The 72089-nt window shown below is 33.7% G+C and overlaps 4 protein-coding genes across 5 annotated transcripts; 3 read left to right on the forward strand and 1 right to left on the reverse strand.

The window, feature by feature from the left end:
- Positions 1 to 11766: 11766 nt before the first annotated feature.
- Positions 11767 to 18046, forward strand: LOC133300699 (inositol-tetrakisphosphate 1-kinase 3). Its single transcript, XM_061500271.1, has 11 exons — positions 11767 to 12221; positions 12747 to 12828; positions 13043 to 13075; positions 15331 to 15451; positions 15577 to 15669; positions 15913 to 16032; positions 16126 to 16302; positions 16718 to 16773; positions 16870 to 16954; positions 17364 to 17448; positions 17546 to 18046. Exons 1-11 carry the CDS (start codon positions 12034 to 12036, stop codon positions 17574 to 17576), a joined length of 1071 nt encoding a protein of 356 aa, XP_061356255.1. The 5' UTR covers positions 11767 to 12033; the 3' UTR covers positions 17577 to 18046.
- An 11034-nt stretch (positions 18047 to 29080) lies between these two features.
- LOC133300716 (large ribosomal subunit protein cL38) lies at positions 29081 to 29522 on the reverse strand. Its single transcript, XM_061500293.1, has one exon. The coding sequence runs from the start codon at positions 29467 to 29469 to the stop codon at positions 29143 to 29145; it is 327 nt and encodes a 108-aa protein (XP_061356277.1). The 5' UTR covers positions 29470 to 29522; the 3' UTR covers positions 29081 to 29142.
- Positions 29523 to 34430: 4908 nt separating this feature from the next.
- LOC133300713 (uncharacterized) lies at positions 34431 to 36539 on the forward strand. Of its 2 annotated transcripts, XM_061500289.1 has the most exons (4): positions 34431 to 35258; positions 35592 to 35995; positions 36029 to 36076; positions 36134 to 36539. In XM_061500289.1, exons 1-4 carry the CDS (start codon positions 34636 to 34638, stop codon positions 36337 to 36339), a joined length of 1281 nt encoding a protein of 426 aa, XP_061356273.1. In that variant the 5' UTR covers positions 34431 to 34635; the 3' UTR covers positions 36340 to 36539. The 2 variants fall into 2 exon arrangements, with proteins under 2 accessions (XP_061356273.1, XP_061356272.1); XM_061500288.1 differs by having other exon boundaries at positions 35592 to 36539.
- Positions 36540 to 60198: 23659 nt separating this feature from the next.
- LOC133300704 (ergosterol biosynthetic protein 28) lies at positions 60199 to 62276 on the forward strand (the record flags this gene model as incomplete). The annotated part of the gene is made up of 2 exons (XM_061500277.1): positions 60199 to 60393; positions 62030 to 62276. Coding segments are annotated over exons 1-2 (362 nt in total), but the record flags the coding sequence as incomplete, so codon positions are not given.
- Positions 62277 to 72089: the final 9813 nt, after the last annotated feature.

The raw sequence follows: 72089 nt of genomic DNA on the forward strand, positions 1-72089 counted from the left end.
ACTTTGCAATTTTGTGGATTTGGAACGACCTCTATCTTAGCTTTTCTCGCACGAACGCATACTTTGATTGCATCTAGCTTTCTTTTCCACTTTTGCAACATTTCATTCGATGACAATTTCTCAGTAATTATTGATAACATGTCTTGTTATGCAAAACGTGTTTGTCCACATCTTTCCAAGCATCAAAATAGATTAAGTATCCCTACAATAAAGGTTCGTTAAAATAAAGTTGTTATTAATTAAGACAGTTAATTATTAAAAGTGGCATTAAAATGTTGATTGGCATATATTATATGTTACCAGTAGAGTTGGTGAAACGGATTAAATTCGACGGATCAATTTATCATAATGGGACACATTGAGTTGTATATTTCAACTTACCAATTCAATACACTCCCCCTTCTAAAGTTTAAAGTACCTTTTACTTTGTTTTGACGAAGTAAAGGCCGATCATTGTTTGTCCTCTCATACAAAACATTTTATTCATAAAGAGAATATAAATAGACTTAGGCTTTATTTGGCAGTTTGGAGGAGAAGAAAAAGAAGGGGATCCAAGAGGGAGGGAGGGAAAGGAAGGAAAAGAAATTGGAGGGTATTCCTTTCTCTTGTTTGGGAGTTAAGAAATGGTAAGGGAGAAAAATTGAGGGATAATAAGATATTTTTACCATTTTAACTTTTTTTAAAAATTAATATAATTATTATATTTTACAAATTATCTCCCTAAGCCTGTCTTCACTCATGGGCAATTATACGTGGCACTGTCTAGAGTAAAGAGTAAGCATGGATTGAAGATATTGATACTGGATGAAAATGGCTGCGTTACGAATAGTACCCTTAATATAGTTTACAAGGAAGTATTTCAAAGACTGCTATAGTATATTGGGTTCTTTCTTCAAAGATATAACTTCGTTGTATGATACAGGTAAAGACAAAAAAAAATGACTGTTTATTCGCGTCTCTTTTCCTTATCTATCTTCAAAGATATGACCTTTATTATCCTATTTTCTTTCCTATTTTTAATGTAACAATGAATGACTGTTTTGTTATTTAAAAAAATGACTGTTTGGGACCTTTGAAATACTGACAAAATGAGTTCGGCCCGGAGGGCCGACCCACCATGCCAAACAAACCAATTTATTTTCCCGTGCATCGGCACGGGTAATTCACTAGTTTTATTTATAAAAGAAAATATAAATAGACTTAGGCTTTATTTGGCAGTTTGGATGAGAAGGAAAAAAAGGGGATCCAAGAGGGAGGGAGGGGAAGGAAGGAAAAGAAATTGGAGGGTATTCATTTTCCTTGTTTGAAAGTTAAGAAATGGTAAGGGAGAAAAATTGAGGGATAATGAGATATTTTTACCATTTTAACCTTTTTTTTAAATTAATATAATTATTATATTTTACAAATTAAATTAAATTTAAAATTTCTAACAAAATTATTTATGTACTTTTCACAATATAAAAAAATCATAAAGTTAAAAAAGATCATATATAGTTTTTCACAAAATTATTATATTTCGTCACAAAATGATTTTTTCGTCGAAAAGTGACGGAATTTTTTCTCCAATGAAAATTTGTACAAAAAAAAATTTTTTATCGAAATTTTTGACGAAATTTAGATTCTGTCAAAAGATTTGACGAAAACGATTTCCTTCATCAAATGTTTTAAACGAAAAAAGAATTTCGTCAAAAATTTTGACAGAATATTTTCTGTTTAAAATTTCGATGGAAATGTGTTCTGACTAAAATTTCGATGAAAATTGTTTTGTCAAAATTCATTCGAAACTTTCGAAGAAATTTAGATTCTGTAAAGAGTTTTGATAGAATATTTTTTTCGTCAAAATTTTTTATCGAAATATTTTTTGTCGAAAATATTTACGAAAATATTTTCTGTCGAAAATTTTGGACATAAATGTGTTATGTTGAAAATTTTGATGAAAATGTTTTTGATCAAAAAACTTGACGAAAATATTTTCCGTTGAAAATCTTCGATGAAAATGTGTTTCAATAAAAATTTCGACGGAAATTTTTTTTGTTAAAAAATTTAACGAAAATGTTTCAATCGAAAACTTTCGACGGAATTTAAATTCTGTAATTTTTTTCCATCAAAATTTTTCGATGGAAATGTGTTTCGTTGAAAATTTTGGATGGAAATATTTTTCGTCAAAAATTTCGATGAATATATTTTTTTGTGAAATATTTTGAGGGAAATGTTTTGACAAAATTTTGATTTCGTAAAGAATTTTCACAAAAAAAAGTTTCCGTCAAATTTTTTTACAGAAATAATTTTAGTCACAAATTTTGATGGAAGCGTCCATTTTCATCCTAATTAAATAAAAATGAAAATATCCATTCCATTTCACTGTATGAGAGGAATTTCGGTGCTCCCGGATCATCATTAATTTAGTGTTCCTAACCAATCAAAATTAAATAACTATTGAGAAAAGAAAAGATAGGAGAAATAAAAAATAAGTTTTTATTCAATTGACACTTTCTAAATGGAAGGATCACACGGGGCTGAAGCATCAAAAAAATTCCCCCACTATACATGCTTTTGTGCCATATTTTTCAACAATGTTCCGCACGTTTTAAAGACACCTCCGTAGGACAATTTTGCCAACCAAATCTTTGTACCATATTTGAATATTTATGTCTAAGCTTTTTGCTTCAATCTCTATCTGTATATCTATATCTATATCTGTATTATAATTATGGGGCTTGCAATATGTGACTAGGCTCTGCCAACTGTTCAAAGTAATTATCCTACATTTGCTATATGTTTTCGGATAGGCACATTATAACTAAATTAGATGAAAACACACTATAATATAATAATATTAACGAACATAAAATAGAGTAGAATACTTGCATAATGCTCATATATTATAATAATATAAGCAATTAAAGGGGAGTGCTTATCCTGTTGGGTAAGCATGCATATACCCTTTTGAATATTTATGATTCGCCGAGTCTTCATGTTTGCAAATGGCCACACTCCACCAGGAGCTTTACGCTTTCGAATATTCTTAAAAAACAGCGACTCTCTTTACCAGTAGTAGTATGGTCTTTTTTTAAGGCTTCTTTAAGCAATGGCCAATGGGTTTTACTTTTATTCATTAAATAATCGAGTTGCTTTTATTACAATTTAAACTATAATTTATTCAAGTTGTCATCTACGGTCTACCGCAAACAAACAACCAAAATTTAGATCACAGGGCCATTTTTTATACGACTACGATGGCCATTGAAAATCATTAAATCACTACCACTTTGCGTCCTTCCAAAAAAATATTATGTCTACTTTATTTCATTTATTACAATGCACTCCTTTTCAAACTGTTAGTACGAAAGTTTTTATTAAAAAATATTATAAATATTTAATAATCAGTCATGGTTAGAAAAAGACACAAATAAATAAATATTTAGCAAATTATTTTTTCATTTCTTATCAATGAATCGTTTTACAAATTTTTTTTTATACTATTTAGTATGTATTATTAATTTTAGTATAGACTGGGGGTGTTTAAAATTTAGTCGTGTCACTTTTTAATTCGGTTGGAAAGTTAATTTTAAACTTTTTTTTTTTAAACGAGTGTAAGAGAAGTTATCCAATATACGTGAGTAACTTCAATAATAACTTACGAATGAAGATGGCTAGCACTGAGGAAATCCAAAAGCTAGTATTTCACAATTATAAATTTTACAAATTAATTAACTAAACCAAACCATTCATAAGTTCTTAAGGCTTAAACTAAATCAAATCATAATTTATGTTGAAGATTGATTCTTTGATTCCGAATCATTGTTTAATGATATTTCAAATTTGATTAATACAGTGTTATACTTAATCTAATATAAGGTATACATTTAAAAATACTGATCAGTGAAAATAGTAAAATAAAATAACAGTTCCAGTTATAATAGTAAAGCTTAATGAAATAGTACTGTGACTTACATTATTGAATAATAGGGAAAAATGATTGTCCGGACACAAGCTTATATCTTTTTAACAATTTTTAACTATGCATTCTTGAGAATGTATAGTTATAATATTAAAGTTGTATTTTTTTTATTTTTCATGTCAACAAACAACTTCTGAAAAGAGGAGAAAAAAATACAACTTTAATATTATAATTATGTATTCTTCGGAATGCATAATTAAAATTGTTAAAATGATAAAATTTGTGTCCTTTAAAAGGACATTCACTAATCTCTAAATATTAATAGGGAAAAAGAAGTATTCTTTTGAATGACACAAGCTTGTGTTATTTTAGGTGTTTTACACAAAATATGACCGGTCGTACTTTGTGTAAAATTGAAAAGTTATTCTTTTTTCTCGCTCTCCAGTCACATCGTTGACATATAAAGTGAAAAAAGAGAGTAACTTTTTCGAATTACATAGAGTACGACCGGTCGTACTCTGTGTAAATCACTAAAAGGACACAACTTGTATCTTTTTAAATGACACACACTAAATCCATATTAATAACAAGTAAAAGTAATAACAACATAACATGTATTAATGCAAAGGTGAAGACCATAAAATTATAAGTAAGCAATTCTCATATTATCAACATACAATAAAAAAATTTATATTTAATCTTAGTTATTGATTCACTTGTATCTATGATTCACATGACTAATAATTTGTATTCATTAAATATAAATAAGATCAATAATTTAAGATTGAGAGTATAATCTACATTAATATAAAACAAATTAATAATTATAAGAGATATATACATCCATATAATTCTTATTTTTGTGTGTGTGAATCAAATTACATGTAAGAATAAGAACTCTTATAACCATTATTAATTGTTGATCACATTCTAATTTATTGGAGATAAAAGAAGTATAATCAATTATTAATTTGGATTAAAAAAAATTCCTCTCTCTCTTGTATAATCAATGACTAATAATGTGTGTAATTAACTTACAATAAGAAGTCTTTAATCTAAGTCTTAATCATTCTTCGGTATGGCTTATACTTCACATGCTGATAAGAGCTCTTGTTGTCGGGATCAGCAGAAAGATAAATGGGATCCCGTAGAGGCTAGGTACTATTGTAGACCTCTGAATTATTGTAGTTTTTTTCTTTTTCTTAGTAGTTTGGGTTGGGCCCATAAATAGCTGTTGTTGGAGTTTTCTAATCCTATTTATATTCTCCTTGTAAATCGAGTTGCTTGTAATGAGTGACGGTAAAGTGAATATAATACACACAAGCTGTTGGACGTAGCCTACACGGGGTGATCCAAAATAAATCACCATGTCAAAATTCTCTCTTTTTTCTCTTTTATTTTTCGATTTGTGTGTGATTGTTGATTTTCAACAATCATTGATCTGATTGTCGTTGCATCCAACGACTTATCTATCTAATAAACGAGATATAAAATATGATCAACAATTAATATTAAGATGATAAGTGTGTAACGTATACGGATTAAAATGATCCTTAACAAACACACGTGTATAATTATAGGATAAAATCATTTGACATTAGTGTCAGACTAAAAAATTATACACATGAAAATAATTGTTATCGTCACCCAACTGGATGATCAAACAAGAAGACTTAATATAGGTTTTAAGCCAATCCGACGGATATAATTTATTGAGTTACACATATTAATTTATTATTAATTCTTAATAAATTACCTCCATCATATTACAAAAATCAACTGATCAAATGGGATGATAAATTTTTTGGTTTGATACCAGCGTCATATATATATATATATATATATATATATATATATATATATATATATATATATATATATTGCAGTGAATACTGATAAATTATCTGTAATGAATCCAAAATGACGTTATTTTGTGACAAAAATCAAGGTATTTTTGTAATTATAATTTATTCCAAGGTTATAATAGTCTTTGTCATTATAATTTTTTAATTTTTCAACCCAAAACGACGTCGTTTTGGGAGTGAATGTGGATAAGTTATCTATATTCACTGTAGAAACATTAAAACTTATATATATATAAGGCTTTACTTTTATCCAGCCGCTTCACGTCCATTAAATAAATTTGGAAAATCATAACTATACAAATTAAGGTGGGTAAAAATATTAAATGCAAGGAATCATAATTAATTAACGGTGTAACATTTATTGTTGGACGTTCAGCAGCCAAAGAAATGATTTTACCATGTCCATTTGGTGTCCAGTCACTGAATATAAGATTTTGTCCAGTCATCTCATTATAACTATGTATTATCGGGAATACATAATTATAATATTGGAAAAAGTATTTCTCCAGTCATTGGAGATAAAATTATCTCCAGTGAGCTCAAAATGACATCGTTTTGGAGTTATAATATTAAAAAATTAAAATAATAAAAATTAGTATAACCATGCAATATATTAGAATTACAAAAACACCTTGATTTTCACCTCAAAACGACATCATTTTGGACTCACCGGAGATACATTATCTTCATTGACCGGAGAAATCTTTTACCCTATAATATTAGGGTGTACATGATAACATTTCTAAAATAATTTTTTATTTAAAATTTTGTTCCCAAGAACAAAAGTTAATAAAAAAATCAACCGTTAAATTTTAGTGTCAAACTTTTTACTTTGACACCAATTTCAAATGATTCTATCCTTATATATACAGAGAGACGAGAGAGAGAGTAAATCAAACCCAAACAAAAAATTATAAATACAATAAACTGTATGATATAAAAACATTGCCAGATCAGAATTTGGTTGAATTTAATATGAAAAGGGCAATGATTTTCACAAAATATAGGCAAAACGACAGAGTTTAACTTCCATTTATTATGTCGAGAAAAAATCAGAGATAAAAAACGGTAATGGTAAAATTTTGTGTGGCTTATGAATTTTTTTTGTAAAATTAACATAACTCATATGAAAATGATCGTTATCGTCAGCCAGCTGGATGATCGAGCAAGAAGACAAGAATATAGGTTTTCCACCTAATTTTTTTTGGTAAAAAAGAAAAAAAAAAGTTAGGTGGAAAACCTAATTTTTACTAGAACGATTTTGCAATAACTTTTTTGATTAATCATTTGATTTATAAACGTATTTGTTGCAACTGAAAACAATCACCTAATTCTTAAGCATGTTCATAAATTAGAGTGTTTGCTTAAAGTTTTACTTTTCTTTTTAATTGTAGCATAAATGATTATTTGAAACGCGGTTCCTAGCGGTGACTTTGAGTAGTCATTTGATTTTCACACTCTTCCTTTTATGCGGATTTTTTTTTCCTTTTTTTCTCTATCACTTTATATTAAATTAATTATACACCCTTAAAATAGTTATACATTTTGAGATTGAAAATATCTTCTATTGTACTCTCTTCGTTATTAAGTAATTATTATCCCTTTATGTTTTTCTAACAATTTTTCAAAATATTTTCAAATTTATTTATTTTTAATACAATTTCAATCAAATACAATGCTTAAATTATTTATTCGTAATTTATTCTATATCAATTTCTTATTTTATCTGTTCTTTTATTTTAATTTCTTATTTTTCAGAATGTTTTCAAATTTAAAGTAAAAATAAGTATAGTATCTGAATTTATTAATAATCAATAAATTTTTAGATATCAATTTTTATTTTTGAGAATGACTTAATATCCAAAATTAATATTTTTTACAAAATGACACATGTTCTTTCAAATTCTAAAATAATTTTTTAAAAAAAATAAATTGATTATGCATATTTTTTGTAATCTTAAATATTTTTAATATATATTTTTAATTTTTTTAGATTAATTATTAATTATGTATATATCTCTTATAATTTAGATTGCTTTTATGTAAACTTCTAATTATAAATTTTACTTAAATTAAAGATAAATAATTTCTAATTTACAAGTAAAATCAAATGTTACAATTTAATTATGTGAGTAGAACAATTTAGGCCGACACGCTGCAGCGCGAGCAATATTAAGGCCAACCTAGCCATTTGACAACTCTTACGGACTTACAAATGATCATCGACGGAATCAAATTAAAAACTCCTGTCTAAATACGCTTCATTCCACCAAATACCATAAAACCTTTGATTTTTTAGAAAAGTATTTCTTCGGTCACCGGACATAAAGTTATCTCCTGAACTCAAAACGACATTGTTTTAGGGTTATGCGATTAAAAAATTATAATGATAAAGACTAATATAGCATTACAATATATTATAATTACAAAAATACCTTGATTTTCGTCCCAAAACGACGTCGTTTTAGATTTACGAGAGATAACTTATCTCTATTGACTGGAAAAATCCTTTACCTTTGATTTTTATCAGATACATGAATTAAAATATTATAAAACTCTAAATATCTATAATAAAAATCATAACCATAAAATATCCTCGCTATATGTGGAAGTATTTCGTAATTAAGATTATATATTTCATTCTACCCAATTTTTTTTTATATATTTCGTGTTTATTTTGTAAATCTAGAAATTGTGAGCTTAACATAGTTTTTTTTTTTTTTTTTTTGGTAATCAGCTTAACATAGTTTTTATTTATACATATAATATGTAAAAGGAGTAAAGTTTTGGGAATCAAACATAAATTAATCAAGATTTTACTTACTATTAGCAAAAATATTGAAACTGGTGGAGCCAGGGTACCCACCCTGCCCACTGCCTCCTTAGATGGAGAATTTTAAAATGGTTCGGAAGCACTTGTATTCGGTGCTCCATTTTTCAAAATAGAAAAAAAAAAATTGTGACATTTCCATCCATATTATTTTATTTATTTATTTTCATATCCTAATTTTTTTCTATTTCCGTCCTTGCATCTAAATCCAATCTCTTTCGTATATGATATTATTATTAGTATTGTTCATTTATTCTTTTTTTCGAAAGAAAAAGTACATCTGTAATTTATATACTATGTTTTTCATTTATTTTTAAAAAATTATAAACAAACCGTATGAATATCATTAATAAAATTGAGATAATGTCATTTGATATTATTGACTGATTAAATTGATATCACTTTAAGATTAAAGAACAAAATAATGACATTTTCTATTATTAAAATAATTATATTTTTAAAGATTAGAGTAATGTCATTTATGTTTCAAAGAATTGAAATTAGTGTTTTTTCCCCTATAAAATATGCAAGCATAATAAACAAAGACAATAAGACGGAATATATATAGATAAACGTCTATTTTATATGTTTGGCATCTTATTCTTGTGATTTGCAGCATACATAAATAAATTTGGTAAATAAAGTGTCTTTTTATTTAAACGAATTTCCCGAAAGCAATTAATTCTTTTTTGCGGAATATTCCGTCATGGATAAATATGCTTCAGCTCATGTTTTTTGGCTAAAGAATAGAGAATCTCCCGTGTTTTTGGTTTATCTCATTTTCTTTAAAAATAAAAGTGCTTATTTTTTTTCTTAGAAGAAGAGAAGAATTGACTTTTTATTTAAAGAATAAAATGCTTATTCTTTGAATGTTATACACACTTATATACATATTATTTTATGTAAAATACTAATAGTTATAGTTGTTTAATATAAACAAACCATAATGCACAAAGTAGTGTGAGAAAGTATCATGTAATAACAACTTTGATTCTTGAAATTGGAGTATATCATGCTTTCTCCCATGAAGTAAGGATGGGAGACTGATTTTTTTATTTTATTTTTGGTACATTGCCAGGAATATCCTCATTCAACCTTTTTCGGGCACCATGCCCTCGGGGTATGGCCCAAGGGCACCATGCCCTCGGGATACGGCTCGTTTGGGCTAGCTCCTCATTGTAACAGTGGGTGCACTAAGCTTCGCAACCGGAGAAAGGACGAGACTAATCCCCCAACCGAAGATTTTTTGGCTTATCCTCTGGCCCCCAAAAATTTTCTAAGAAACTACTCGAGGTAGGGTTTGATTCCTGCACCAAACAATCTCTTGGGAGCTCAGCTGCCAACTGAGCTACCCTTGGGAGTTGGGAGACTGATTTTTGTTTGGCTGGATGAGATAATTTTGGCTTTAGGCTATAGGTAAAGTTACTTATACGGAATTAAAGTTGTTAATCTAACCACATCTCACGATTTTGGGATTATGTAAATTTAAATATTTGTAATAAGCTAATTGAATGTCAACATAGGATAATTAATTAGTTATGTGAGGAGCATTGTATAAAAATTAAGTTGATAAAAAAATGTAAATAATAAAATATATAAAAAAGGAATTTTCTTTTCCATTCGATATTATTATATTTTTAAATTTCTTTGTCGATAGATTATTTATTTATTTAATTTAATTCGAACCGAATACATCACAAGAATAATAAAATTCTCTACCCAAATTTTATGAAGTATTATTACATGCTCAAGACTCGAAGTTAATATCCTATTCTTATATAGATATTCAGCGTTCATTGATTGGCTTTTAGATCAGTTCTGAATTTACGTTGAATCATCTACTGTGTTTTGGAAGAATATTCCAAATGGTAACTAAAAAGAGAAAATCAGTCCTTTATTTATTACACATATAAGTCCAAATCTAGACATTGAGGCCAAATTTAAGAAGTTGAAATCCGGATAGCCAAGAGCCATATATATTTTTTGCGGATCAGATTCTCGAAAATGCATGATGCAATTAAAATAAAGATGTGAAATTTTATTTAGTGTTTGAAAAATATATTAATTATTAATTCGTCCTTTATATATAAGTTCATTAACTTAGTCTCAAAAAAAATTCATCTCTTTATTTATTTAGTTTATTAATTTTAAAAGCTTTAACATTAAAAAATGACATAACAAATACAACTCAGTCAGTTAGTCTAGAACGATGTTCATCAATTTTATGCATTACTTTTGATTTGTGTATCCATAATATTTCATTTGGAAATATCAATGTATTTTTTTATTTATTTTTGGTGGTTGAAATATCTATGTATTTATTTGAGATAAAACTTGGTTATCAGAGATCAATTTTCTATCAACTTTTAACATTATAACTGAACTTTTAAAGTTAACATTGTTAAACTTAAATAAATGAAGATATTAAAAAAATTAAGAAATTCAAGTGTTAGAAACTAATAAATTGTTCAAATTTATCTCTAAGAGAATAAATAAGTTTGTTTTAGAAGAATAAAGAGAATAAAATTTATTTTCAAATACCGAAATAAATTTTTACTGAAAAGAATAATAAATTCTTCCATTTATAATCATAATTTTAAAAACTAACATTTTAAATTTTAACGAAATATTATTAAAATTAGAAAATATTTCATGTATTATACATATATTATTAAAAAGTATGTATAAGTTATAACTAATCTAAAAATATTAAATTTAGGTGTAATATGTATTTAAATTACGAGTGAGGATATTCTAACTACTAGAAATTCTCACTACTAACTTACTGCCCATCACATCATCGTTGGATCAAAGAGAGAGAATATTAAAAAAAAATTAAAGAGAGAAAATATATTAATTTAATGATGATTAAATAAATAATAAGTTAATAGTAAAAAATTTTAGTAGCGAGAACATCCATTAAGAATCCAATATTTTGCTCCCTAGTGGCTGGTGCAAGATAACCTGATAATGTTTAAGGCCAAGAAGAGAACATCCCAATCACCCACACAAGCGCAGCGTGATTCCAACGCGTGGAATGATCATAGTTCAATTTCAAAACCGGTAATATACTACCAAACTTCTCTACAGCTCAGCATCACACAATCACACAATACAACACCTCTTTCTCTTTACACTCTCTCCATCCTCTCTATATATACCCCTTTTGCGGTCCCTCCTCATTCCATTCCATTCAATTCACTCTCAGTGTTCCGTTGCATTTGCCTTCATAAACGCCACCTCCAAGCTTCTTCCAAATCTCTCTTTCTTTCTCCGCCAAGCAATTTCCCCTTCTTTGTTTCCAATCTCTTTTAACCAACACCGATTTCGATTTCGATTTCGATTTCGAATCCCTGTTACTCTTTCTTTTCTTTTTTCCTGGAAATTTTCTAGAGAAAGTTCGCTAGGGTTAGGTTTTGGTGTGTGAAGGTGTGAGTATGAGGTTGAGGGAGGACGGTGCTGAGAAAGAGGAAGTAGTAGAGGAGGTAACTATGGTTCCAAATCAATGGAGTCCGGTTGTGAATGCTAGATTTTCTTCTCCCAAGAGAGTGGTTGTTGTTGGCTATGCTCTTACTTCTAAAAAGATTAAGAGCTTTTTGCAGCCTAAGCTTGAAGGTTTAGCTAGGTAAACCAAAAAACTCTTCTGTAAATATCGCAAGCAAACACCGTTTAATTCATTATTTCTGGTCTCGAATTTTTATTTAAGAAAAAAAGTAGCTATCAATTCACACTCGACTCTGGACAAGAGAACATTTGTGTTTGGTTCTTTTCAACTAATAAGGTTCTTCCAACGTGCGTCGTTTTCATTTGGTTGGCGACTAAGTGAAAGGAAAATTTTGTGATATTCGGAGTATCTCATAATAACAGGAAGATATTTTACCAATTTTTGTTGTTTTCATGGGAAATATAGAAAACCGTGCTCTTCCTGGAAAAAATAAAAAAATAAAATAAAATCACGACCTCTGTCTTCTGAATTAGTCATAAAACCGTAGATTTGTCTTTGAGCCTTACAAATTTTGGTACGTGGATTGTAGCTTTGTGGTCTACTCTATTCATCCATGATATATGGTTGCCTTTGAACTATGTAGATTGTACTATGTTCAGGTACTCGCTTGGTTACTGATTACAATTCCTACAAAATTTATTGCAGGAACAAGGGGATACTGTTTGTAGCTATAGACCATAATAGGTCTCTTTCAGATCAAGGTCCTTTTGATATCGTGTTGCATAAGGTTATAGTTTTTCCTGCCCTGAATTTCCTCGTCTTTTCTCTTCTTCTTCTTCGTCTTTTAATATAATTCTTTATTGCTTCTTACCTGCTGTTCACATAGAAAAAGTTCAATATATTGTGCTCACTGTTCGCAGTTCCCATATCACATGCTCTTGTGATTATTTGTTATGTTCATCCGAGACTGATTCTTTCCTTTTGTTTCTTGGAAAATGCAGTTATGTGGGAGAGAGTGGCGCCAGGTTCTTGAGGTTGGTCCTATTTTTTATTTTTTTCAAGCATGTTAGAAATATAATATAATATATAAAACCATTTGTTAGCCTTCATTTAATAGCTTAAGCTTTTGGGAGTGTTAGCTGTAGACATGGTATCAGACCCTCCCTGACCAAGTTGTCCAGAGTTTGATCCTTGCTGCCTTTCATTTATCTAATAATCTTCTAATAAATATTGTGGAATTTCTTAGCATAACTAAGTGGGTATATGCATTGTCCACCTTTCATGCCCAATCGGCTTTTGTATGTATAATATGTAAAATCTATCATTTGGTTTCATCTAATAGCTTAAACTTTTGGGAAAGTTGATTGCATGACATAGCATGTGTTTTTATTCTGCTGATCAACCATAATAATTATGCTCGCAGCTGGTTTTGCTTCCTTATGCATTTGATGCCAATTGGGATGAAAAAAATTCAGAAAGGCTGGTCAACGACTAGCTTTTTTAACTTCCTGCCTGACACAATTTGCAGAGTCATTGTCCCTATCTCTCATTATGAATCATAAACCTGTAAATGAGGATGTTTCTACTTTCATGGCCATCTAGCTGACTTTGTCAGGTTTTACATAGAAAATCTTTTCGAAAGATATCTTTTTTAATTCTTTTAGGTAGGTTCGATTCTTCCAAACGCAACGATACACATTTGGTTGGCTGAGATGCTTTATTTATTCCGTTGTTATATTTTGATCTTCTAGGCAATTGTGTTTGCTATACTTCTAGACTGGGTTTAGGTGTTATAATGGCCCGAGTTCCTATAGTACATTGCGAGAGAATGCCCTAACTTTTCTGATCAGTGGACATGAAGGACAGTGACTATCACATGCCTTTCATTAATCAAGATTGGTAGATGGTCATACTCCTCGGCTTGTACTGTAGTGTGAAATATAAGCCTTACCGTCCAAGTTATTGTTTCTATCTCTATTTATGGGAATTTCTGGCAAGCCCTGAATTTGATTCAACCATATTGTTTGAATGAGGAAGATATAGATTAAGAAATGCAGAAACCTACAATCTTCCATAAAAATTACCTAAGATGTAATAATCGCTACTTTACATGCTATGCTTTTTTATTTGATATATGTGTAAAACTGAATATATATAGTTACTAAATAATTGCAGGAGTTTTGCACCATCTTTTCAATTTTAGTGATTTGTTGCAACTGCCTTTTGTCATCTTACTTTAGCTTGACTTTCTGGATAAAATGCTTTCTATTTTGATGCTAATAGAATTAATGCTTAAAATTCTACCGACAATTTGCGTAGTACTTGTGGCACTTATATGAATTGGTACTTTCCTATTTCCATCTTTTTATACATTGTATAATGGGTAAAATGCCAAATAAAAGAGTCTCTATTTGCCTGTTGCCATGGTCCTGAAGTTATTTTATGAATTACAGTTGGGACATGCACAGTATAGATACCAATCCCTAGTTGCCTGAAATAGGGAAGGCTTACAGAAATTAAGACAGATTAAAATAGGATTAACGCATAGTCCACGAAATTTGTCATTTGCTTATACTTGTGAGTCTGTGACATGACTCTAGTTCAGTTAAATCACTTCTAGTTCTTCTGCTAACCCCAATTAGTGCTCAAACCTGTTTTGTTACAAGCCTATATATAATTCTTTTTCTCTTCTTTTTTTGAAAAGAAAAATTTTAGTCTTCCTCTCTTCAGCATTTTTCTTCTTCTATTTGGTGGTCTTATTGCAATAGAGATGGACCCTATTTCTCTGATATCTTGGTCAAATTTAAAGTTAAAACAATCATAAACATATTCTGTAGTGCCTTCTAAATAATTTGTGAAACTCCCCATTTAATGGTTAGTTGGTCATTAATTAGGGTTAAGCTTTCATGTTTGTATGAATGAGAGTTGAATCAAGATGTCCTCTATGCTCTATGACTTGAGTTTTGGACATTGCATTCCAGTGTTGATTGTAGTGTATTCTGAAGGGAACATAAATGTTGCATGTTTCTTGTGAGAGGCCTTTCTTTGTTTAGGAGAAAATGTGAACTGAACTAAGGATTCTTTATAATTGAGAATCAAATCGTTGTTTCATCTTACTATGCTTTATAGTTGAATAAATATTCTGAGAATTCATTTGGAGAAAAATAATGTTGTCTTTGCACATGTTTGACTGTTTATTCAGTGCCTATTCTATTTAGTTAGTTTTATAATATTTCGAGAAGCAGTGACCTCTCTTCTTAGTTCTTAACTTCTTCTGGCTATATTTTAGGATTATAGGCTATCACACCCAGAAGTTACTGTTCTGGATCCTCCGGATGCCATACAACATTTACGCAATCGTCAATACATGCTTCAGGCTGTTGCGGATATGAACCTTTCTGATTCCTATGGTAATTTATCTTTTCTCCACCGTGATTAAAGTATGGTGGGATGGAATTGCTATTACGTGAAGCTGTATGTTCAGTCATGTTGAGTCCTTCGCTAATGAATTTTCCGCTATTAAATATCCATGCAGGCAAAGTTGGTGTCCCTCGGCAATTAGTTGTCAAGAGAGACGCATCAGCCATCCCAGAGTTGGTCAACAGAGCTGGCTTGACTTTACCCCTTGGTATGTATATGTTGGTTTTTCAACTACTTTTAGATGCTGCAGTTATGCGATTTCTCAGAGCATGGACGCTTGGGCATTTATTGTTACGAGGGTTGTATTTTTGAGGCAAAGTCATTAGAACTTATAAAATAGGCATGGTAATGCTATCTTTTTTGTGTCTGATCAGATTACTTATTACTTAATTTTGTAATGAGCTTAATTTGAACTTTCCTTGTTATGCTTGCATCTTCAAAATCATTTTAGTTGCCAAGCCACTGGTTGCTGATGGAAGTCCAAAGTCACATGAATTATCCCTTGCGTATGAGCAGTATTCCCTTCAAAATCTTGAACCTCCTCTTGTTCTTCAGGAATTCGTCAACCATGGTAAGCAATTGCTTTTTATTTAGCAATTTTTTACTCTTAAATGGCTGGAACCCCATCATAATAATAGCAAAATCTGTTTTCTTTCCGTTGCAGGAGGTGTTCTCTTCAAGGTTTATATAGTTGGTGATGCTATAAAAGTAGTCAGACGGTTTTCATTACCTGACGTTAGCAAGTGGGAGCTCTCCAAAGATGCAGGCATATATAATTTTCCAAGGGTTTCTTGTGCTGCAGCTTCTGCAGATGATGCAGATCTGGACCCCACTGTGGCTGGTAAGTTATCATGTTGTAAATGTCTTCCGAACCTAAAGCTTTCTATAGTCCTTCACTTTTTCAAACTAAAACTGGCCTTCACATTCTCCTCCCTAAAAGGAAGGGGAAAAGAGCCCTACTAAGAAAACCTGGTCTTCCTTGTCCCAGCCCATGCACAAACATAACAGAAATTAGTTCCTGATTGGTTCTCCTGGGTTGATATATTCCTCACTCATCCCAAAACAAGCATTCTTCAATTATGTAGTAATTCTTATACTTTCCTTGTGTCAATCTATTTTAAACAAAATGCTAATTCATAATCTGTTTGATTATATAATTCATAATTTGTCCAACTAATATGGGGCTGGGTGGTCTTCACGACTTCCCTGCATTTGCTATTCTCTTCTGATTTTCTACATCACTTTTCTCCCTTCAGAGCTTCCTCCAAGACCTTTACTTGAGAAACTGGCTAAGGAACTTCGTTGGCGATTGGTAACTTTCTCATCCTTTTGGTTGAAGGCTTCATGTTATCGATACAAGACTATTAAGTCTATATTTATGCTTCTTTATCATTATTCTCATTTCCAGGGTCTTCGTCTATTCAACTTGGACATTATCCGCGAGTATGGAACTAGAGATCACTTTTACGTCATTGACATAAACTACTTCCCTGGTAAGTGGAGATCTTTCTTCATATAAAAGATCTTGCTATGTACTTGTTTCTTTGAGAAGTGCTAGCAATACTCTTATTATTGGGTGAAATAGTATATTGCCTCCACTAATAAAGAGTAAGCCTAGACACTATTTAGTGGCATCCACTTAAAGTTTCATTAAATAATTTGTTAAGAATGTATTGTTAGCACTTCTCTATTTCTTTTGATATTACCACTTTGTTTTTTTTTATGTATAATCATCACCTTCGATGTGGTCTTATTTGCTTGACTTTCTTTTCTGATACACAAATTGGTTATATTCTTTCAATTTTGTAAGAATATTAGGGAATTCTGTAGAGTTTCCTTTAAAAACATTTGCTGTTTAAAACTTTTTTGTTGGTTTTGAAAATAGTTTTGAAATTGTTGCAGGATATGGCAAAATGCCAGAATATGAACACATATTTACAGACTTCTTGTTGAGCCTGGGGCAGGGGAAGTATAAGAAAAAATCAGGGTAAAATAACTCTTTCGAGACCTTGTGATTTAAGTACTGTCATGATGTAAGAACGTTCGCCTCTAATTCGATTTGAAGCTCCAAATTATGGCTGCAGGCAGTACCTTATAAAGCAGCAGTGTTATTAATAATTTCTGCATTTTTGCAATGTGTGGTGGAAGTGCCAGGAAAAACATTAAAGGCTCCTGTTTTGGGAACTTCGGCCAGTAGTCAACTACTGCTAGCCTTTATGCAGCCTTTCCAAAGTAACAAATGTTTGTTGCATTAGCCAATATCAGTACAGGGTCCTCTGCTAAACATGAAGTTCCAGCTGGTAGCTTGTTGACCGAAGGGGTGCAAGGCCGCAATTTGAAGGATGGATCTGTCTTCGCACCTGGGGTAGTGTTGACCAACAATGTTGATAAGTTGATGGATTTCAAATGTACTGACCGTTCTTTGCTGTATATAGTTTAAATTCTTGACAATAGTACGAATCTAATGCAAATATCGTGTTCTATTTTTAGCTGTATTTATCTTAGCAGATTTGCCGAACGACTCAAAAAAAAATAAAAATTCTTGTCTAATTTATTGCTCTTGCGTGTAAACCAGTTTGACTAGTTAGTATGGTTGTAACATCAATCACCAGGAAAAAAAAATTAAAATATTGTTTTAATAAATAATTATGAAATTATAATTGTTTTGAACTAATTTACGGATTTATTATATTCAATCATGCTTAAGTTAGGCATGATTTATGAGGTATTCATGTCTTTTCTAGGCGTGATTTATTTGGTGTTGACATGTAACACAAAAAAAGTTTACAGTTTAATTGTAAAATTTTGGAAGGCTCGAATGTCTGAATCAGGTAATTTTTTTTTTTATTCCACGTAACTTTTTGAGATCTACACATGATACCTCCTAATTTTTTTCGAATCAACACCAAACACAGTCTTTTGTCTATTAGAATATTGATGCAAACAGGCAAGTGTACCGATCGTTCAAGTAATAAAGTGATAAGTAAGTTATCGTCTCCACAGGGATTGTGAGCGAATATTTTATAAACGTCCTCTCGAGATATGAAACTCAAGTGATTTAAAGAATAATAGAAATTAAAGGCAAAGGCGTATTTTTGGATTTTAAAATAAGAGAATGATGCAAAAATGATTTAGGTAAAAATATGAGAGATATTGCAGGTAAGTACACTCGCCCTATGATCCCCTCTTTTTACTAAGGATTGATTCACAATGCTCAATTAAAATAAACAATCAAACAATTTATCATCCAAACAATTATTAGCTAAACCCCAATTCCTTGCAAATTTAGCCCTTTAATCACAATTAGAACCCCAATTCCTTGCAATGTTTCAATTGAGATCAAGCATAACACAGATAAATTAAATGTTTGTAATCAAGAATGCGTCTATTCCTAGCACGCATGTTAATTATTATCCTAGCCCCTTTCTGGACCAAAACCCCAATATTCATATCTAGGGTTCTAACCCTCATATTAACATTCAATACTAAACTGATCAGATTTAATATAAACGATAAGCAATACGCACAGAATAGGCATAAATCAATTAAATTAAAGAGCGAAAAGTAAATCAATCCATGAATAAACAAAAGGTTCACATAGGGTTTGTGACCCTACCCACAATGAAGGAAACTAGCCAGACATGGTCATAGCTGAATTACAATGATTCATAAAAGAAGAAGAATAGCTGAATTCCAAAGGAAGAGAAAATAATCTCCAAGATCAATCTCCGCAAAAAGCTCCAGAAGTTCTTCGCAAGCTCTCCGTCTGTCCCCCTTTGTCTTCTGATCCCCCTTTCTTTTATTTTGCTCGCACGCGTTCAAAACACGGTGTCTTCCTGCTCGAAAATCGGCGCTGATGGCGCCGTTTTTGCACTGAATTTGAATTAATCTGCGCTGATGGCGCCGATCATACTTCTTCTGCGCTGATGGCGCGAAATTTTCACTGAAAATTCATTTATTCGGCGCTGATAGCGCCGCCCATCTGATCCAAATTTTCCTTCTGCGCAAATTCTCATTTTTCCATGCTAAATTCCTATCCAAATATAAACTTGAGTGAGAAATAACATTAAAAATGAAAAACTAACAATTAATCCATAAAATGTATTGATAAATATGCTCTTTTGACCTTAAAGCTTAGTATTTTAACTTAGAAAATCAAATATATTCCAACCACATCAAATATCTTTGTCCCTATCCTTTGGGTTGTATTCTTATCACTGTGAATTGATACCTTATTTTGTAAGTCGTGGTCTGAAATTAAAAATAGCACCAAAGTGGGTTAGTCTATCTATAAATAAGGATACTTAATGTCATAGTAAAATATATACTTTCTATCAAGTGTTTGAAAAAAAAATAGTGTATAATATTGTGAGAGAAAAAAGTGCCACAATATAAAAGTGTGAGAGAGATCGGTGAGAATATAATATGTGTGAGAGATTGGTGAAAATTCTATCTTCTTTTTTTATATATACATGAATTCTATATTCCTTAAGTTGCATTAAAAAATCCAAAACTTTTGATGTATTGCTTTAAAAATATATAAAAGTTTCTCTCCATGTTCTGTTTCTCTTAATTTCTAACATTCTGTAACTTCATGACTACAACTGTGACATCCAATTGCAGGTTTTTCATGGAACTCTTAGATTTTTCTGGTAAACTTTATACTCTGAAACATGCTTTGATAAGAGAATTTAGGGTGAATTATACTATTATAGACGTCGAAGAATGCATTACTACAAACATATATAGGTGTGTGATTTAGTAGTTCTTGTATGTATTCTTTAGATGAATTGACTAGTCTATTATGATTTTAATAGCAATGTCAAAACTATTTTAGTATTTTTTTTTCTAGTTTGGTTTTTCCTAAACATATATGATTTTTTGGAAATGTAAGTATAATGCATTGCTTTGATGGATTATTATATTAATCCACATATCACATTTGCATAAGGACTTATTTTTGGGTCAGTCTATATCTAAAACGTATTGAGTACTGCAAAACAGAAAAACATTTAATTTCCTCCAAAGTGAAGTACTTTGATTTCTTAAAAATGACCTCACAAAATGTGAAAACAAAATTTAGAGTATAATTTCTTTTGATTTTAGATCATTAAATAAAGAATTCTATGACTTATTTTGGTTCGGCAAAAACTTGGAGGTTTCTGGGTTTAAACGCTCTTATAGTACTATTGTTGCAAATTCAAACTGTGTCTGTGAGAGATAAAATATCTCAAATAAGGTATCATTGCGTAAATCTTGAAAAGTTATATGGAACTGATTCAGACACTCGAGTTAAAAATTATGCCCTCCCGAAGTTTTACGGTTAAATTGTTGACTTTTTTATGCTACGTGTCAACATCAGATGAGTCATGCATATAAAAGGCATGAATGCCTCTTGGGCCACGCCTAACTTAGGCGTGAATAGTCATTCAAATTGGACATGAATGAACAATAGATCCATAAATTGATTCAAAATAACTATATTTTTGTAATTATTTATTAAAACATCAATATTTTAATTTTTTGCCTCAATCACTAAGCTAAATTAACTTGTTATAATGCAATTATTATTATATTTATTTATTTTTAGTACATTGACCCAATTATCTCTTTGAGGCGAGTCGGTTCTTGGGATCAGCTTCAATTCTTTTGAGTTTCAAAGCTCTTTGTTACGGAATTGAATCCATATTTTCTTTCCACATGTTGCCAATTGAGATACACTCATGGACATTATTGTTATATTTATTGTTATATTTATTTGTTGGGATTTTAATCTTTGCCGCAACAGCAAATTTTGAATTTCTGCACCAGAAATGAAAATATGGTGGGCCCACCATGTGTTTTTTAAAAAAAAAAAAAAAAAAAAAAAAACTGAATCTATAGTATAAGAAAAATTCATTTGCAGTTATATAAGAAGTATATCTCCCTTATTAGTTAATAATATTTTGGTGAACTGGTGAACTATTAATGAGTACTTTTAATAACACCGTAAACCATAATGACTTCTAAGAGCCCGTTTGACATTTTTTTTAAAGCTAAAGTAAAATTAAAAAAAATCTTAAAAAATAAAGTTAAAAGATGTTCTGATAGTTTTTAAGGAGGAAAGATAAAATAATTTATTATTAGAATTAATTATTATGATAAATGATGAAATTTATAAATACAAATTTTAAAAAAAAAAGGTAAAACTATAAATAAATATGAGAAGTCAAAAAAAACCGCATATATCTTACAGAAAACTTATTTTGGAAACTTTTAACTTTTAGGTTTTTTCTTCATTACATAAAAAACTTTTTATAATAAGAGGTTTTATAAAAATATGTTTGGCTAAATTTCTATTTTTAAGGAAAAGATAAACTAAAAATAAGACATCTCAAATAAGCACTAAGACTAGAGGTGTAAATTGGCTGAGCGGCTTGTTAAGGGCTAAGGCTTGCTTTGGCCTGACTTATTTAATAAATAAAACAGGTTCAAGCTTTGAAAAAAGATTGTTTAGCAAACAAGCTCAAGCCTAATTTAATAAGGCTTGACTTGAAAGCCCATGAACTGGCCTAATATATTATTATAATAAATAATATATTTTTATGTCACTGAATCGAATCTCTAATAGGATAATTGAATGTAGTGAAAATATTTTTTTTTGTTCCGGCTAGATAACATGAAAGATGTAATTATATGTGAACTGAGTAAGTTCTATGATTATTATTTCTCTAACGAAGAAATATATAATTTAATACATTTATAGTCTTAACATTTGAACGTATGTGAGTTTAGAAAAAATATATTTATAATTATAAATAGGGTTTTATAATAGTTATGTTGTAGGAAAAGTGATTGTGTAATGTTATAGAGATTCGTTTTGCGTGCCTTAATTTTTTATTTATTTTTTTGTTTTAAAAAGTGTGGGCCCCACAAAATGTTGTGAGTGTAGGAAAATTTGTTGTGTTATGTTAAAGGATAAAACGAAAACCCTTATAAATAAGTCAAACTAAGTTGAAGCCTTGTCTTTAATTTTTCACGGGAAAAGTACCATTTTGAAGTTTTTGGATAAAAGAATTGTCCGGTTAAAGCTGATTGGATAAGTTTTTCCAAAGTAATGCAGTCAAACATGTCGCCTATGCTGACGGGACTAGTCCCGTCGCTGATACTGACGGGACTCGTGCCACGTCAGCGCCACGTAGGCAATCCAATTACCGTAAATCTTTGGAAGACCATAACTTGTGACTCGGGTATCCAAATCAGATGATTTTTTTTTTTGATTTCACATAACTTTTCGAGATCTACGCAATGATATCTCGTTTGACATATTTTATCTCCCACAAACATAGTTTGAATTTGTAACAATTGTATCACAATCACAAGAGTGTTTATCCATAAGACTATGTTTGTGGGAGATAAAATATATCAAATGAGGTGTCATTGCGTAGATCTTGAAAAGTTATGTGAAATCAAAAAAAAAATCATCTGATTTGGATACCCGAGTCACAAGTTATGGTCTTCCGAAAATTTACGGTAATTGGACTGCTTACGTGGCGCTGATGTGGCACGAGTCCCGTCAGTATCAGTGACGGGACTAGTCCCGTCATCATAGGTGACATGTTTGACTGCATTACTTTGGAAAAACTTATGCAATCAACTTTAACCGGACAATTCTTTTGTCCAAAAACTTTAAAATGGTGCTTTAGCCATTTTTCACAAACAAGTCAAATCAAACCTAAAATTTAACTCAGGCTGTTTTTGTTTAAGGAAAAGAAAGTCAAGCCAAGTCAATTGGTGCTCGTAACAATTTGTCTAAACTCTAAATTGAATATAAGGCAAGGTAAGGCACTAGGGCTTTGTTTTTGTTTTTTATTTTATTTTATTTTTGCTAAAAACATACTAGGCTACCCAGGCATTCAAGGTAATTAAAATGTTTATATATTACAAAAAAAACTTATACTTATTTTCAAATTGGTATAATTCTTAATAGAAGGGTACGTATTTTCATATTTTTTAATAAAAACCCAAAACAAACAAAACTAAACAGTACTGAAGCGCCTACAACCCCTCGAGGAATTGAAAACCCGAGAGATCAAAATAATCCCTGCAAAAATTAGCTTAGCTAGATGATACGTAGCCTGATTGCTTTCACAATTTCCCCAGTTTTTTTTTTGAAAAAATAAAATAGACCTTAGTAAGCAATTGCAGTTATTGAGTACTGTAAATATTATAACTACAAGCAGCCAAAAGTATCGTAGTAAGAATGTTTAGTAAAAAATTTATCCAGCACGTTTGATATATTTTGTCATAATAATATAGTCAAACTAATAGGTGGTAGAAACATGATTAGTTCCATATGGATTTATTATCGGACTAGTGTCCACGTCAGCTTGTCCCATGCAATGCCGTCAGCTTGTCATATGGCACTAGTCGTGTGTGGATCAATTTTTGACGAATCTTCTTATTTAAATCTTCAACGGACATGCCTCAAATAATATATTTTGCTCTTTTTTTCACTTCGAAACTCAAACAACCGGCACCTATAATTTTAGAACTATTGTGATATACAAATGAACGAAATTGATTCATTGCAATAGTGTTATCATGCAAATAAAACAAAAAAATACAGTAGATTGTGGCTCAAAATTGGGATGGGATAAGCAACATGATAAGCTACAGAGGGAGTTAGTGAACTATAGATCACAAAATGTGAGTGATAAACAATGAAAATGGATTAAAATAAGGGATATATTTTTCTTATGTTGTAGAAAAAAAATTACCTCGTGTTGTAGAAATAAAAGTATAAGTGAGACCCACAGGTAAGAGGAGAGAGAAAAAAAAGTGGTGGGACTCAATCCCTTTTTGTGTGTGTAGGAGAGTTGTTTATCTCATGTAAAATGAGATAAACATAACTCTTAAAATAATGAGTGAAAACACAACGTAAATATCAAATACAGAAAGAACGAAGGTGAGAATATGACACTGAGCAATCCATTTTTGTAGCCAAGAGGGTATATATACATAGTTTGGGGTTGGTTTGGTACAATGGATGGTCATGATTCAAGCAAATTGTATTGAACACGTACGGTGTCGAAGCAGGACTAGTCCAGTACCTGAAGGATAAATGACTACTCCCGTATGGATTAATTGGTGGACTAGTCCCGCACTGATACCATACATTTTCAGTGTCATCAAGCTGATGTGGAGGGTAGTGTCGTATGACAAGCTGATAGGACTACATCAGACAATCTGACGTGGACATTGGTCCCATAATGAATCGATACGGGACTGATCCTGTATCTACCACCTACGAGTTTGACTGCATTACTATGGTAAAACATATCAAACGTGCTTTGACTGAGCAAATCTTTTACCAAACGTTCTTACTATGGTGCTTTTGCCATTACAAGCACAAGCCGGCGAAACGCAATTCAAACCAATGTTATTTAATCCGAATCGATTATTGACTTGGCTAGAATATTGAGTTATTGTGTCATCAGTTCAACCAGTGGATCACTGATTAAATCACATAACCCGGATAGATGTTTATAAATTTAATTTTATATTCAAAATTTCTTCATAATAACTTTTATGTTATCTAGCAAAATTCATAATTATGTATATTCATAATTATCCAAAATTATGTCTCACAACAAATGTGCGAACTAGTTTGCAAAAGAAGGTCTTGGCATAGAAGATAATATCGTCATCTTCAACCAGTCTCCTCCTCAAATGGTCAGTTTACTAGATGGGCATTTACTTGTTGTTCATAATAATAGAACTCTTGTATCTTTGTAATTATCCTAAGATCATAATTAAAAAAATATTAATATCACTTTCAAATTTTAAATTAACTCTTTGTAATATCCGGGGGAAAAAGTAAGTGGCGCTCAAAGCGCCAATGTGTATCGAGAATGACGCCTTAAGCGCCATGGTATATATATGGTTGGCGCCAGTAATGCCAAAGAAGGAAAAGAATAAATAGTGCGGCGCTTTTAGCGCCACGATGTGTGTGGGGGTGGTGTTGAAAGCGCCAGATATATAGATATTGGAAACCTCAATATTACTGAGATTTATCTCAAGTGCATTTGTTTTTATGCTAACCTTTATAGAGAGTAAACATGCCATTATGTGTAGCATTGGAGTAAGATTAAGTATCATGATTAAAGATTATGAGGACAATACAGAGTTCATAAATATCGTGTATACAAGTTTAGTTAAAGTTCCTACTTGATATAAAATAGTTTACAGAAAAGAAATTAATGTATTTGACTCAGTCATATCTATAATTAAATTTTAAGACTATTTTATCATATGCTTTATTTTATATCCGCTGCGTTAGAATCTCAGTATAATTCTCGTTCTTTTTTTTAAAATATAATTTAAGAAGCAATGCGATATCCTCCATGCTAGCCAATTATAGAGGATGTTATACTCTTCCCCTTATCTCTTATGCTTTCAAATTAGGGACATTGACCAATGTGCATTTTTTTGGAAAAAAAATTCTTGGAATGCCGCAGGGGTCAGAAATTTTGTCAAAATGACATGACTCCAAACTCGCTCATAGTTGTAGTGAGTTTCAACTGCCATACGGAAGAAGAAGAAGACAAACTCGTTGACAGTGGCAGCGAGTATAGACTACCATGTGGCAAAACAAGTCAACTCATTTTCGAAAAGCCATAACTTATGGCTCAGGTATTTTTTTTTTAAATTCCACGTAAATTTTTTAGATCAATGCACTGGAAGGATTATTTCGTAGTGTTGAAAAACGAAAATAAAAATAGTAATTAAATAACGTCATTCACAGATAGAGGTGGCAAAGCGGGTCTTTCGCCTCGCTTTTAATAGTGGGCTGAGAAACACATCCCGCCTTGCCACCTATAAGCCCGCCCCGCCGGCCCTCATATATTCTTTTTAAAAAGTTTCCTTTATTTCTTTTTTTCCTTTTTTTATTATTTAATTATAATTTTAACGTTTTATTCAGTTTGAGGTGTTGTTGCATTTTCTTTCATATATATTTTATTTTATTACACTAGTGCACTTTTTATGTTGTAATTTTTTGTTAATTTTCTTAATAATCTATACAAGAGAGAAGGGAAAAGCAAGAAAGTGAATAAAGAATAAGATGAACTTAAAAATATCGACTCTGAGATAAAATATTTTAAAACTAGTTTTACTTGAAATTGTCATTTATGAAATAAGTTTTTACCTAAAATTTTATACAGATAAGAATCAATTTTTCAATATATATAATTTTGTAAAGTTATGTTGTCAACTCAAAGCAATCTGAACTAAGCTACTTGTACCACCACCGTGACTAAGAGTAACCCCAAAACCCATTACTCTGTTCCACCTTGTTCTTCTTCTTCTCCTTCATGTGGGGTTCCTAGTGATAATTTAGAGGCGAGAAGACGCATATAAACCCACCAAAAACAGAGATTCCTGATGCCACAAGTCTGAGAGATCAATGGAGGTATGCCATTAGACAGTCAAACAAATGGTACTCTCACGCTTGGGGCATTGTCATTCTTGCTTGTGATGCCTTCTTTGCCCTTGGTTGGGCAATCAAGGGAGAGAATTGGAAAAAAAAAAAGGGGGGAGGGGGGTTTGGCGGGCTAATGAGTTGAAAAACTCAGTTCATCCCACCGAACCAAACGCATTTTGTCACCTCTATTCATAGAAATAAAATGTCAAACAGGGTATAAGAAAGCATTTTTTGATCAAATCCCCTCTAGGATTTGCCAGCACATAAATATCAAAAAGTTACGTTGAATAAACAAAGTCGTTGTCAATGGCAACAAGTTTAGTCTAATTGCGCTGCCAATGACAACAACTTTGATGACCTTAAAAAATGTGTCACCTGGTAAACCATACATGTTACAACTGTTAGTGAGTTTAGAGTCGTGGCATTTTGTCAAAATTTCTTACTTATGTGACATTTTGACAAAAAAAAAAAAATTTAAAAAATGGCACATTAGTCAATGTCCCTTCAAATTACAATCCAACTTACTTAGCATTTTTACTTTTCATTTCAATTTCACCCTTTTGAAGTTTAAATATTGAATAGTGTTTTATTTTTTGTGTGATTGATATGTATACATGTGAATTGAAAATGATACATTACAATTTAGGGATTTTGCATTTGATCATTTCTTAAAAAACAACATCATTTTGCTTTAATTTTTAAAAAAAAAGTATTCATGACCCAACGAAATTAACAAAAACCGTCCGCGTCACCTTTTTTATCAAAAACCGACTAAGTCAAACTGATTCTCAGTGAGTCGATTGCATGGTCAGTTTGTTGGCTAACTCAAATTTAAGTCAGTGATTCACTGGTCAACCCGGCTGGATTGAGCCAGATTTAATAATACTGTTCAAAACTCTAATTGAGTGATTGTTCTACTCTTGTTCGTAATTATAACTGTATTGTAATCACAATTTTTAGCGTATTCCCCGTCCCCAGTCATAAAAATAAATCAAGAATGCGATTCATTGAAAAGCATACAAAATTAGGCAAGCAAATACAGAGCCTTTCAATTTATTATTTGAGACTATCTAAATCTAAGAAGCACAGATGTCGCATTGGACTGGCGAATATAATGCTACACAGACATGAAAATGTGATAAATTTCTATAAAATATATCTCAATTGTAATATATATAAAATTATAATAAAAACAAATTATTCAATTGAAATAGATGTTAGCATTCTAAATATCAACATTAGTTAATGAATTATTATTATCATATTTTATTATTATATTATTGATATTGTTATAAATAAAAATTGAAAAAAAAAACAAAGGTAAAAAAATATCCACAAGTATGGTAAAAACATGGCTAATACGAATTTGATAATTATTTTGAACATTAAAGATAGCAATCAACTGAGTTAAGTCAATTCACTCAATAAGCAATGAAGCGGTCTGAAGATATCGCAGAATTGGCTCTAAATTGGATTAACTTGATATTAAAGCAACACCATTTTTTTGGGTTAAAACTGGTTCTTGAATTTTTATTTTAAATTTTTGAGGACAATTCCGTGCACGGTTCAAATCTGTGTCCTAACGAAGAATACGTATATTATTAATCACTAAACCACAACTAGATACTTCAATTATTCTTATTATTATTATACTGATTACATGCTCGTTGGTGCGAGTTCCGTTCAATGACATTACGTGCATAGATATAAAATAATTAATTTAGCATATTTTGGATTGAAGTGATTTTTATCACAGTATCAGTTATTAACAACGAGTTCACGACTTCCATCATCACCGTCCTAATTTTTAATAAAATTAAAAAAAACACAAAAAATGAACTTGTACATTATAAGATAGACCAATAATAAATTTGTGTTATATCCATGATTTAATATAAAATAATTAATTTAATCTCACCAGATTCCTTGAGATTTAGTGTTAAAGTGGCCCTTATCACACTCCATTGGTGCTTCCCAGATCCAAGTTTAATTTAACTTTTAAAGATTAAAAAAAAAAAAAGTACTAAAGCAGCACCAAATTTTCAACAAAAATATTTTCAAATATAAGAAAGTCGCGAGGCATCATCAGCTAGCACAAATCATTTTTGAATGAAAGCGAAAGAGGGAAAGAGTAGCTAGCAGAGCATCAGCATCATATCATATAAGGCTTCAACAAAACAGAAATTAAAAAGATAAGACGTCGTCAGTACCAATAGACTAGGGAGAGGGAGCAGCAGAAGAAGAAGCAGCAGTGGGAACGGGAACAGGAGATTCATCAGCGGAAATAACGAGAGTCCAATCAGGAGGTAGTGGAGGCAACGGTGGGTACACTGTGGGCTTCCGATTTATATCCCATGGCTGCGACTTCCGTGGCCTTGTCTTCATGTGATGCGCCGTCGCCTTCTTCTGTGGCCTCGACGAACACTCTATCACTAATCCTGATCCTAATCCTAATCCAACCTCACTTCTCCTTCCAATTGAACTCTTTCCCAATGAAGGAGCCACCATCGCCACCGGAGACCCAAATATCGCTGACACCGACATCCTTCTCTCTCTCTCTCTCTCTCTCTACGCTATCTATCACCTTCTCACCTCTCTTCCCTATCTCTAATTTGTTTATCTGCTTGGATATTTCTTAAATACCCAAATTGCCCTTCTCTTTGGGCCCAAAATTATAAAAAAGAAAAAGAAAAAATCTTAACGTGGTCTGTCCAAGGAGATAATAGGCTTTGAAGACCCAAATTGAAGGACCCTATTTCTATTTTAGGCCCAAATGATCTGCTTTCACCTGTTCTTCCTTCCTCTTTTGGGCTTGGCCTTCCAAAATGAATTTCACCGCAAGACATTCCACGAGGCCGCTAACCTCCTTTGCTATGGTTCGTTGTTCCTTCTACATTGGACTTACAGAAAATAAATACTTGGGGTATGTTTGGTACATAATATAAGATAAGGTCTCATAGTATAAGATTTAATTAAATTTTAATATTATCTAGCGTTTGACATGATATTGTATAAGATAATATCACCAATGTTTGGTAATGCACTATATAATACTAGATAGAAAAAAAAAATTGACAAAAATATCTTTCAATAATGAATTTATATAATTCTTTCAAATATATCATACGAGATTAATTTTTATAAAAATATGTTGATAGTGTGTCCAAAAAATATATTAATTTTTTTAAAAAAAGAAATATCCAATATTTTAAAAATTTACATATTGAAAAATTATTATTTATTTTAATATATAAAAATTAAAATAACATGTTAATTCTTGAGAATTGCATTAGTTAATACATCAACCCCACATAATCCTACCCTCCTAGACCTGATTAAGTTATACATCATTTTGATGTATTAAGGAATTCTACTGTATAAGCTTATACTTTACAATGGTCACACCAAATAACTAAAATGTCATAACGTATAGTATAAGCTTATACTATCAGGCCTTATACATCATATCAAACAGGCCCACAGAGCATGTTTGATGCACATGATAGGATAAGGCCTGATAGTATAAAACCTGATAGTATAAGGTCTGATTGTATAAGATCTGATTAAATTTTAATACTATCAAGTGTTTGGCATGACATTATATAAGATAATGTACTGTATAAGATAATATTATCCAGTATTTGGTAATGCACAGTATAATACTAGATAGGATAAAAATAAATATTTTTGACAAAAATACCCTTTAATAACAAATTTATATAATTATTGTAAATATTTATATGGAACAACTTCATGCTTTTGGATGATTTGGAAACACCAACAAAAAATGCATACATTACGATAGGACAACTTAAAAAATATGGAGTAACTTGACAGCATTGACCGCACAAAATGGATCTCGATCATAAGTGCAGTAAATAAAGAACAAGATGAAAAGATTCTCGCTGCTCGTTGAAACTTTTAACATCTATAAAGAAATTAAGCAGAGGCCATCATCAAGCAAACATAATAATTCAGCCTAAAATTTCTTATGCTCAATTGAACCTTCTACAATTGCAGTGAAGATGTCAGAGAAATAATACCAAGACAAAGAAATTCCATATATAAAATTCTATCCAACCCATCTCACAGAGAAAAAAATTCTACGTAAAATTTCTGAATCTCATTTAGAACCACATCACCCTTCTCAGATTTTATTACCTCCAAAATGCTTCCAAGAACATCACTTGCAAGTCCAGCTTTTAAGAAACTACCAGGTTCCTCTCCACCATCATGTATTAACTTCCCAATCTCTTTCAATGTGACTACACTCCCTGTTATGACTTTTGCAAAAATACGCCAAGAAACTCTGGTTGCTCTAGGGGTTATTGTTAACAGCATCTTCTAATGCAGTGAGAACGGATTCAAACTTAGCTAGCATAAAAAGGAATATCTCTCTGGCACATTTCATCAAATAGTTTAAGCATAACTTGGTAATACTCACACTTCGTATACAAACACATCAACGCTTTTGCAACAAAAACAGAGTCCAAATTCTCGTTTTTGATTATCGTCCATGTATCTGAAGACCCGATTGATGATGCAAAATTCGAATGCAAGCAGTTAAAACAGCAATAAAGGTGTATTCATTGGGGGTCAATAGAGGAACTTGTCATCTGGAAGAAGAGGTACAGTTCTTCTTGTTCTCGATGGGACTTGGAAAACCCAGAAATTAAAGCACGGTAAGAGACACGTGGAGGAAGAATAAGAGGTCATCGAGAGTTGAATCAGGAAAAAGGGTTTGTGGGGTTGAAACAAAATGGGTTTGCGAGGAGTGAAGGGGGTAGTTGAATTATTATTTTTTGAATTGAAAGTGCAGAAAAGAAAGGGATGACAACGTTAACGGCTACGACGGTGGCAATGCTGCTCTGGTGATAGCAGAAGGCTGATGGTGGCAGAGGGAGAAGAGAAGTGAGGGTCGAACGTGAATGGGTAAGAGAAGGGTAAAAAGGGAAGAAAGATATGGAACTAATACATCAAAACTTTATCAGGTCTAATCCCACCTCTGCAAGCCTGATTAAGTTATACATCATTTTGATATATTAAGGGATTATATTGTATAAGTTTATACAATATAATGATCACACCAAACAACTGAAAATATTATAATATATAATATAAGCTTGTACTATTATGTCTTATACGTCGCACAAAACATACTCTTAATGCCTCGTAGAGTTCTTATAAGGCTATAACAACCAGTACACTATTGTACTGAGTTGCTCATGATTCAGTGTTTTATAATAATATTTGACACTCATAATTGTTAAGAATTAATTTAAACAGTACTTTATTTTATTTAATTCAAGAAGGAGGTTATATCTTTAATCTCTTTTCGCTTATAATTTCTTATAACCAAATCTTAATCGTTAATTTCTTTCAATCTAACAGTTATAATTTATTTGGTCACATTTATTAATTCTTTATTTCAACTTGACAGAAATTAATTATTAAGATTTGATTGTAAGAAGTTATAAGTGAAAGATTATAAATACAACATTCATCTTGATTTAATCAATACTTAACTATAAGTAAAATGTATATATAGACAGCCGTATGTTAGTCACGTCTATTTTTGGAAGACGATTATTATCTTCTTATTTCAGCTTACACTTTCTTTTGAGAAGGCCAAATAGATCTAAATCAATCCTTCCATTTACTGCGAAAAGACTCTAGAGTAGACAAACATATATTATAAGCAAAACTACACTCACAAACACACAAAAAGGTATTGTAGAAGTAGAAGTAATGACAATTTTTTTTAACTTTGAAGTTAGTTATCCAAAAAACAGAGTAGGAACATAGATGTCTCACAGACCATTAAAATAACTCCACCTGTATTGTTTATTTGGTAAGTTAATATGTACGATTAACACTATTATAACTTGTATACAATAAGCCTGCCGTTCTGATCTTTTTTTAGAAGAGTTTAGTAATTTTTTTAATTTGTACACCCTAAAATTTAATTAAAAAAACAAACGTAGCAATCTAGCGTTATATGCCCGAAGTTTTATTTGTATGTAAATAGTTAAACAATTAAATTCCCTTGTCCGTTAATTCATTAGCCGTGATCAAACAATGTTTTAAAAGGGGCGCAAACAAAATCCACTTAATTACGTAACATTGCGAGAGAAACACATACGCACCCCTTTGTTATGACTCATTCAGATTTGGACTCACGAAATTTTCTTCGTTGAGTAAAAAAAAAAATTGTAGACCTTTCTTACACTCTTCCAATTAGCAGATTTTGCAGTGCCTCTTGGTTAATAATATATTAGACTGCAAGTTATTATATTTTGATTATTGACCCAAATAATAGTTAATGTTTTGAATTTGAGAATTTCTATATAAAGACACCCATATGATTTTAAAAAACCAAATTAAACTTGTTATTTTTTTATTTATACTTTTTATTCATAGAATAGAAGAATTTAATTTTAGTGAAAAGAGAAAATATAAATGGATTACTATCTCGATATTGTTTATATTTAGTTTATTTTTTCAATACGAAATAATATTTAATGTATATGATTTATTCATTAAATAAAAATATAAAAGTACAAATAGTAAAATCAAAAATAAAACAACAAGTTTTTAAATTTATGAAATTTGTATCAATTTAAAATGCTGTATATTACATAAAAAATTGTTAAATAATATGTTATAAATATCTCCCCAAAAAACGTGTTGTAATTTATATAGTGTAATTTTAAAAAATTTATGTATTGAAAAAAATTTGTACATGATTTTAATATAAAATAAAGGGTTTTGATTTTCTTATTTAGTAAAAAATAAGTATCTTATACTATAGGGTATAGAGTATAGACACATATTGTATAGACCTATATCTATTAAAAAAAATATTATACGAAAGTCAAAAGATCATTAATAGAAGGGAACAACTTTTTTATAAGAAAATATTTTTAAAAATAAATTATAAAAAAACAACAATAATAAATAATATTAGCAATAAAGTTATATTTTCTCTCCTCATTAAAAATAACGAAAAAAACTGAGTTACAAATCAAGAAAATTCCCATCCCCTCCCTATATACAATGAATAGATGTTATTAAATGTACACAGGTTGAGTGAAGAGCAACTCCACGTGTGGTGTGGCAGATGCCCTTCATGCATCCTCACCACTGCACTCACTAGTCCCTACCCTACGGATAAGAGAAAGTGAAGGGGTAATTGCGAGAATTTAGATGAACTGAATTAGTAAAAGATAAAAGTAGTAATAAATCCAAAGGGCTGTGTCCTAAGAGTGGTAACAGTAGCATAGCAATGCTGATATCAGAAAGAGTGGAACCCACTAAAGTGCATAGCAGGAGGGAGGGAGGGACCTCACCTCACAATAGATACCGCCAACCGGGGTTCCCCAGCCACTAGACTAGCGACACCCTGTACCCAGCTGTATCCCACCCCCTGTTTATCCCCTTTTATCTTCTTCTTACCTTTTCAATCTCAACTCAACTATTTCAATTCTTCCACCCGCACCCACAACACTAACACAAAAACGCTTGCTTACTTCTTTTAGGTTAACCAAAACGCAGCTACTCTACTCTTATCACATGAACCCACCACTCAACTCCAACGCCAACAACAACAACAACAACAACAACGTGATGTTGCTTCCGCTACATGCGTACCTCCTCACGCAGTAGCATTATTCCTTGTTTTCTCGCAAACCCAAACTTGTTTGCTCCGCCATGGATCCTTGCCCTTTCGTGCGCCTCACCGTCGGTAACCTCGCCCTCAAGATTCCTGTTGCTTCCAAGCCCGCTCGCTCCGTCGTTCACCCTTCTTCCTCTCCATGTTTCTGCAAGATCAAACTCAAGAACTTCCCTCTTCAATCCGCTGTCGTTCCCTTCATCCCTCCTGATAGCAACTTCCATGACTCTCAGGTGCAGCCTATCGCTGCCACCTTCCACCTTAGCAAGTCCGATCTTGACAGACTCGCCGGAAAATCCATCTTCGCCGGGAAGCTCTGCTTGAAAATATCGATCTACACTGGCCGGAGGGGCACTACCTGCGGCGTCAACTCCGGGAGGCTGCTGGGAAAAGTTTCCGTGCCGTTGGATCTGGCGGGAACGGTATCGAAGACTACAGTGTTCCACAATGGGTGGATTACGGTGGGAAAGGAAGCCAAACGCTCTTCCGCACAGTTTCATCTGAATGTGAAGGCCGAACCTGATCCCAGATTCGTGTTCCAGTTCGATGGCGAACCAGAGTGCAGCCCCCAAGTTTTCCAGATCCAAGGCAACATTTCGCAACCGGTCTTCACCTGCAAGTTCAGTTTCAGAAACACCGGTGACCGGAATCAGCTTTCCAGGTCCGTTCACTTCATTTTTCATATTAATCATTTAGCCTAGCTTAGATTATGTTTTAGGCTAGATTCCAAAAATTAGCAGAAAGCGAATACCGTTCTGTTTTAGCAAATTACTACTATTTGTACACATTACACGCACTTTACTCTTTATAGACAAGGAGAAAAGAAATCTGAAGTAGAATTGAATATCTCGATAGTATGTTAATAATTTGAATGCGGTTGCTTGTGAGTTACCCTCAATTCTGAGTTAGTTGGTTTTGAAAGTTGTTTTCGGGGATTCGAATAACCGTTTCTGTTGAGTGCTTGTTAACGTTACGGTTATTCTGTTTCGTACAGGTCGTTACAGTCAGAGCCTGGTAATTCTAGAAGCTGGTTAAGCTCGTTTGGAAGTGAGCGCGAGCGCCCGGGGAAAGAACGTAAAGGATGGTCCATAACGGTTCATGATCTTTCAGGATCGCCGGTAGCGGCAGCTTCTATGGTCACGCCTTTCGTTGCTTCACCCGGTTCAGACCGGGTCAGCAGCTCCAACCCTGGCTCCTGGCTCATTCTTCGCCCGGGCGATGGCACCTGGAAGCCCTGGGGGAGACTCGAGGCCTGGCGCGAACGCGGCGGTTCCGACGGCCTTGGTTACCGCTTCGAGCTCGTACCGGACACCAACGGCGGCATGAGCGCTGCCGGTATAGTCCTCTCCGAGTCCACGCTGAGCACTAACAAAGGAGGAAAATTCGTGATCGACTTGAGCAGCCGCGGCGCAGCCTGCGCCGGCGGAGGAGGATCAAACGGCCGCGCAACGCCGGGGAGCGCGACGTCGCCTGTGTGCAGTCCGAGAAGCAGCGGTGATTATGGTTACGGGCTTTGGCCGTATTGTATGTACAGAGGTTTCGTGATGTCGGCGAGCGTTGAGGGTGAGGGAAGGTGCAGCAAGCCTACGGTGGAAGTGAGCGTGCCACACGTGAACTGCGCGGAAGATGCGGCGGCATTTGTGGCTTTAGCCGCTGCCGTTGATCTTAGCGTGGATGCTTGCAGGCTTTTCTCTCAACGGTTGAGGAAGGAGCTCTGCCAACAGCAGGATTTGCTTGGCTGATTCCGCAGTTTTCTCTCTGTCGTTTCATGCTTTTGCCCCTGACGTTTTTTTTAAATTTTTTTTTTAATGGGGTTGTTGGAGTGAGGCATTTTTCTAACTAACAAACAATTTACAGGCTGTACAGGGATGAGAGTGTTAGAGTGGGCGCTTTGTATTCACGTGTGGCTTTTCATTGATTTTCTCTCCGTTTTTTTCGTCAATTATGGGAAATCAAGAAAAAGCTTTTTCTTTTATTTTTTAATTCTCAGCAGCACTATTGCTGTGACCCATCAGTCACTCATGTGTTTATACTCTCTTTTTTCCTTTTTGTTTTTCGTGTATCTTTTGAGTAATTTGAACTGTAAGTACCGGTAATCTTTGAATGTGTCGGTTTGTCAATAGATAGCTGGCAAGTGGCAACCTATTACTGTTAGTTATTGTTGTTTAGTATTGAAGTTTCTGTGAGAAATTTATGATTAAGAAAAGAAAAAAATTGATAAAATCAGAAAGATAGATGGGTATTTAGTAAACTGCAACTAGGGGGCGTTTGGTTAATGGAGAATTTTTTTGAATATTAGGGAAATAGAATTGATAGGGAAATGGCAAGAAAGTTAGATAAAGTGAGATAGATAGAAAAATGTTAAAAAAAGTTGTTTAGTGGAGAAAAACTTTACGGGGTGTTTTGCTTCATTTTCCTAGCTATATTTGAAAAATCACATACAAATTGCCTTTCCTAACATTAGATTTTCCTAGCTATCTATCACAAAATGCTGAAATCTATGCAAATGACTTAGATGGGGAAATTGAAGGAAACCGTGAACCAAACATGACTGTTTTGCTTTCCCACTTTCACTTGCTTACACATCCTCAAGAATACCCCCAACCAAAAACCACCCTAATGTTTTTTGCATTTGCTTTAGGAAAATGAGGTTTGATTTTTTAACGAGAATTGAATTTTCATGCTGTGACTCAACTAGTTGCGAGTTTTACATTTATTACAAAGAGAAAAAGAAATAAAAAGTTCTGCATACAAATCAAAGGGTTATAATATGATGCAATTTGAGAAAATATTTTTTCTAAGAAAATATATATGAAATATGGGAAATAATTATCTCATGGATGTTGCATGAGATAATTATCTCATCCAACAAAGATAAGATAGTGAGATTCATGCAACAGAGACATAGTAACGCGATGTATTATTTTTTTATTGAAAAAGTAATGGATCACACTGTCTTGTCTCTGTTGTATGAAATAAATAGTCCTATGAAATATTTATTCATTTATTTACTTTTATCATTAAATAAAATGGATAAAATGTAAACTACAATTTTTTCGAGGGTTCATATAAAAAATGTTAATCGATTTGTTTGAATTTTTTAATTCATGTAAGTGTCCTTAATTTTGGTAACTAATTTGGGCAAAAAAAAAGAAGTTAAAATATTGCAATTTAAATAAAAAAATTATGAAATTATAGCAATTTAAAACCTATTTACAAAAGTATAACAATGAAATTGGCGCAACTTGTTGCACCAAAATTTGGGTGCGACTCACTCGGGGATGACGTGGCAAAAAAATTTCAACCTGACACCCAAATCCAAGGGCGACAGGGGTGCATGCATGGCTCATCTGAGGTATGGCACACAATTTTGGAAGTTATAACTTTGGGCTCTAATGTTCAAATCAGATATATATTTTTTATTCTACGTAATTTATTAAAAAAATTACACAAATTATCCATAATCTTCAAATCCTACTCATAATGCAAAGATCCTAATAGTGTATAAAATTCTGGGATACAATATCTACTTTCAATGAGTTGAATAAGCTTTACATAATCTCCTTTCTCCATCACGATTATTTGATAATGTTGGATAGTGAAAAATAAGAATAAGAATTAAAATTATCATTCACAGATATAAAATATGTCAAATGGGCACACAGGAACATTTTTTTGAAAAAACAAAACAGGTATTTAACAGCGCGTAGATCTCAAAAAGTTACATGAAATATAAAAAAATATCTGATTTGGACACCCCAGCCAAAAATTATGGTCTTCACAAGTTTTACGGTAAAACTTCCAAACTTTTGTGCTACGTATCCTGATGAACTTATAGTTGGCCCATTGTACATGGTCCAAGTCCAACCATTGATTCAAGAAACTCGTAGTCAACTAGAATTGTGGCTTAATAAATATGACCCAATTGTTGAAAGAGACAATAATTTAAAATATAAAAATTACAATCGAATCCATGTCCCAGTAAAACAGTTGATGTGATTGTGATTTGTTTGGGAAGAAAAAAAAAGCAACATATTTGGCACGATTTGAGATTAAAGATTTGGGATGTATTTTGAATTATTTATTTGTAATTTTTTATTTATTTTTAGATGTTAATTAGTGTTATATGTATTTTAGGAAGTTTTATTATTTTTAGAATTTTAGATTTTAAATTTTGAATCAATTTGTAATTAGTCTATAAAAGGGTGCTTATGACTCTTATTCTAGGAGTTGAATTTTGTTATTTTGATAATTATAAGGGTTCACTTTTCTACAATTAATGTAGATAACTTATCTATAGTGAGCCCAAAACGACGTTGTTTTTAGGCAGAAATCAAAGTATTTTTGTAATTATAATTTTTTTCACGGTTATAATAATCTTTTTCATTATAATTTTTTAATTTTTCAATCCAAAACGACGTCGTTACTTATCTACATTCACTTTATAAACATTAAAGCCTAATTATAATTGAAAATCAGAGGGTTACTCTTTTATGAAATCATAATTTTCTGTTTAGCCATTTTTTCTATGCGCTTTCGACATCATATCCTTAGGTGAGTCGTGCCGGACTGCACCCCTATTACGTAATTGGTTGTTACACATTCATAAATAGGTTTTAAACTGTTATTATTTTGTAATTTTTTTTAATTGTACTTTTTTTTGCCAAATAATTTGTGTATGTATTATATTTGTAATGAATGGTATGTGTACGTGACTGTTCATTGAAAGTTCAAAACTTCCAACTGTGAAAAAATTAGACGGAATAATTTATATTTTAACATAACAGAATTACGTTTACGTAAATTTATGTGCAAAATTAAAGTTGTTTTTATTTGAGATATATAAATTTTGATACAACTTATCTTGATAAAATTTTATTATTGAATTACATAATACATATCCGTTATCCATCATGTTGCCCAAGAATCAAACCAGCTAATCAATTTTAATTCCGGGTTGATAACAAAAATTGTTAGATTGAGTGATGGAGGAATAAAGAATGTGGGAGACTTGGGAGATTAGTTTTTGATTTTTGAACGCTGCGTGCGTGCACGTTTTGTTTGAAGGTGAAATAGTGTAATGTGGATGATAGCTGTAACGCAGTCTAGTGTGCAGTTCCGGCGTGCTTTATGGGAGGAATTAAAATATAAATGATAAATTAGGCACATAATCATATGAGTTTCTGTGGTTTGTGCTATTAATAATTGTAGGGGAACCGTAAAGTGTATCTTGTGCCTTGACTTGGCAACAAAGCACGTACGCATTACGCAGATTATATTTAAGGGTTTGAAAATCGGATTCTCTTGTTGCACGAGCGCCAGCGAACGAATTTAAAAAAAAGTATAATACATTAGAGACAGAATATATTTATAAATTTTTTTGTTTATAGACTCTTATAAATTATATTATGTTTTTTTAGAAAAACACTGATTACACCATATTTTTTCGAGAGAACATATTATAATTTGTAAAAAAAATTTAAGAAAAAATTATAAACGAATTCTTTCTCAATGTATTATTGTATTATTACAGTTAAAATAAAGTATCAAAGATGATTGGACAGCGCAGTGGTAGGGTACATATTATCGAGGTTGGTAGTGGCGCCCTGACGTGTAAGTGTGCGTATGGCCTGCGTTGCAGTCGAAAAAAAGTTTGAGTACTACGAATACACTGAATTTTCCATAGATTTTTTATTTATAACATGACAGATGTTTTATTTTTTATCAAATTATTCTCTCGTCTAACTTAAAATAAATTATTTATTAATAATTTAAAAAATAAGACATATTATATTGTGAGTGAAAAATGTATTAAAAATTCAATACATCCTTAATGTTTCGTGATAGTCACACGCCATTTTCTCATGTCCTTTGGGTGAATAAATCTTCGATGTGTCAAAAGATTAAAAATTTTCAATATGACAAATAAAAATTTAAAGATGGTGAAATATTTTTTAAATATGAAAAAAATGTACCCACACTTTGGCAAAGCTAAAAAGGGAAATTTACATGGAATATAAAATAAAAAAGGCCATTAATTATTAACGAAGTGAGGGTAGGTTGTGGTGGGTAGGGGGTATGTACTATGTACTGTTGACAATGTCTGAATAATGAAATTTCACAAACATTGTTCTTTTCTTTTCTTTTTTTAGTAAATACTCTTTTTGGTGCTCAGCAAATTTTACGACGCCCGTTTTAGTCCTTAGCAAATAAAAAGGCCATCTTAGTTCTTAAAAAATTCAAAATGGACCCATTTAGTTGAAATCGTGGTCCCTCACAAATTCAAAAAAACCTATATTAGTCCCTGAAAGGACTAAAATGAGTCCATTTTGAATTTTATAGAGACCATGATAAACTTTTTTATTTACTAGGGACTAAAGCGGGTATCGTAAAATTTGTTGAGTACCAAAAAAGTTATTTACTTTTTTTTTTCTTTCTTTCTTTCTTTTGCCATAGGTTGCTAATTAGGTTAGGTGAGGCGAGAGAGTGAGAAGTAGCATCGCAAAGTTGGGGGTGTGTGCATAAGAATCACAATGGCAGCTTAGGTGTGGTGTGTGGGTTTGTTTATATATGTTAGGTCCCCGCTGTGTCATGAACTGAGTTTTATTGGAAAGTGATGAGAGATGAGGCGCGTAATTGTTAAAGAAACTCACTGACAAACAAAGCAGAACACAACGTGACATACGCTCTCACGTTTCGCTCAGGAGGCACGCCCCACACACTGCAACCCCATATCAATTGTTGACTCTTGACTCGGTCATGTCATGTGCTTCACCTTGCCTCCCCCACGTTATCCATTTACAAAAAAAAGGAAAACCTAACGCTTCAAATGTAATAGTAAAAACTTAAAATCTTATGCTTTAACAAATTAAGGAAATTCTATTATTTAGTATTGTTGAGAGTTGAGAGTATATATATATATATTGAGAGTATATATATATATATATATTATTGAAACAGAGAGAAACGAATCCGGAAGAAGAAGAGAAAATCATTATTCTCATTAATTGAATGAATAATACATGAAGTTGCTATATATATCATAACTGATAGTTGATAACTAACTGTGTAACTGAAAATATGAAACTGAATCTGTAACAGAAAGACACGTCAGCAGTCTATTCTATTGTGATTGGTAGCTCTAATATTTGGATCATCTTGGGCTTTAATATTTTGGGCTTCGTCATAATGCAGTTCTTGTGTTACCCCCCCCCCCCCCACCCCCCCCACAAGTGGGACTATGTAAGTTACAGAGGCCCAACTTGAGAATTGCAGAAGTGAACAACTTGGGAGAGAGGGGCTTTGTAAGAACATCAGCCAATTGAGCGTGCGAAGGAACAGGAAGGAGATGAAGCAAACCAGAACGAATCTTCTCCCTGGTGACATGGCAATCGATTTCAATGTGCTTTGATCTGTCGTGAAAAGCTGGGTTGTGGGCAAGATATATGGCTGGCTTATTGTCACAGTAAACCGAAGCTGGTTTGGTCCATGGTATGCGCAGATCATGGAAAAGGTGCTGAAACCATTGAAGTTCACAGGCTAAGCTTGCTAAAGCTCTGTATTCCGCTTCCGACGATGATCGAGATACAGTGGGTTGCTTTTTGGAACGCCATGTGACAAGAGAGGGTCCAACGAAGATGCAAATGCCAGTGATGGATTTTCTGGTATCGAGACAAGATCCCCAATCTGAATCACTAAAAGCCTTAACATGGAAATTTGATGATGAGGAGAAGAACAAGCCAGTAGCTGGAGCTCCTTTTAGGTAACGAAGAACTCGTGTAGCTGCTGACATATGAGAATCCAGAGGATTGGAGAGGAACTGGCTAAGTTGTTGCACTGAAAAGGATATGTCAGGACGCGTGGTTGTGAGGTATAAGAGCCTTCCAACCAGACGTCGATATGAGGTAGGATCAGTGAGAGGAGTACCAGTTGCTTTGCCTAAACGAAGATTGGAATCCATAGGAGTAGTACACGGTTTGGCAGCAAGGAGACCAACATCCGAAATGATCTCAAGTGTGTATTTCCGTTGATTTAAATGTATGCCTTTTTGAGAACGAGAAATCTCAAGTCCCAAGAAATAACGCAGAAGACCCAAGTCTTTTATACGAAACTGATCATGCAGAAATGACTTTACTTGTGAAATTTCCAAAGCAGAATTACCAGATAATACTATGTCATCCACATAAACAAGGAGGACAGTGAAAGAATCGCCATTGTGAAGAGTAAACATGGAGTGGTCAGACTGTGCCTGAGTGTAGCCAAGAGAGACTAATGCAGAGGAAAGTTTGCTATACCATTGACGGCTAGCTTGGCGAAGTCCATACAAAGATTTGTTCAAACGACAAACATGGTTAGGTGCAACATTCAGTAACCCTTGAGGAGGTTCCATGTATACCTCTTCAGATAAATCGTCGTGAAGAAAAGCATTATTAACGTCAAGTTGCTCAAGAAGCCATCCTTTAGCAGCTGCCATTGCAAGAAGAAAACGGATGGTTGTTAACTTGGCAACCGGTGAAAAGGTGTCGAAGAAATCCACGCCTTCAAGTTGTGTGAAGCCCTTTGCCACGAGTCTGGCCTTGAAGCGTTCTATATCACCATTGGGTTTATATTTAATGTGATACACCCATTTGCATCCAATTGGTGTTTTGCCAGGAGGTAGTGGGACAAGAGTCCAGGTGTTGTTTAAAGCTAGAGCAGATAACTCACAATCCATAGCTTGCTTCCAATTGTCAAATTTGATGGTTGTGCATTGTCTGTATTCAGATCTGGCTTCTGTAACAAATTGAGAATTCTTTGGTATTGATCTTGAATCATATTCATTGGTGATGATTGCATCGAATGTGTATCCATCCGCTCATTATTATTCATCTCAGCAGCAACAGTATTCACACTGCCAAAATTGTTTCTTTTGTATGCTGGTGGGAAGCTGTGGAGCATGTAACAGGTCTCAATAGTATGATTTGACCTATTACAATGAGTGCACAGCTTGTTATTCATGGATCCTCTTCCACCATAATTGTGTCCACGACCTCTGAAACTGCGTCCACCATTGAATTGACCTCCACCTCTTCTATGAGTAAATTGATCTCCAACAGCAGCCAACGCTTGAGGAGTATTAGAAAAATTCAAACTATTTTCTGATTGAAATTGACGCTCTTGTTGAGCTATGAGTGAGAATGCCTTGGTAACATTAGGCAAAGGCTCAATGAGCATGATCTGTGACCTTACCTGAGCATATTGCTCATTTAATCCTTTCAAGAAACGGACAGTCTGGTCTCTATCACGGTAGTCTCGCATCTGTGAGATGGCTCCACATACACATGGAGCTGCAGGAGTTGGAAGTGGCTTCAAGATTTTCAATTCATCCCACATTGTTTTCAGCAGTGTAAAGTATTCACTTACAAATTTGTCTCCTTGACAGATCTTGTAAATATCTTCTTGAAGGTCAGAAACACGAAGAATATCCGATTGTGAAAAGCGATTCTTTAAGTCATTCCACGCACCTGATGCTCGAACCATAATATGGACTGTGCAATGGTTTGTGTGATGGATCTATGAATCCACCCCATAACTATGGTGTTACATCGATCCAAGCTTCAAAATTAGGATCCACAACATTTGGTACAGCTACATTACCATTAACAAAACCAAGTTTGTTTTTGGATTTGAGTGCCATAGACATGGCACGAGACCATGAGTGATAGTTTCGCCCATTGAGCAATGGAGTTACAACCACCTGAGACAGATTTTCGTTCGGATGCAAGTACAGTGGATGTGCTGGATTGGTTAAAAATTCTGGTAATTGATTCGCTATGAAAGAAAAAAGAAAGAAAGGCAAGAACTGATGAATGCAGAAAGAAAAGCAAGATTCGATCGTCGAAAACGGATATCAGAGCCTTGTAAGCTCTGATACCATATTGAAACAGAGAGAAACGAATCCGGAAGAAGAAGAGAAAATCATTATTCTCATTAATTGAATGAATAATACATGAAGTTGCTATATATATCATAACTGATAACTGATAACTAACTGTGTAACTGAAAATATGAAACTGAATCTGTAACAGAAAGACACGTCAGCAGTCTATTCTATTGTGATTGGTAGCTCTAATATTTGGATCATCTTGGGCTTTAATATTTTGGGCTTCGTCATAATGCAGCTCTTGTGTTATATATATATATATATATATAGTGGATTCTTCTCTGTCGCTCCTTTAATTATATATAAAGCTTATGTATTATTTGAAGTGAGATTAAGTATTATCTAATAAGTTAGATTACTTATATAAATTTAAAATCTCTTTGTTAAAAAAAGCGAGCTCAATTGGCAATTTGGCATTGGTGATAAATTTAAAAATCTCTTTGCCAAAACATGAGTGAGTTCATTTTGACATTGATGGAATTTCATAGGCATAAAAAATTTTGGCACGATTTTTGTTGGCAATAATTTTTTTTTTAAGATCCACTTATTACTGTGTGTCGCTTAAATTGCAGAACATCCTATTCGATTTTTAAAACTTTTAAAATCTTACATTTAAAATCCTTTCCAAGTTCATTGCATTTACACATTTGATGCTAAATAAATGTAACAATTGTAAAGACAGTAAACACAAAAGTAAAATTTGTCCAACAATATTAAATTACATTATCAAAATATATTACATATAGTTTTCATATTTTTGTTGGAAATTCAAATGTGAATGATAAAAGTCTCGTATTGGAAAGAAATGAGCTAAGCATAATACATATAAGTGAAATGACTCAAATTAAATGTCTTAAGGTTTTTGGGTTGAGATGTGGTGTCGGAACCCTTGACGTGGATTTTTCGCGTAACCTCATTTGATGCATGGACGATAGTCTCCTCTAATTGGGCTCCCCTTGGCTGTTGTCCAACAATGATATTAGAGTCAATAGTTGATTGGCTTGAGCTATCAAGTATTTGGAAATGGTGGTTGATGTTTAGGTTTGTAGCCGGTGGCAAACCCATGTTGTGTACCAAAAGACTCACTCACTCACTCTTGGTTGGTAATCTCATTAATACTCGAAGAAACTTTTGCTTGAGAGGAAGTTGACAATTGTAAGACTCACATTTGAAGAAAAGATTGTTGGAAATTCAAGTGTGAGCGATAAAAGTCTCACATTGAAAAGGAATGGGTTAAACATAATACATATAAATGAAAGAATCCATAAATTCAATGCTTTAAGATTTTTGAGTTAAGATGTGATGTCAGAACTCTTGATGTGACTTTATCACTTAGTCCCATTTGATGAGTGGGCAGTAGTCTTTTCTAATTTATCCACATTTACCGTTGTGTTTCTCAGAATAATTTTGTCCCTTTTTTCTTAATTTTACTTGTCTATTTAAAATTTTAAATTAATTTATACTTTTCTTCATAATGTTTTGATTGTGCACTAAAACAAGCAATGTTATATTGATTAGGATATGTAAGTGAAAAGAGGACACGCATCTACCTTGTTCCTTGGCTGCGTTGCCTACCTTTATAAATTGCCAAAAATCTGCCTGGTTAGTGTGTTTTTATTTCTATAATTATATGATACAAATTCCACAAAATCAGCCTAGTGTTCTGTCACGTTAACTTTATACCGACTTATTCATCGAATGCTTCTCACCTCCATTCCAGTGTCATTAACTGAATCTAGCAACTTTGAATGTTATATAAAATAAGATAATATGACCAAAGGTTTTCTTTTCTTTTCTTTCCTTTCCTTTTTTAATAATTGTTCATCTAATCAGAATTTGTCTGATTCAACTTATGTAAGTCATTGTTTCAATCCCACTCTCGAGCGTTTCTATTTAATCTTGACATCATTATAGTTCAATTAATTTCCGGTGCAGCTATCCTCATTGTATTTATTTTTTTAGTGCGCAAATGTGAACATTAAAATGAATATGAAATATCACCAAACACATTCATCAATTGATAATGTCGCATGAAATTATTTCAACTTAGCTAATGATTTTAAGTTTAAGTACACATCTGTGTTGAAAATTTGGTCCGAGAGTTTTACATTATTCATGATCCTATTTGACTCAAACCAAACTAACGGAATAAACCAGGTGGAGAAATAAAAAAAAAAAAAAATGAAGTTTTGTTACACTTTTTTTTTTTTAGATGCGGGACTATACTGCAACTTGTTCTTCTTTTTACAAGATGCAAAATTTTCAATGTTAGACTTAGAGTCAAAAGATACGGTTCATATTTTCTTTTCTTTTTTATCATTTCACTTTTTCTCTTCTTTTTGTCGTGTTTATGAAAAAAAAAATTCCTCCTATAATATTATATTTATATAACCCCTTATATAAATAGAATTTTTAAACTTATTTTTAGTTTTCAAGATTTAAGAAATTAAAACAGAAATAATAATGCTAGAAAATTGGTTTTAAATTTTAATAAAAGGCGTAGTTATGACTCAACTTCTCCAATGTTTTCTTAACGAGTTTACCTATTCTTATAATTACATTCAAGATCCAGTTATTAACATTTCTTTCTATATTCGATTAAATCTCGATCCCTTGATAATCCAATCTTTTATTCCACTCAAAAGCCTAATCTCTTAGTACTTTTTTATAAAGTAAGCATTAACGCAAGAGCATTCAGTTATAGAATTCATAAGTCTATCCCTAGATCATGCAAATTTCAACAATCAACTAATCGGAATCGATACACTAATATCCTATGGTCATGCACGACTCATATGTTTATCTACGAGTGATTAGTTCATAAATAAAGCTAAAGAAAGGCAAACAACGTTCAAGAACCTATTGGTTCCGTCTCGCCTAACTACTTAAAGAAAATTAGTCTGACATAGTCAGGAAAACAAGAACAATAGATGAAAAGAAACTAAAATTCATAAAAAGGAAAATAAAACGTTGTCTCCACGGTGAAGCTTTGACCGTTCATCCGCTCCTTCTGCTTTCTGAATGTGCTCCCCTGCCTCGTCTTTCGAATACCCTTTACGGCTTTTTATCACGTTCTATTTAAAGAGTTAAAGTGGGCTTTTATTTATGGACTAGCTCGCTGAAGAGCTCACTGAAGCGAGTTGCTCAATGAGATAATTTCGTCTCCTTGCTCACTTGCTCGCTGAAGCGAGCAATAGAGCAAGCTTGATTATGCTTCTCGTTCACTTGCTCGCTGAAGCGAGATATAGAGTGAATGTGACCAAATATTTAATTCTGATTTTTCTTTTATCTTTTCGTCGTACCAACTTATGTCTCATCCTCATCAGGTTAGTAATTTGTTATTCTTATTATGAAACAACCTGGAACAATAAAAAGGATTAGGATCTTATCTAGTTGTTGGCATTTTACTAAACTTTAAGATTTTATTAAGGGTTTGCTTTTTCTGCAGTTACTGCAGATAAGTTATCTGCAGTAAGTCAATACGACGTCGTTTTGGGACGGAAATCATGGTGTTTTTATAATTTTAATTTATTTCAGGGTTATAATAGTTTTTATATTTATAATTTTTTAAGATTTCAACACCAAAACGACGTCGTTTTGAAAATAAATGCAGATAACTTATCTGCATTAACTGCATAAATATTTTTCCATTTTATTAATTAACACTATATTTTTAATTATATTAATTATTATTTGCATTATATTTGATATTAAAAATATAGTGTCTTGGACACTCATCAACTATAATGCAACTTATTATTCTTTTTACAAGATGCAAAATTTTCGATGTTACACTTACAGTCAAAAGATACGACTCATATTTTCTTTTTCTTTTTCATCATTTCACTTTTTCTCTCCTCTTTGCTGTGTTTATGAAAAAAAAATTCCTCCTGTAACATTATATTTATATAACCCTTTATATATATATGTGTGTGAGGTAGGATATTCTTACTATCAATTTTTTGTACTATTATTTTAATCACCATTAGATTCAAAAATTATTTTCTTTTGTCTCATTTTATTCAATTTTTTCTTTAATCCAATAGAGATTAAAGTGATAGTGCAGTGATAGTAAAAAAAGTGATAATTAGAATATTCTATCTTATAATATATATATAAAAAAAATTTAAAACTGTATAGAAATTGAATGATAAAAAACATATACTATTGTCTATTTTTGTAATTTGCAAAATAGACTAAACCAATATATTCCACGAATGAATCAGAATTGTACAAATGGAAGGGTATTGTTTCTGCTTAGGATTCCAGTGACAACTCAATATCTGTTGAAGGCACTGGCAGGCCATAATTTACGAGTGAGGAAGGGACGAGAATTTAGAATCCAACGTTAGCTGCTACCTTTCCATTTTAAATTTATAATTCAATTTCGTTATTTCGCTTAGATGAGTCGTGAGTTGGATTGAACAACTGTATTTTTCTTATAATTAATATCATTTATTTTTAAATTAATTTGCTGCAGTGACAGATTGAAAAAGCCAACGCAGCGCTGCATGTGAGGTTACTGTGCCATTAAAATAAAATAATTTTCAAAACATATCAATATCATCACTGATAAGGAACCTCTCGTCGTTGTCATCATCGTTGCGCTTGTGTCCAACCCACAAAATCCAGAATGTTCATATTGGATTAAAGTTTTATGAAAACTTTGTTCAATAATTCACATCCAGATAAAAGAATAAAGTATGTGTTTATGAATAAATACTTTTATAAAATGCTTAGAAAAAGGGTTATGATATATGAAGCGTGACTAATTGGAACAGCGATGATTATTCATATGAAGAAGAATAATTTTCATTTTAGATGAAGCGTGAATTGGTTTGGATACATTAATAGAAAAAAAGTAAATACCATTTTTAGTCACTGACAATATTCACGAAGTCATTTTAAGTTCCTAACAATAAAAAAGGGACAAATTGGTCCCTGAAATAACAAAAAAGAGGTCACGTTCAACCTTCTGTTAACTCCCACCTAACGGCCCAACTAACGGTGCACAGTTGGCACGTTAGTTTGCTGACAAGGCTTGGATGTGGGACACCGTGGAAGACGAGACGACGACGTTTTGATCCCTGTCAAAACCACGAGGGCCTTTTTGGTCCCTGTCAAAATGCACGAGGACGTTTTTAGTCTCTGACAAAAAGCACGGGGCCCTTAGTCCCTAACCAGAGAAAAATAAGCACATAACTTCATTGCTTTTCTATGTAGTCCAATTTTGCAAAAAAGAAGTGCATTACATCAGAAACAGGAGTGCAATCCAATTTTGCAAAACAGAAACATGACATTAAATTGGATTTGTATGCAGACCAATTTGTTAAACCAGAAGACATGGATGTACAAGAACTAAAACTACGTATATTAGTTAAAAAAATCAAAAATGGTAAACTTAAACATTCATCAACCCTGTGAAACATAATAGTTGGAACATGATTTGAGTATCATTATATTTGAAGACATGGATGTAGAGTAGTGCATTACAAAATAAAGTCAACTGCCAGGAATTAAAAGAAAGGCCTCTAATACAATATGACAAAAATTTATAAAAAAAAATTGACATAATAAGGCCTCCAAATACATAATGGTCATAATTTTCAAAAAAAGCCAGTCACATAATATAAGCCTTTCTCAGTTGGCTCATGCACTACTCCCAGGTCATATACAGCAGCAGGTCATTTTCTTGAGGCAGGCCTTGGTGGCCTAAAACCATATGTGCTCATGAAGGCCAATAATTTGCTTTGTGTGCCACTTGTTGCTGCATTCATTGTTTCATTACTCAACAACTCATTTTCCTGTTGTGGATTTGATAGAGGTGGGCTGCTTCCTCTCAAGTTGCCTTCATGTGGCTAAGAACTACCAACTGTTGCAGTCCAGTCAACTGCCATCAATTGCAATTATCAACATTCATTTACCTGACTTCTTCTCTGATTTTTCTCTGTATTTAAATATCAACAATCATGCAATTATCTTTTATAGAAAAATAAATAGTATAATTGTAATGCTACATTACTGAAGATATTGTTCGTAAATCGCATAACGCTATGTCTTATACAGACTAAGAGAATTAAAGCAGTTCATAGTATTTTAGGTATCGTAAAAGCTGTTTGCAAGAGCCAAGAATTCTTTTTAACAAAGTGGGAAGCTTAATTAGCATTGAAAAAGAAATGAATAATGGTTAATAAGGTCGAAACTTCAGTTAGAAACACAAACTTCATTGAAATAAAATACCAAGAAGGAGTATTTTACTTTGTGATGAGATTTAGTTTAATTACTTTGTGATGAACAAATGGATTGCACTTCTGTTTCTGATGTAATGCACTTCTGTTTTGCAAAATTGGACTGCATAGAAAAGCAATGAAGTCATGTGCCTATTTTTCTCTGGTTAGGGACCAATAAGGGCCCGTGCTTTTTGTCAGGGACTAAAAATGTCCTCGTGCATTTTGACAGGGACCAAAATGGTCCTCGTGGTTTTGACAGGGACCAAAACGTCGACGTCTCGTCTTTCACGGTGTCCCACATCCAAGTCGCGTCGGCAAACTAACGTGCCAACTATGCACCGTTAGTTGGGCTGTTAGGTGGGAGTTAACGGAAGGATGAACGTGGCCTCTTTTTTATTATTTCAGGGACCAATTTGTCCCTTTTTATTGCTAGGAACTGAAAAGGGCTTCGTGAATATTGTCAGGGACTAAAAAGGGTATTTACTCATAGAAAAAAGTGTGAATAGATAATATGTAAATGGAATGGGAAAAGGGTTTGTCCTTATATAAATGACACAACTTATATTCTTTCACTCTCACAAAAAGATGGAACTCATACCTTTATATTTTTTTTTATCCACTCTCTCTATCTTTATCTATCTTTTTCTCTCACTTAGAATGACATAACTTTACATTCTTTAAATGATACACACTTTTCACAAATAGAAAATATTAACTTTCACGAAAAGCATATTCTGTTAGGCGGTCATATTCTTTTAGCCAGTCCAAGGAGCTGCACCGATACTGTCAGTAAAAGTGTCAATTAAAATCCTGGATTTTCGAATTGAGAATTTAGTGAGTTCAATAACAAATCTAAATCCAAAATTTCTAACACATTGAATTTATGGGTAATGTATGATACTCATTTAATTCCTACCTTACATGAGACTTTATCCCTCACATTTAAGATCTTAATGGTTATTAAAGAGTTTTTTATTCATGTGGAGGTTAATTCACATACTCTTAAATTAATTCACTTTTTAAGTCTAATAAAAAACAATCAATCAATGTCAGAATTTTAAGGAAGCAAAAGAATATTATTTGTAATTTGCTTTTAAATAATTAAGATAACTTGAATTCAAACTATGATTAGATATTTATGTTGGATTATTCAAGTGTGATGAGTCTCACATTGATTGGTAATAGGTTAAATGAAGTGTTAATATAAGTGGGATCGAATGATCCATAATCACGATACCTTAAGGTTTATGGTTGAGATGTGATGTCAAATTCACTTGTTACGTTTGGAGTAGCCTAGCCTATTGATGATGCCCCCCCCCCCAAAACAGTATTCCTCTGGGCCCACTTGACAATAGTATTAGAGCAGGATTAGGCTCGAGTTAGCTTGTGTTTGGATATGAGAAATGTTGAGTACTTTGGACCTAAATACTCAATTGAGGGAGAACATACTAATATTGAGTTTCACACTTAAAGAAAGATTGTTGGGTTATTCAAGTGTGATAAGTTTCACAATGATTGGTAATAGGCTAAACAACACCTTCACAACTTTTAAAGAAATATATTCAAAATACTAACTTTATATATATATATATATATATATATATATATATATATATAAATAAATAAAACTAGGAGAATGAGATTTTTACCCAATATTACCTTCCTATTTTATTTTTCCCACTTTCTTCTTCTTTTTTATCCTTCTCCTTTCTTTTCACTCCTGATTCCCTGTTCTCCTTTCTTTTCTCTCGGCCCCTTTTCTTTTTCTTTTCACTATTAGGGGGTGTTTAGTTGAGGAGAAATTTTTTAAATACTAGAAAAATGTAATTGATAGGAAAATGGTTGGAAAGTGAGTTTGGTAGAAAAATGTAAAAAAAGTTGTTTGGTTAGAAAAAATTTTACTGGGCAAATTAGGTAAGATTTATAAAGTCTATGTTTAGTTTGAGGTAAAATATAGATGGGAAAATAAGTGACAATTACGAAAATATCCCTGTTTTTAATTTTTTTTGAATCACCTACCGTTTATCTTTCTTTCTTTTTACCAACCCCTCTAATATGTCATTTACTTCAGAAATAAAAGGGGTTTGCTATTAATAGTGATTATCATAATTTTTTTTTTTTTACGTTTCTTTGATATTGGTGGTGTCCAATGAATTCATTTACCTAGTGTATAGCACACATCCTCCTACCATTACTGCTTGAAGCAAGTTATTGTCACACGCTGTTCCTTTACCTCAACAGGTAGCAGTTCGTCTATTTCTTTCTCAACAGGTAGCAAGTTACTGACATTCCCTCTATTATTGTTCCTTTACCATTCATGCGAACTATCAGAGTATACTTTCGGATGAATTATTTTTGCATTAGACTAGTTAGCTGCTATCCACAAAAACCCATGTCCAACATCTCTTTTTAAACAGTACCAATGCCTAGCTTTCATGGACCAAATGGAGAATACCATGCAAATGGCATAGATGGGCAACATTACAGAATCTGTGTACCAAACAAAGACTTCCGGTTTTGCCAAGTTGATTTGCCTAGGAAAATTTTAAGATCTCCTCAACCAAATAGCACCTTACGCGCTTTCTCTCTTCTCATTTCTTTGTTTCTCCACATTCACACCAGGGGTATTTATAGATATTAAAACTCACGTGCTTGATTTCTCTTAGAATTATCTAACTCAAACTTATCCAAATCAAAGACTTTTACCCTCTCTCATGCCTCTACAAGCTTCTTTTATTATTATTTTATTTTTATTATAGTGTTATTGGCACTTTTCCTTCTCACAGCACGGGAACAAAATTTTATAAAACATGGTGCTTTTATTGTTAGGAAAAGTGTTTGTCCTTTTTTTTTTTTTTTGGTACATTGCTATCCCCAATCAACCTTCTCCGGGCACCATGCCCTCGGGGTACGACCCGTTTGGGCTAGCCCCTCATTGTAATAGTTTGTCCTTTTAAATTACACAACTTATATCATTTACTCTCACAAAAAGGTGGGACTCACACCTTTATATTTTTTTGTCCACTCTCTCTCATCCTTTATCTATCTTTTTCTCTCTCTTAAAATGACACAACTTTACATCCTTTAAAATGATACACACTTTTCGCTTTATTGTTATCCTCTCACACAAATTGACACTTTCAGCGATAACCAAATTTATATATATACATGTGGCGCTTTTAGCACCACCCTTAGGCCGCACTATTCATCCTCTCTTTTTTTTCCTCCTCCTTCTCTAGCATTATTGGCGCCAGCCAAATATATACCATGGCGTTAAAAGCGCCTCTCCTGATACGTATTGGTGCTTTGTGCGGCTTTTATTAAATTTTTTTCTTGGATATTACAAATATTTTAAGCATAGAGATAGTAAAAATAAAAAGTCAATTATTGTTGCAAATGTGAATGAAAAAAGGGTTTTATAAGAGTTATGTTGTAGAAAAAATGATTGTGTAATGTTATAGAAATTCGTTTTGTGCGCCTTATTCTCTTTTTTCTTTTTTCTTCAAAAAGTGTGGGCCCCACAAAATATTGTGTGTATAGAAAAGTTTGTTGTGTCATGTTAAATGACAAATGCAAACCTCATACAAAAATTAGTGCAATATTTGAATATATTATAATCCTAAATTTCTTTTACTCACAGTTTAAAATATAATTTTTTATATGTATGAATTAAGGGACAAGTTATTAGTAGTGCAGAAACGCATTTGTAGCAAGGAGAAAGAAACTAAACAATTTGTATATTCATTCTCAAGCGTCAAATATCTGTACAGTGCATCGAATATAAAGGAAAAAAGTAACAAATTCTGTTGCAACCACTTGGGTGACGTGGCACTAAAAATAAGGAAAAAAATAAAATAAAAAGAGTGATATTCTAATACTCCCCTTCAAGATGGAGAGTGAATGTTGAGAACTCCCATCTTGGAGAGAAGAGAAGAAAACTGATTGGGATGAAGAGCCTTGGTGAGCATGTCAGCAAGCTGATGAGAAGAGGCAATGTGGAAGGTTTTCAACTGTCCACGGGCAATACAATCATGGACAAGGTGACAATCGATCTCAATGTGCTTTGTACGCTCATGGAAAACAGAATTATCTGCAATATGGAGGGCAGATTTATTGTCACAAAACAGATGAGCGGCAGTAGGATGAGGGAGGCCAAGATCCTGGAGCAGTTGCAAGAGCCAAAGTATTTCACAAGCGGCATTAGCCATTGCACGGTATTCAGCCTCGGCGGAACTTCTGGAGATGGTGGTCTGTTTTTTTGATTTCCAGGAGATGAGGGAAGCTCCAAGAAAAACACAAAAACCAGAAACAGAACGACGACTATCCAAGCAAGAGGCCCAATCGGAATCACAAAAAATTTGTAATTGTGAAGAAGAGTCAGAAGGGAAGAAGAGACCTTGACCAATTGTAGATTTAACATAAGCGAGTATTCTGTGAGCTGCTTGAAGGTGGGGAACCCGAGGAGTAGCCATGTATTGGCTAAGATGATTGACCGTAAAAGAGAGATCAGGCCTTGTGATTGTCAAGTAAAGAAGGCGGCCAATAAGTCTTCTGTATGGAGTTGGATCGGGTAGCAGGTCACCAGCAAGTGAGGAAAGCTTTAAGTTGACTTCCATGGGGGTTGATTTGGGTTTGCAACCAGAGAGGCCAGCATCCTGCAGAATATTAAGAGCATATTGATGCTGGCAGAGAGAAATCCCTTTGGAAGACCTGGCCACCTCAAGTCCCAAAAAATATTTGACAGGACCCAGAATCTTAAGTTTGAACTTGCTGTCTAGAAGAGCAGTGAGAAGCTGTACTTCAGATAAGTTGTTAGAAGCAACAAGTATATCATCCACATATATGAGAAGAGCAATAAAAAAAGAATCAGAGTGCAGAATGAATAAAGAGTGATCAGCCTTGGACTGTCTAAAACCAAGAGATGTGAGAGCCGAAGAAAATTTTGAAAACCACTGTCTAGAGGCTTGTTTAAGTCCATATAAAGACTTGTGTAATCTGCACACAGCATTGGGGATGGACTCCCCCTGTCCATGATAACCAGGAGGCAATTTCATATAAACCTCTTCGAACAAGTCACCGTGTAAAAAAGCATTATTGACATCTAATTGGATTAGATGCCAATTATGTAGGGCAGCAAGGGCAAGCAGTAACCGTACTGAAGTTAACTTAGCCACTGGTGAAAAAGTTTCAGAAAAATCCACTCCCTCTTGTTGAGTGAAGCCCTTGGCCACCAACCGAGCTTTATACCTTTCAACAGATCCATTGGAGTTATATTTGACCTTATAAACCCATTTATAGCCAACACAATTCTTGCCAGGAGGAAGTGGAACAATGGACCAAGTGTTATTGTGTTGTAGGGCCGAAATTTCAGCATCCATAGCTGCCTGCCACTCAGGAAGTTGAGATGCCTCAGAGAAAGAGGTTGGCTCAAAATGGTGGGATAAGGAATTAATAAAGGCAGTATGGGTAGGAGAAAGTTTATGATAGGAAAGAAAATTTGAGAGAGGGTGGGCTGTGGAAGAAGAACAAAGATAATCAGCCAAATGGGAGGGGGTGTGTCTAGTCCGAATGGGACGGTGAGAAGGCAAAGGGGGGGAGGGTTCGGTTGGGGAAAGAAGGGGAGGGGGAGAAATAGGGAAAGGGGAATCAGGCAGTGTATCTGAAGAAAAGGGAAAAACAGATTCAACAAAGGTGACATCCCTGGATATAAAGGTACGGTTAGAGGCTAAATCCAGCAGTTTATAACCCTTAAAACCAGGGGGATAACCAAGAAAGACAGCAGGGATAGCCCTAGGTGAGAATTTATGTCGTGAGTGAGGAGTGTGGACCCATAACAGAGACAACCAAAAATACGTAAGTGATCATAGGAAGGGGGCTTGTGAGACAAAAGCTCAAAGGGAGTTTTGTGGGAAAGTAAAGGGGAAGGGGTCCTATTAATGAGATATATGACTGTGGTGACACAATCTTGCCAGTATGGAAGGGGGATATGGGATTGAAAGTGAAGTGCGCGAGCAACATTGAGGATATGTTGGTGCTTGCGTTCCACCACCGAGTTCTGCTGCGGACGGTTGACACATGAATGAAAAACCTGGATACCTTTGGAATGAAAAATGTCAGAAACCATAAACTCAGGAGCATTGTCACAACGGATAGCCTTTATGGAAGCATTATACTGATTATGTATAAGGTGAATAAAATTAAGAAAAACAGAACGAAACTCAGATTTGCTTTTCAAAAAATAAGCCCATGTAAAACGGGTGGCATCATCAACAATAGTAAGAAAGTACTTGGATCCTTCAACAGAAAGATGCTGAAAGGGACCCCAGATGTCACAGTGAATGAGAGTAAAAGGAACAGAAGACAATTTAGGATTTAAAATAAAGGGTAATCGTTTCTGTTTTGCAATAGGACAAACAGTACAATGATGCGTGGAATCTATAGTGTCAGAATTAAGTAAAGCATCCTTCATGGAATTCAAGACAGAAAAAGATAGATGACCTAGTCTAGCATGCCAAAGTGTAGAACTATGCCTATTTACAGCAAAACAGAGGGATGGGGGAACAGAAAATTTGGGAAAAAGGGAGCAAACATCAAGAACATAAAGATTGCCATAACGTTTAGCAATCCCAATCGTCGTTGCCGTTGTAGGTTCCTGTAAAATACAATGAGAAGAAGTGAAATTAACAACGAGAGAGGAATCGCGAGTGAGGGCACTGATTGACAAAAGATTAAAAGTAAAGGAAGGAACAAATAAAACATCTCGAAGAGTTAAAGAAGGGGAAAGGGAAATGGAGGCAGAGCCTACGACAGGGACAGTCGAGCCGTTGGGAAATGACACGACTGAGGCTGTGGACGGTGAAGAAGCACCAGGGGCAAAAAAATGAGAGGAAAAACACACATGGTGAGTAGCACCTGTGTCCAAAATCCAACAAGAATCAGAGAAAAGGGAAGGGACAGTACCATTAAGGCTGGCAACAGAAGGAGGACCATCAGTGAAGGAAGCAGAAGAGGACGTGACTGGAGCAACCGGAGCAGCAGAACCCTTGTGGAGGAGAGACAACAGGTGAGCATATTGGGCGTGGTTGATCGCGACGGACGGTGCTGGAGAGGAATTAGGGTAAGGGTTTGGTGAATTTGGGAAAACTGGATAGGAGACTGAAGAGTTAGTGTGGGCCGAAGGATATTGGGTCGTGTTTAAGTGAGGGTTGTGTGGGTTGGGTCGTGGCTATTTGGGCCTGTACCCTGTGGGAAAACCATGGAGACGGAAACATTTTTCCCTCACATGGCCCTGAGCGTGGCAATAGGTGCAAAAGGGGCGAGGACGGCGAGGGGTGGTGGAGACAGCAACCACCGGCTGTGAGGAATCAGAGGGAAAAGGAGAAGTGGGAGTAGTGTTTATGGAGCTAAGCAATGGTGTATCAGGAGTGGCAGGAACTGGAATGGAAATCAGGCGTTGACGTTCATCTTGAAGAACCAGAGAGAAAACGCGAGCAAGCGATGGGAGAGGATCCGTCAGCAAGATCTGGCCGCGCACAGAGGAAAACGAATCGTTGAGACCCATAAGGAATTGTAGGGCATTATGTTGCTGCTGGGAGTCCAAGAGGTGACGCAATCCTCCACAGGTGCATGTAGGAAGAGGAAGGTGGCTCTGAAGCTCTTCACAGAGAGTCTTCAACTTAGTGTAATAGGTATTCACATCTAGTGAACCTTGGTGCAGGGAGGCAATTTCTTGCTTCAATTGAAAAATCCGAGGGCCATTTGCTTGTTGGAATCGAGTGCGCAAATCATTCCAGACATCAGAAGCATTGGAAAAATAGATCAAGCTATCAGCAATGGCTTTAGTTACAGAATTCAGAAGCCAAGAGATTACCATTGAGTTACACCTGTTCCACGAAGGAAAGAGCAATTCAGCATCAGCGGGACGAGGAACGGATCCATCAACGAAGACAGATTTATTCTTAGCAGTAAGAGCAATAAGCATGGCTCTACTCCAAGAGCTATAATTGGTTCCATCAAGAAAATGGGTTACCAAAACCAGGCCAGGATGATCACTACCCTGAAGAGAAAAAGGACTGGAAGCATCTTCCATTGTAGAAGATGAACCAGAAGAAGGATCTGGGGAAGGTGGAGGACGATTATTGCCACGAGCCATCAGTAAACGCTATCTGATACCATATTAGTAGTGCAGAAACGCATTTGTAGCAAGGAGAAAGAAACTAAACAATTTGTATATTCATTCTCAAGTGTCAAGTATCTGTACAGTGCATCGAATATAAAGGAAAAAAGTAACAAATTCTGTTGCAACCACTTGGGTGACGTGGCACTAAAAATAAGGAAAAAAATAAAATAAAAAGAGTGATATTCTAATACAAGTGTTTCCTATTTTGTGAAAGGTAATTTTATCTGCTACACACATAAAAATGTGTGGGACTCATGCTTTATTTTTCTCTCTTTTCTCTTCATATGACTCCACATGGGCATCACATATTTTTATATGGGGCAGGAACCTTTGACACTAGTGTCAAATTTTGAAATTTGACACCAAATCATATCCTTTGATTTTTGTCAATCAACGGTTATTATTTATTGGGAATTAATATTAATTAATAAATTTGATTCCCAATAAATGATAATCGTTGATTGTGGAAAATCAAAAGTCAGAATTTGGTGTCAAATTTCAAAATTTGACACCGGTGTCAAATGATCTTATCCCTTTTATATATATGTAGGAGATAATTTTATCCCATATATCATCATAAATATTAATTCCATTAATTAATGGCTAAACTTATAAAGTTTATATCGCATTATTAATTTTTATCTCAATTTAAGTCCCTTAAAAACTTATGTATAAAAAAAAATCCCTTAATAACGCTAAGTGCCTGTTTGGATCTTTTTTTTTTAAGCTAAAAGCTACTTATGAGCATAAACTAGGCTAAACAGATTTCGAGAAAAGTTCTTATAATGAAAAACTTTTGTTATAATGAAGAAAAAAGCTAAAAGCTAAGCTCTTAGGAGAAGCTTTTTTTAAAACTCTTATATGATTTTATTGAATTGAGTGCTTTATTTAAATGAAGAGTTATAGAAATAGAGAGAGTGAATTTTTTTGAAATATGTGCTTTTAAATTAAAATTTGTATGTAATTATTAAATAGCTTTTAACTTCTTTTTTTTAAGCTTTTTGTTTTTTTTTAGATTTAGCTGATAAGTAATTTATAGCTTAAAAAAGAGAAAATCCAAAGAGACTCTAAATCATTCACATATAAATAAGTTCTAAACCTATAAGTTGCCTATTTACACTATAACGTTCTTTTTGTTTAAAGCTTTTATTTATAATTATTATTTTCTGCTTAAACGGGCTGCGATTCCAGCCTGCAAATGCAAGCCCAACCACAACCGTTTAGACTAAATTGGGCGACCCCGAAAAACACTTGCCAAAAAACAGAAGATACTTTCACGGCCATTAAACGACGTCGTTTTTTGCACGAGGGATAAAGAAGAGGCAGAGAGGGAGTGGGGGAAGAACGAAAATGAAGGCGTTGGGATGGTGGCTGATAGCGGTGGGCACGCTTCGATTGGCGTCCGTTTGGTTCGGTTTCTTCGATATTTGGGCTCTTCGACTCGCCGTCTTCTCCAACAGTGCCAGTAACTTCTCTCTCTCTCTCTCTTCTTTATTCACTACTTTCCACATTTCACTCCAACCACATAAAACAGTGTTTATTTGATTGAGTGATTTCGGTAGATTATTCATTCACTCACTCACTCACGAATGGATCCTCACTTGTTTCAAGGGAAGGGTAGATATTTTTGGTCGGGTGCGTATTCGACTTGTTTGCTGTTTCAGCGGCTACAACGGGGGCTTGTGTCATTCGATTTACTTCACTCATTCTGAGTCAAAATATTGAAACATTAGATCCAATGTATGGGAACGAGATCTTCTAGATCTCAATGCACAAGAAATTATTCAACCTTTTTAGCTTTTTTCAATGAAACCTCGTTGTTCCCGCTCCACTTTTTTGCATTTTACAAGCAACCGAAATGTTTCTAGAATATTTTCTACGTCAATTATATTTTCAATTGGGAAATCGAAATCCCCTTTTTTCATGTGAACTATGCTTGACACAATCATTTCAGGATTTTCTTAAAATACGTAAGTTCTCTGTAGCACAATAAAAATGTAGGTGATAAATGTTACATATTAGAAAATTCGGCTTCCATTATAATGTATAGTATCTGATATATGATGTATATGATATGACATGATGTTCCAAACAGGGTGGAATTGGTTAGGGTATCGTTTTTATATTATATTGGTTGAAGAGAAAAGCTGCAAGCATTGAGCTTTAGAGTTGTTAACCAAATAGAAGCTTGCTCTTTTTGTCAATAAGAAAGCATAAGGTGGGTTTGACTTGTTTCATAACAATGTATGCAAGTTGGATTTGATTGCACCGATAAGGAAATTTAGCTCGCTAGGAAAAACAGTGAATCTGCTCCTTATTTGGCGGTATAAGTCTTCTGGATTAATGTATTGATGATTTACTATCAATGTGAAGGATGGTCTTGGAACTTAAGACATATAAGAAGCAAGTTAATTAGTCTGTTGACTGTTTTCAAATTTTGAGGCATCTTATGTGTGGAGATTTAAGATTCTTTGACCTATTCAATACTGTTATCATTCTTGTCAACTTCATGCTTTATGCTTGCATAAACTTTCGAAGTCCTAGGTTTAACCCGAGTCAGCTTGAGCATCATAGATGTTGACAATGTACTATTGCAATATTTTCAACATGCTCATCTCAAGGGTAAATGATAGCTTTTCTTAAATCTTCTTGAGATTTACTCCCTATGTATATAGTCAAAGTAATTTGAAATTTGTAATTTTAAACCCTTTATCAATGGTACTCTTACGGGAAGCAGTACATGCTTATGCTATATTTGTAAAGAAAAAATACGTAGGGGCTGAATCAATTAAAACAAAACAAGCACTCTTCTTCTGTAGTTTGGACGAGTCTTTACTGTAAGCAATGGCTATGGCTGGTAGAGCAGGCTTTGTTTTCATCTTTTTTAAAATGGTACGATATAACATTGGTACTACCTTAGAGCATCCTGTGATGACAATAAATTTTTTAACTTACAAAATTCAGTAACATTCATCACAATGCATTAGCAAAGTTGTTTTGCTGCACTTGCTTAAGCTTTTCTATTAATTATAATTTCAAACATCATCCTAATGCGAATTTCATAATTATCAGAACTGATAAGAGTTCATTAATTGGTGCAGTGACTGAAGTTCATGGACGCACATTTGGAACTTGGACACTGTTAACCTGCACTCTTTGCTATATCTGCGCATTCAACCTTGATAATAAGCCTCTTTACCTGGCTACTTTCTTGTCATTCATCTATGCATTTGGTCATTTCTTGACCGAGTATCTAATTTATCATACCATGGCGATTTCGAATCTGACTACTGTTGGCATATTTGCAGGTATGATAAATTTTATTCTCTTGTCCCATCAAATTGACATGTATTACATTATTTTCTTTGATTATAAATCAGTATTGTTTTCTTTTCTTTTTTCCGCCTATTATTTTTCTATTATTCTCTGGGTTATCTGTTCAATCTTGTGCGCCAAGTTTAATTGTAAGCCATGTGACTTTGTAGACTACTACAATTCTTGATACCTATTGTTGAGATATATAAAACCATTAATGTAACCTCACCCAACAACTTAAGTTTTTGGGTTGAATTGGTTTTTTACATGGTATCAGAGCCTCGGTGTACCGGGTTCGATCATCGCCGCCCCCCACTTTCTTTCTAGTGGAATTTATTTCTTCACACAGGTAGGTGAGCCTGTGCATTGTCCACCCTTCAAGTACAATGGACTCTCGTGTGAGGGGGCGTGTTGAGATATATAAAACCATTAATGTAGCCTCACCCAACAGCTTAAGCTTTTGGGTTGAATTGGTTCTTTACACCTATTGGAAAGGCTTGTGCCATTCTCAACTAGTCATTGTCTTCTTGTTGTGGGAATTATTTTCTACTCTACTTTTTCTTCTTAGAAGTAAATAAGCTGTCGAATAACATAGAAAAGAGAGCAATGATTAAATCCATGTCTTACAATAATTTAGTGAAGGCTCTTTTATATAGTGACTGTAACAATTACGCAAGACTAATTTAACGATGTGAAACTTCTTAACAACCTATTTAGAGATCTTCTAACAATCCCCCTCAAGTTAAAGCTTACTTACGCTTCAAACTTGTTACAAATGAAGAATCAACCAAATAATATATTTGGGCTCCACAAAACTGTTGGGTTTGCTCTTTTACTAAAGCCCAAATGGGTTATTAGTATGAGAAGAGCCCAAGGAACCTAGAGCCCAATGAGCTAGGGTTTCTTGGAACCCATATAAATAGTACCTCTTAAGTCATCAGCCTCCAAGGTCTTCTTTGTGAGAAAGAGGCAAGCTCATAATCTAATCAGTGCCCACACACTTCCCCTTCCTCCTCGAGAGATAGTTTGGAAGATCTGCCACAGTCCAGCTTCAAGGAGGTTGTTCGTGCTGCGGCACTGAGGTGAGCTGTTCGTGAAGAGGAATCCTACAAGGGAAGATTCTACACGAGACCTGCGCACCGAGAGGTAATTGTGAAACAAGGGTGATTCGGTAAGCATACCAATGTACTAGGTCCTAAACCGCTTCCGCATAAATCTAAGATTTCCTTCAATTGGTATCAGAGCCTTGGCTGTACATTGGTATGTGAATCTAGTTTCACTATTCATGTAATTAGTTTTGCTTCTTGAAATGTGGCACCTAGGGTTCTAGGATTATGGTATGAATCTAGCATGTGTATTTTATAATTCATTTTCATAAAAGTTTAAATTTTAATCGGTAAAAATGCTTTAATCCATGGTTAGGATCTCTCGTGTATTTCTCGATTTGTAACAAGGAGGCTAATCCCATATGATTAGGTTTCCTCCTTGCTGTTTTTGTTTATTTTTGGAATTTCTGTGTATTTTTCAAATATTTTGTAAAAGTTCAAGATCGAGAAACCGCGAGTAAGATGCGCAGTCAGAATGCTGTCGGAGACTTTTCGAGGTCTTCCCGATCTCGGAATGAGGCGATCTATATATGGTTGGAAAGAGGACGGAAAGACGAACGCAACGGTGGGTGGCTTACCGCCATCTGAGTTTACACGCGCCCCCACGCGCCTCCACAAGATTCTGAGAGTGGCCGCCACTCTCCGGCAAAGAATGGGAGAGTGAGGGAGCGTCCGGCCACCTTTTTGGGTGGTTCCGGCGGCGGTGCACTCGTCTCTACGTGGCGGTCCTTCCCCTGGAGTTTCAGCCTGATTTGACTTCGGGTGACGGCGCGGCAGACCTGACGGCTAGGGTTTCTCTTTCGCGTCCTAGGGTTTCTCGCCAAAGGATTGGGTCTTTGGGCTTTTGGGCCCATGAAACCCTAAAGGGGCTTGAGACAGATACTATGGGCTAGGCGAAAGTCGAATTCCAAAGTTGTATTATTTTATTTTATTTTATTTTCTTTAAAATAGGAAGGCCATGGATTAAAGTAATTATGATTTTATTATTTAATGCTTTTATTGATTGGTATAAATTATATGATTGATAACATGCTTTATTGCGATAACATGCCATATAGAATAGGTGGTGCCATATTGTTGCATAACTTGTATGATTGCATGAGCATAATAGCTATTATGTCTTCAGCGACTAGTATGATAGTTATTATGGGATTATTTTGATTTTAAATCATCCTAAGAAATTAATTAATAATTATTATGATTTTTATTAAAAATCTAGATTAATAATTGAATTAATTAATTTTGGATAATTAACATCAAGACAAATAATCGTTATGGAAATTATTTTGATTTCAAATTATCCTCATAAATGATAATTATTATGATTGTTGCAATCTAGATTAATAATTAAGTCAGCTATTTGGATGATTTAAATCTAGAAAAATAATTAGAGAAAATTTCCTAAGAGAATTCTTTTATTTTGCGAGTAATTTGTGGGTTTTCTGAAATGGTCATGGAATAACACACGCTGCATACAACATTCCTGTATCATGATTGTTTGGAGCACACGCTGACGTAAAGTGACCGGATTTCAGGACCTTAATGCTTTCAAAATTATGTTAAGCTTAGTGCACGTTTATCGGCGCTCTTACTTATATAGTTTTTGAAATCAAACAAAGGATACTCTCAATTAAATAATTCTTGGAAATTAGAAAATGTTGCTTATGTTGAATGGAAGGAGATTTAAATTAAGAGATTAATTTAACCTTCAAGCGCATTATAGGACCATTAATAAAATAATCATGTGAAGTCCCATCGAATAAGCATGATTGGATTTTATTAGATTGGACTTAAATATCTATGGGAGGAGATTTAAATTAAGAAATTAATTTAACCTCCAGGCGCATTGTGGGCCTATCAATAAAATAATCATGTGAGGCCCCAACGGATTAGCATGATTGGATTTTATTGGGCCTTAATAATTTCAAAATTTTAATAAAGTATTGTACGGCCCATCGTCGATAATACTAAGTTATTAAAGATAATTTTGAAATTAAACAATGAATTCGACTGGGCTTATGAAAATTCTCAAACAAAAATGTTGAATGGGTGAAGGTTTTAAAAATTAATTAATTTTAAAACCTGCGGGCTCCATTTGTGGGTTTATTAGTGAAATGGTTATCGCTGAAGCCCCATCGGATAAGGATAATCAGATTTCACTAGATTAAATCTTAATAATTTCAAAATTTTAGTAAAGTATTGTACGGCCCATCGTCGGCAATGCTTAGACACTAAGGATAATTTTGAAATTAAACAATGGTTAATTACATTCAACTTTGGTAAAATTGTTAACCCTCCCATCGAGGCTCTGGCAATGGCACTGAAGGCCCAAATAACAATTTTGGTTTTTACAAGTGACTTGCCCATCGTAAGCCTTGTAAAGATAAACTGAAGGATTGTTAACAATAAACAAGAGTAGTTATGAGAATCTACTTGCACTTCGTTTGTTTATTGCATTATTTGTTTGTAATTGTGTGCTTTATATGTTTTTCAGAAAATATCTTAGAAATGATTTTGAGTCGAAAACCTCTAGATGGTACCAACTATGAATAAGTGAAAAGCAAATTTTTGATATTGTTCTAAAACATGGAAGCTAAAATTTGTCCTGACAATGCGAGGGCCATAGCAACCTGCAGAGAATGCGTCTAAGGAAACTAAGATGCATTTCTCAGATTAGGAAAGGGCAGATATGGTAGTTCGCTGCTATATTATTGTCAGTCTTTCCAAATACTTGCAGAAGCAAGTGTACATGATTAAGAGTGGAGTAAAATGCTTCAGACTCTTAATGACATGTTTGCTGCGTCTAGCAGCTCTGCTAGACAGAATGCAGTCGGTGCAGGTTTTGCTAAGAGTCTTGTTAAATCCAAAGGGAAACCCAAGGGTGGTAACAAGAACAAAATGACTTGGTTATCAGTTGTCAAACCAGTTGCTATGAAGAAGCCGCAAGGCAAGTTCTTCAAGTGCAGACTGAAGGGATACTGAAGAAAAATTGCCCAGAGGTGATGAAAAGAACCTGACATGGGCATATCAAGGCCTGATCAGTGAATGAATTATTGATTCAGGAATCACTGATTATGTTTGTTACTCTTTGTAGTAGTTCAAACATGGCATACCTGTCAGCAATGGACATAGATATTTTAAGCTTGAAAATGGGAACTTGTGTCTGCATTTGCAGTAGGACAAGTTATTTATAAGACTATGGTTTTGGGTGACTGTTTATTTGTTCCAGATTTCAAGAGGAATTCAATTTTTGTTAGTTGTTTTGGTTAAAACATGGGTTGACAATGCAATTGATTCCTCAGTTACATTTCGAAGTTCATCTTCGTCTTGTTTGTTCTGGTACATTGTTTAAATAGTCTTTATTACCTATGTCCTATAACCTTTTTAAATTTGTTATGTTGAATGGAAAGGATGATGAACAAGGATTTTCACCAAAGAAATAAAAGTTTCAAATGAAACATAACTTTGGCCTTTGTGATTGAGTCACATTATCTCAAGTAGGAAACATGTTTTAGTTAAAAGAGGGACTGAAAGTTCAATAATCTTTTAACTAACAGCTACATGTTAGTCCTATTTGGAAGGTAAAGTGGCCAAGCAATCCTACAAGGGCCAAAAAGGTTTGCGCAACTATTCAACTGGAACTGGTACATACTAATGTATGTGGACCACTTAGCGTTCAGACCAGAAGAGGTGATGAGTACTTCATTATATGAATGTTTACTCTGGATTTGGACAGATGAACCAAGTGCGCCATAAGTCTAAAGCTTTTGGAAATTTCCAAGAGGTTTAGTCTGAGGCAGAAAAGCATGTAGGTGTTCAAATCAAAAACACTTTGGTCTGACTAAAGTGTTGGCTACCTGTCTGGTAAGTTCAGGTCTTACCTGATTTAAGAGGGGATAGTTTTTGTAACTGTCAACTCTAAGAACGCGTTAGTTGAATGAAGTTGCAGTATGCAAAAATCAAACATTTCTAGACTTGGTGAAGATCATGTTCAGTTATTCATCTTTGTCAATGTTGTTCAAGGGAGATGCCTAAGAGAAGGAAATGTACCTTCTTAACTTGATTCCGTCAAAGTTTGTTGTAAAGACACCTAAAGAATTATGGAAAGGGTGCAAGCCCAGATCAAACCATATTCGGATTTAGGGTGCTACGGCACACGTCCTACAACAGCAGTCAAATGAGATGGAATCTTGTATGGAAGAGTGCATATCTTTTGGCTACCCTAAGAGAACTAGGGATGATTTCTTATTTAGTCTTAAGGACAAGATAATCTAAGTGAGCACTCACATGATTTTCTTAAAGGAGGACTAGATAAGAAATTATAAGCTCTTAAGTTAGGTTATTCTTGATGAGATTTATCTCAGATCAAGAATTTCCAGAATCTCTAGAAGCTTCATCCACTGTTCCCTTGATTGTTCAAGAGGGGATAGATATATCTCTAAGTGAACAAACAAGAGAACCATGATTGGAAATTCAACATGATAATATATAAGTGAAACTAGTAGAAATATTAGTATCACATGTAAAGGAACAATATCAAGGATAAGCGGATCCTCAAGAAATTGAAGATCCATCATTTGACCCACTCTTTGTTTTACCTATAAATACACAAGGTCTAGTGCAGTACATTCGTAGTGGGAGAGAACCTTGTTAACTCTCAAGTTGTCTCTTGTTGAGTGATATTGATCCTACTAGTTACGATAATGCACTAGAAGATGTTGTTGATCAAGTGTTGCTCAGGCTATGAACAATGAGATGAAATACTTGTATTTCAACTCCGTTCGGTCCTAGTAAAGACACCAAGAGGGGTAAAACCCACAAGGTGCATGTGGACATAAAAGGCAAAGAGAGGATGGACAGAAAGGTGAAAACCTTCAAAGCTAGCTTGGAGGCATTTTTTGCCAGACGCCATGCTTGAGTCTATCCAGATTCTCTTAGTTGCTATAAGTCTCAATTATGAGATTTCATTTTGGGAGTTGGATGTCAGGATATCTACATACAACAACCAAAAGGGTTTATAGCAAATGAGTAGGAACACACGGTATGCAAGTTGTGAAAGTCTATTTCATAGACTTAAGCAAGCATCCAGGTCTTGAAACATCAGTTTTGATCAGGTTATCAAAATTTTGATTTTGAGAGAACCTTGATGAATGATGTGTATTTGTATGTAAAGGATACAACGGAAGACAGTAGCTTTTCTGGTACTTTATGTAGATGATATGCTCCTTATTAGAAACAATGTGGAGGTAATATCAAGCATAAAGAGTTGGCTAAGTTAGTGTTTTGGTATGGAAGTACTGGGGAAGCCAATTATATTCTTGGTATAAAACTCTTATGAGGCCGGAAGAATAAGTTGTTGGCATCACCTCAGGCTACTTACATTGACAAAACCCAAAATTCAACATGAGAATTCTAAGAGAAGAATTATAATTCTCAGATGTGGAATTCATCTTCCTAAGGAGTGACCAAAGACTTCTAAGAGGAAGAATGCATGAGCAAGATATCTTATGCTTTGGCAAAGGTAGACTCACGCATATCATGTTGGGCGTTAAACCAGACATCTGTCACGTAGTGGGAGTAGTGAGATAGTACCATTTTGAACCTAGAGGAATACTAGATTATTGTTAAGCATGTACTCAAGTATCTTTGGAGAACGAGAGATTATATGCTGGTATATTCTAGTGGGAGTCTTGAAAAGCTGAGTTTTCAAAAATTCAGTTATTTCAAGTGGATATTGACTCAAGAAAATCAACCTCGAGCTATGAGTTTTTCACTAAACTCAGATAGCATTAGAGGTGGATCTTGCAGACCCAGTTACTAAGAGTTTGCCTGAACTTGTGTTCGAGAGGCATGTTACTTCTTTGGGTCTTAGGAGGATCCCAGACTTGCATTAAGCAAGTGGGAGTTATTGGTTTCATTGTGCTCTTGGAGTAAGACGATGAAACAATAAAATAATTTTCTGAATTTCATAAATAAGGTTTATTTATTTATTTTGCGCACTATTTACAAACATAAAGGTCCGGATCAAATTGTGGAGTATATGATCATATGGATACGTTCATGGAGGACATGATCATAGGTTCTCACAATTGATGAATGGAGTCACAGCCGTTAAATAAAGTTGGGCACTTTATTCAGGCTGCAATATTTTATGAAATGATTTTGTCCGAATCATTGTAAAATATTGGTGTGAATTAACATTCACATTGAAAGGATCAAGGAGAGATTTGATTAAGGTTGTTTTCAAGTTTAAACTCCAATGAAATTTAGCCATCAAACTCTTTTCATTCAATGGTTTTCTTAAATAGATAATCAAATCCACTTCAAAATAGTTATTATTTGAAAATTTCTATTGATTACCTATTTATAATAAACTCAATTTACTTCAAAACATACCTAACATGGAGATTTAATCTTATCCTTTCAATGTGAATGTTAATTCACACCAATAATTCAGACAAATCATTTCATAAAATATTGCAAAGATACTTAGTACATGCTTCAACAATATCTAGTATTGAACGTATTTGATCATATAGGTAACCTTTATGTTTGTATAATGATTGCAAAATAAATAAATAAAACCTTATTTATGAAATTCAGAAAATTATTTTATTGTTTCATTGTCTTACTCCAAGAGCACAATGAAACCAATAACTCCACTTGCTTAATGCAAGTCTGGGATCCTGCTAAGACCCAAAGAATATAAATGCTCTTGAACACAAGTTCAGGCAAATTTAACTGGGTATTTTGATCCACCTCTAATGCTATCTGAGTTTAGTGAAAAACTCATAGCTCGAGGTTGATTTTCTTGAGTCAATATCCAAACTTGAAATAACTGAATTTTTTGAAAACTCAATGCTTTTCAAGACTCCCCTTCAAATATACCAGCATATAATCTCTCGTTCTCAAAGATACTTTACATGCTTAACAATAATCTAGTATTCCTCTAGGTTCAAAATGGTACTAAATACTCCACTGCGTGAATGTCTTCCACATTTGAGAATTATAAGTCTACCTTTGCCAAAGCATAAGATATCTTTCATGCATTCTTCCTTCTTAGAAGTCTTTTCACTCTTAGGAAGATGAATTCCACATTTTATTAACATCAAAATTTTGATAACCTGATCAAAACTGATGTTTCAAGACCTGGATGCTTGCTTAAGTCTATGAAATAGACTTTCACAACTTTGCATACCGTGTGTTCCTACTCATTTGCTATAAACCCTTTTGGTTGTTGTATGTAGATATCCTGACATCCAACTCCCAAAATGAAATCTCATAATTGAGACTTATAGCAACTAAGAGAATCTTAGACTCAAGCATGGCGTCTGGCAAAAAATGCCTCCAAGCTAGCTTTGAAGGTTTTCACCTTTCTGTCCATCCTCTCTTTGCCTTTTATGTCCACATGCACCTTGTGGGTTTTACCCCTCTTGGTGTCTTTACTAGGACCGAACGGAGTTGAAATACAAGTATTTCATCTCATTGTTCATAGCTTGAGCAACACTTGATCAACAACATCTTCTAGTGCATTATCGTAACTAGTAGGATCAATATCACTCAACAAGAGACAACTTGAGAGTTAACAAGGTTCTCTCCCACTACGAATGTACTGCACTAGACCTTGTGTATTTATAGGTAAAACAAAGAGTGGGTCAAATGATGGATCTTCAATTTCTTGAGGATCCGCTTATCCTTGATATTGTTCCTTTACATGTGATACTAATATTTCTACTAGTTTCACTTATATATTATCATGTTGAATTTCCAATCATGGTTCTCTTGTTTGTTCACTTAGAGATATATCTATCCCCTCTTGAACAATCAAGGGAACAGTGGATGAAGCTTCTAGAGATTCTGGAAATTCTTGATCTGAGATAAATCTCATCAAGAATAACCTAACTTAAGAGCTTATAATTTCTTATCTAGTCCTCCTTTAAGAAAATCATGTGAGTGCTCACTTAGATTATCTTGTCCTTAAGACTAAATAAGAAATCATCCCTAGTTCTCTTAGGGTAGCCAAAAGATATGCACTCTTCCATACAAGATTCCATCTCATTTGACTGCTGTTGTAGGACGTGTGCCGTAGCACCCTAAATCCGAATATGGTTTGATCTGGGCTTGCACCCTTTCCATAATTCTTTAGGTGTCTTTACAACAAACTTTGACGGAATCAAGTTAAGAAGGTACATTTCCTTCTCTTAGGCATCTCCCTTGAACAACATTGACAAAGATGAATAACTGAACATGATCTTCACCAAGTCTAGAAATGTTTGATTTTTGCATACTGCAACTTCATTCAACTAACGCGTTCTTAGAGTTGACAGTTACAAAAACTATCCCCTCTTAAATCAGGTAAGACCTGAACTTACCAGACAGGTAGCCAACACTTTAGTCAGACCAAAGTGTTTTTGATTTGAACACCTACATGCTTTTCTGCCTCAGACTAAACCTCTTGGAAATTTCCAAAAGCTTTAGACTTATGGCGCACTTGGTTCATCTGTCCAAATCCAGAGTAAACATTCATATAATGAAGTACTCATCACCTCTTCTGGTCTGAACGCTAATTGGTCCACATACATTAGTATGTACCAGTTCCAGTTGAATAGTTGCGCAAACCTTTTTGGCCCTTGTAGGATTGCTTGGCCACTTTACCTTCCAAATAGGACTAACATGTAGCTGTTAGTTAAAAGATTCTTGAACTTTCAGTCTCTCTTTTAACTAAAACATATTTTCTACT

The sequence above is a fragment of the Gastrolobium bilobum genome, unplaced genomic scaffold (assembly GCF_033153095.1).
Source record: "Gastrolobium bilobum isolate Gb01-03AN ecotype WA unplaced genomic scaffold, APGP_CSIRO_Gbil_v1 utg7932, whole genome shotgun sequence".
Lineage (NCBI taxonomy): Eukaryota > Viridiplantae > Streptophyta > Magnoliopsida > Fabales > Fabaceae > Gastrolobium > Gastrolobium bilobum.

Excerpts from the sequence above, each read along its gene's own strand:
- LOC133300699 (XM_061500271.1), top strand. The coding sequence starts at position 12,034 with ATGAGGTTGAGGGAGGACGGTGCTGAGAAAGAGGAAGTAGTAGAGGAG. Across the intron at positions 15,670-15,912 it reads TGGCTTGACTTTACCCCTTG|TTGCCAAGCCACTGGTTGCT; the intron begins GTATGTATATGT and ends AAATCATTTTAG. Across the intron at positions 16,774-16,869 it reads AGGAACTTCGTTGGCGATTG|GGTCTTCGTCTATTCAACTT; the intron begins GTAACTTTCTCA and ends TCTCATTTCCAG.
- LOC133300716 (XM_061500293.1), bottom strand. The coding sequence starts at position 29,469 with ATGTCGGTGTCAGCGATATTTGGGTCTCCGGTGGCGATGGTGGCTCCT.
- LOC133300713 (XM_061500288.1), top strand. The coding sequence starts at position 34,636 with ATGGATCCTTGCCCTTTCGTGCGCCTCACCGTCGGTAACCTCGCCCTC. Across the intron at positions 35,259-35,591 it reads GACCGGAATCAGCTTTCCAG|GTCGTTACAGTCAGAGCCTG; the intron begins GTCCGTTCACTT and ends TGTTTCGTACAG.